The sequence below is a fragment of the Mixophyes fleayi genome, chromosome 10 (genome assembly GCF_038048845.1).
Source record: "Mixophyes fleayi isolate aMixFle1 chromosome 10, aMixFle1.hap1, whole genome shotgun sequence".
NCBI lineage: Eukaryota > Metazoa > Chordata > Amphibia > Anura > Limnodynastidae > Mixophyes > Mixophyes fleayi.
The window spans coordinates 25,370,515-25,442,603 of record NC_134411.1 but is presented as its reverse complement, the minus strand read 5'-3'; the positions used below and the strand labels follow the sequence as shown (position 1 = coordinate 25,442,603).

Below are 72,089 nucleotides of genomic sequence, written 5' to 3'. Positions count from 1 at the left end.
GATGTACAAAGCTGAAGAGACTTTCCCAAACAGTCTCGCAGATGTAATCACAGCTAGAGGTGTTTCTACAAAGTATTTAAACAAAGTGGTTTGAATATTTATGCAATTGTTTATTGTTTGTGTTCTGTTTGCAATTAAGAAAAACTTTTAGTTATTTTTATTATAATTAACAATACTAAGTATGTTGGTAAGACTGTGAATAAATACATCAATTTTGGTTTCTGATGAAAGAAAAGAAAATGTGAATATTTTGTATAGACACTATTTAATGAATTTTGTCATTTTTAAGTTATAATACTTTTTTTATTTGATAAACAGAAAACTCACTCTGCATTACAGAAAAATAACAATGAGAAAAGAGATTTATGTGGGTTTAAAATGATGGAATAGTATCCATAAGGTGTAAAATAATCTTTTATTTTGAGAGTACTTCTTTTTGATAGTCAGATCCTGCGGCAGCCTCTGGGGACCTGATGAGACATTCCTGGATTGGTTGCTGTGGAAAGACTACATATCCCCTCAGCTCTGGGTTGCAAGGTTGGGATATGAGATAAAAAGCCAATGTCTTGCAGAGATTTCCAGGCACAGCCACAATAGGCGATAGCAGACAGCTGCAGAAAGTGATAGTACACAGTGAATACCAGTGTCAGTGTCACAGTGTTCTGAGACGTTACCCCTGAGATCCAGCCAGTTCTTAAAAGGACGTCCGTGTCCTACAGAAGTCTGCAGACACAGAAGAGGCCCTTGTGTGAAATCCTACCCACAGGGTCTTGTCCTTCCATATACTAAGTGCAATACTATAACCAGGGCCGCCAAGAGGAATTTTGGGGCCCAGTACAGCAACCTCGCGGGGCCCCCTATAGGTGATTAACGGGTAAATTGCTGCGGTGCCGTCAAAGGGTGTGTGGCCATACCATTGGGGGAGTGGCTGTGCGTCATTGGGGGCGTGATGCATATGGAGCATATGGAGATGGCCATTTTAATGGAGACCAAGATTTAATCAAAGACTGACAGGTAAGACAACATGACTTCAGTCATGGAGACAGAAATGTAAAAGACACTTCAGTCTCTAGAGATTCATTAGCTGCTTTCTTTAACACATAGTTGCCTATTCTCCCGGAATGTCTGGGAAACTCCCGCATTTCTGGGAGGTCTCCCCCCTAGGCAATTTAGCCTCATGCTGACCAGCCTAGGGCTCATTGTCACGATGTCAGGGGAACCCACGATGTAGATTTCCCTGCTGTAGCGTCATTAGGCCCTGGCTGGCAAAGCCTGGAGATGATATTGGCAATTTTTTTTGGGGGGAGGGCCTTAATTTTTGCCAGCAGCAGCCTAGGCTGGCAGCACTAGGACATGCTTATTTTTTGGAGGAGGGCATGCTCACCCTTTTTAAATGTTTATTTATATATTTACTTTTAAAACAAACATGCAAGATCCGTGCTGATAATTATCATGGATCTTACAACAGGGGGGAAGCAGCTGCAACAGATAAGCTTCATAGAGGCCCCATAGAGGTGTATCTGCTTCCTGCTCAACCTAATATGTAAGAAGCTTTAAGTCGTATCACTGTACTATGTCTACGCAGCCCGCCCCCTCCCGCTCCCGTTCCACTTAAGTGTAGCGAGACACAGTGGGGAGATAGGTCTGATATGTAAATCTTTCTACTGCGCATACGCAATAAGCAACTGCACATTTCGCGCTTCAGCATCAGACTTACGTCCGACTCTACATGACCCCCTTAAATGCTTAAGGGAGGTGCAGGATAATGAATATTTTAGGTTAATTTAATTGCAGTTGGGAGCTAGGAGACGTCAGATTTCCTTCTTGCCCCAGACGTTTCTAGTTAGTGTATAGACTAATACAATTAAGCAACACAAAATATATGATGGGCGCTAGCTGACCTTATAGAATTATTGAAATTTTAAAATACAATTGGTTAAGTTGCAGCTCTCAAAGCAGAGAGCGCTAAACTTAAACCCAAATAATAACACTTTAATAAAATCAATTATAAAATCTTGTACATATAGTTAACAAAAAGGCTGGAGGAATGGATAAGTACCAACTGTATTGTTGGGAAATGTCTTCTCATTTGCACCCATAATTCTGTACTTTAATGGAGATCTGATACACACAAAGCTGTGTCACTAGGGTGCTACAGCCTAGGAGGAAATCTCAATTTGTGAGTCATAAGGCGATTTGCCATTCTAAATACTTTTCTATTGTAAAATAAAGGACTTTTGACTAGAGATGGTCACTGACCCCCGTGTTTTGGTTTTGGATTCGGTTTTGGATCTGGATTACCGTCGTGTTTTGGTTTTGGTTTTGGTTTTGCAAAACCGCCATTGCGTGTTTTGGTTTTGGTTTTGGTTTTGTTTGGTTTTGTTTTGCTATTATTTGGGAAAATCCATGTTTTTGGGCCTAAATTAACCCAATTTAGTGCTCCAACTGTTTTAGAGACAAGTAATCTAATTGTTGAGGTAATAAATCATCCAAAAAAACAGTTTAATTCTTCGTTGGTAGGCCTATTCTACACACAAAACAGATTGTCTTCCTCTCCATCTATGCATATTGGCAATGCAGCCATCGTCTTTGGATGTATATTACACCCTACACTTATAGTTAAATATGTAAAGAAATGGAAAAAGACAGTTTGCTTTCTGTCTCTATAGGCCCCCCTCCACTTTTTTAAAAAAACCAAAAATTCAGCCATTATAGACTGTACAATATTAATTGACATGGAGAAAGCCAGTTTGGTTTCTGTCTCTCTAGGCTCCCCTCCACTTGTATAAAATACTAATAAATTCAGCCGTTATATACTGTACAATATAAATTGAAATGGACAAAGGCAGTTTGGTATCTGTCTGCATCAGATCCTCTCTCCACTAGGAGTAAAATAGAAAACTATTCAGCCGTTATATAATCTAGAATATAAATAGAAATTGAGAAAGGCAATTTGGTATCTGTCTGCATCATAATCATCAACATCATCATTAGCGCCCTCGTCGCCTACACAAATCTCCCCCTCATCCTCTTCTAATTCCAAAGTGGCATCCTCAATTTGGGTATCACCGGCTACACTCGGGCTATTAAGGCACACATCAGAAGAATGCTCACGATTAGACATCCTACTGTTGGATGGACTCTCCACAGGGATTGTTGTCATTTGTGAATCAGAGCAAATATTCTCCTGTAATGCCTCACTGTTATCTTGCAGCTCAGCTTTGACGCGTAACAGTAGTTGTGCACCAATTGTAGGCTGGGTAAATTTTTGGGATCTGCCACTAATAGCCAAAGGTGAAGGCCTCATTCTCTCTTTGCCACTGCGTGTGTAGAATGGCATGCTTGCAATTTTTTTTTTATCGACACTTAACTTTTGCTCAGTTACACTTCTTTTTCGCTTCAATACAGTAAATTTTTTTGGGGTTTTTGTTTTTTGCACTAATTTGAAAACACTCTGTTGTTTGACATCGCCTTGGCCAGATGACGTACTGGGAACACTAACATCAGGACTGGTGACAGAACCTGGTTGCTCATTCAGATCATATGTGGACTGCTTTGAATCCATTCTGAGCGCAAACCACTGGGGAGTGCTAAAAATTATTTGGTAGATACTGCTGACAGATATGACTTTTGACAGCCAGAAATATTAATGCACAATTAGGGAGTACACCCCAAAAGCACTGAGGAGTGCTAAAAATTATTTAGTAGATACTGCTGACAGATATGACTTTTGACAGCCAGAAATATTAATGCACAATTAGGGAGGACACCCCAAAAGCACTGAGGAGTGCTAAAAATTATTTAGTAGATACTGCTGACAGATATGACTTTTGACAGCCAGAAATATTAATGCACAGTTATGGGGGACACCCCAAAAGCGCTGGGGAGTGCCAAATATGAAGAAAAAATAATAAACCTCTATCCTCCTCTCTGCACTAGCGATTTTGGTTAGAGCAATTGCAAGAACAATATTGTATTCTCTGTCCCTGCTCTAATTAGCCTATGACTACACCCTGCTCTCTCCCTCTGTCAAATGGCGATGGATTGCTGTGGAGGCGTGTATTTATAAAGTTGAAGTATCGCGAGAACCGAGCCCCGAGATCCGACAACGTCACAATGACGTTCGGCCTCGATTTGGATTCGGAATGGGCGGGAGAGTACCGAGCTGCTCAGCTCGATACTCGGATACCCAAAGTTCGGGTGGGTTCGGTTCTCGGAGAACCGGACCCGCCCATCTCTACTTTTGACATTCAGATGCAAGCTTAAATGTTTTGATCAAAATATGAACCAATACCTTATACTTCTACCTATCATCATCAGCTCACTGTAGTATCTTCACTGTGTAAAATAAAGAAGTAAATAAAATTGGCATTCTCCCCTATCCCTAAATGAATAAGTCAAATAAAATGAAGGGTATAGTGATGGTGAAGACCACTAATATAAGGGGATAATGAGGGTGGGGTCCCCTTGCAAGATTGGAACCCAGCAGTGGACTGAGCTGGTCAACCTAGCATGAGGTCCTTTTGTCATAATCCTGCATTCTCAGTATGGGGCTGGAGACAGGAGGAACTGGGGGGGATCCTTGCTAAATGCAGGAATACACCTTGTAATTCTGTATCAAAAGCCCAATATCAGGTGGAGGGAAGATATATTTAAATCAGCTTTTAGAAAGCTCTTTTAATGACAAAATAGCGTTACTTGAATAAGCAGCTCTATTGAAATAAATGGATCTTACATTCACCTGCCCCACGAAGCGTATTCTCTGCTGTTAAACAGCAATTTGCTGTTGTTCGTTGTTCTGCGTTTCAACCCTCAACAGAAGAAAAATGTTCCATGTTTATATTAGTGATTTTCTGCTGTGGGAAACAACAGGTGCAAGAATTATCCCTGTGTCATACTAACCTAAATGAATATTGTATTGTCTATGCGATTAAGAAGTGTTTCAAATAAATACATTTAAATCAAAGTACATTAGGACATCTCTTTCCATTTTAGACCACAGGAATTGCCAGTTGGAGTTGCCCATTTATCCCAGGAAGGTGGCCGGAAAATTGTCACAGTGGTTTTTGTAGATCTAAGGGCGACGCTTGAAAACAAAGCGGTGAATCACACAACAATGATCTGCGCTCACTGTTGCCATAATGACATGTGGGCGGTGGGGAAATTGCCTAACTTGCTAAAAATTTCCAGATGTCTCAAGAAGGATTGTGAAAGACTTACAGCTTACCAAGTCTCTGTACAAACAGTGTAACCTCAACTCCCATGGACTGTAAAGTATACTATTGTACACCAGAGTTGTATTAAAGATCTTTAAAGTCGGGGAGGTATTATAGATATAGGACATGGTGATAATCAGGAGAATGTTAATACTACTTTACCTTGGCTATATCACATTAAACACAACAATTAAAACCACTATCCATATTCTGCTTTACGTTTTGTTTTCTATTACCACGTTCACACTGACCTAATATCCCGGGATATTGTCGGGACGACCCCCAACGACCCAGGTTGTGGCTCAGTGTGAATGGGGGTCCCTGCATCTACCCAGGTCTTTTGCAGGGTTATTCCCGGGTCCGTCCCGGATAGCCACCAATGTGGACGGTGGGACCTGGGATTTTTAACCTGACACTTATTGCCAGGGTAGACCCAGGTTCAGTATGAACAGGGGTCGACCCAGGAATTTCCCGGGTCCAAGGTGCAGTGTGAACAGGGTCTGATGACCTGGGATGCTCTGTGACACTGTAATGTCCTGGGTTCAAAAACCTGTGATATTGCCGGGGTGGCAGTGTGAACGTGGTATTAGTCTAGTAATATCATCCTTTATTTATAGGGCACCACAAAGGATCTGCAGCGCCGTACAGAGAGCAAACAACAAAACAGAACATAGCATTACAGGACACGACAATAAACACAACATGTTGCAGTGAATAGTCATAAAGGGCAATAAGATGCAAGGGGTATCCCAAAAACACTATAGCTAGAAGAAGGAAGGAGGAGAAGGAATCAGAGCCCAGGAGCGTGGGCACATCTTACAGGCCCAGAGCCAGTGATTGAGGTGCAGAGAAAAGGGATATGTGGAGACCGAGGGCATGGAGCCCAGGGAGGGGTTGCAAAATATAGCTGTTGTGCAGAAGGCAAAGGCAACGAGAGGAGGAGGACAGGAGAGAGAATGCCTGGGTGGTGAAAGGTGGGCGCCCATAAAACGGTCATGCCCACTCGGTGCTGCCTTTCTCCATAAACCAGTAATAAAGGGCTTTGGCTCCATGTGTATATCTACAGGATTCTTTAGTCACATGCTGTCAACTGGTTATTTATTTAAGTGTAGTGTTCACTGTAAAACTGTGCCCTCTAGTCATGTTTGCCAGAATATTATGCACGTCCAGGTTTGACCCAAATGGAGCTACCGATGGCCAGTGATGTATATGTTACACAAAGTGGTTAAAACAAAGCATTATACAGACCCATTGTCTCCTGGGCACAGCTGCTGCCTGCACAGTAGGGAAACAGCAGAGTATTGTTCCCTGGATGCATTGGGGATAAGTGCTTAGCGCTGTTCAGGGTTATCGGTAAAGTGCGTTCTCTGTGTGGTCACTTGTTTGTCTGCCAAAACCGGTTAAGTTTTGTGTTTTACTGATGTAGTTTTGTGATGGGCAGTTACTGCCAGAATAAACTGTGCCTGAGCTATGATTCCTTATCTGCACAGAGAGCTACCCACATCCCTTAATCCAATCCCCTACCGAGGGATCTATGTGGGCTGGGTAGTATTCCAACGGAACAGCCATCTACTAAAGACCCGCAAGAGCCCTCTCCTACTGAGAATTGTCACAGCCCATGCACCTGTTATTAAAACAGATTTTATATATTTATATTTTTTTAATCAATATGAGGGTTTTTCAAAATTTTGTTTTGTTTAACAATGGGTCGAAACCCAAGTCATGGGTCGCCGTGGCATATAAAGCAGATTACCATGCATAAGGTATGAATATAGTATTGTAGTAGAGATGACCTTTGCAAATTCTAAACCTAGAGGTCAAGATCCAAAACTTGTGTCATTGTGCCAGGCAGTTTTTGACCCCATATTATAATTTTTGTAATCTCATTGTGAAATGGCAACTATTGAACTAGCTGTCGAACAAGTTCTTATCTGGCTATCGAACATGAAGATATTAGCAGGAAACCATGTGTGGAGTTCTCCCCCCTCTTCCTCCCATTCTCATTCTATTTAAACGTCTGATAAGAAAGTAAGGTATTCTAATCTACAGAAATATAGGTTGTCGGGGGAGGGGGTTATCACAGACACACACACACACACACACACACACACACACACACACACACACACACACACACACATACATACACACTTATATATAGCCATTTTTAGACAGACCAGGTGGTGCTGTTTTGATTAATACGTTCACACCCACATGTCTTGCATGACAACTCGCCTCCTCAGAATTTTAGTTTTGTCTCTGATTTTCTCGAAAACCTGAAGGTGTCAACGATTCTACCACTGATTATAGACACCTATATACTAAATGGATCTAAAAAAAAAAAAAAGGACTAAAACTATCAAGTTTTTAATACAGTAAAATACAATCTTCCATTATATTTTTTTACACTATCTTACACCCAATAATTCACACCTGGAAAATCAAGACAACTCGCAATCTGCACATCCAATCCCCATCCACTAGTAATACCCCTGTCTTGGCTACATTCCAAATCATGGAGCAAACTCATTTTTCATACCGTGAAAATGAGGATAGTTCATGGTTATTAACAATTTTAAAAAATGTCGGGTTTCTTTAAAGTGTATTTTAAAGCCCTCAAAATGGTAAAAATAATATATTTTCTAAATTTCACGCCCTAAACACACATAATACAAGCGATCAGGCTTCATCGGCACTCGCAGGCTCACAGAATAATTCATGGTTTTGACACATTGAAAAAAGTGCACTTATTCTCTTACGCTTTGTGACAATCTTCCGGATATTGGAATTTTACCCACTGTATTGCTGGAAGGACTAACTCTAAATAGAACAATTGCAGTAGAAGTCATAGAGGGGTCTATTTATGAAAGGGCGGTGGGGCTTATTTTTGGCATCGTAGTGTACATCATATGAGCTATTACCAGCGATAACACAGCTAACGGTAAATTTTGGCTTATTCAGGCAAATGTTTCCCCATGAGTTCAACTGACAGTTCACCTGGCATACCATTGAGTACAGCTGCAGACACTGGTCCTGACAAAGTGATAAGTCAACTGATCCGGGTCAGTATCACCTGGGCAGCTGAGCAGTACCAAAACAATATTTCTTTCATAAATACAGGTGGTGAGTTATAAAAAAAATATACATAGTACCGCAATGGGGGCAATAGTAGGTCCCTCATTGAGAACCAACTGTCATGGCCTGTACTTCCATGAAAAGTTATAAATCAAGATTCTGAGAAATGCTATCATGTCCAATAATCATCCAATTCATGCCTCCATTAATACAGAATGTCATAGTAAATTAGCATCATATCTCAACCAGTGTAAAGATGCATATTGGTGTGCCGAAATATCTGTGGCACAGTTTCGGCAACTAATTCAAACTCTTCTGGAATAGGCGGCTAACCATCCTGTTCTAAAAGTCCAAAACTGTCCAGCCAGGTAAAATCCTAGATGGGCTCCTAATTTATTATGTAAACAACCGGGCTAATGTTTCTGCCATTACACCCACACTGGGGAAACTGTTACAACTTTCACAGGTTGGAAATTTACCTGTAAACAGCGAACTGGCATAATTTAAAAGCCATATTCTGAAAAATGAGTGTATCAGAAGAATACTGTCTATCACCACAGCTTTTACTACTGAGTGGATCTTTATCGGGTTCTATCGGCGGAAGTTTTGATCATAAAATTCTAATCACGAAAAAATAAATGAGAGGAATTTAGAAAACAACCTCATGTTACTGTTCTAGAACAAATAATTTCAAAGAAATTGTGTTATGTCATACAACATAGAATAAAAAACTCACCTAAGTAAAACAAGAGATATGTTACCTGTTGAATACCTGCTGTATAATGGCCAAAGCATGACCGCACTCATACCGATAGTTTCCTGTTTGTATCCAGTATCTGACTCCTAAAAATCAGAACAGTAGTTAATAGTTCCAATTCCTTTAAAGTTGTATATGACAAATAGAACCATAGTAATGAATCACAGGATGAACCCAAAAGCTGTCATCTAGTCTATATTCCAAAATCATAGTGATCAACTCAACCACGTTTTTGGCTCCTGGATCTAAGCAAACCACCGATCCTGGGTCCACCCTTTATACTACCAATCATTCTGAGCACTTCAGTGACCTTTTCATGAAACAAAAAGTTCCTGTTAACAATTCCTTTACCAACCAAACAAGTTGATAGTTTCCACATCATCATCCTCAGTCCCTTCAGCCTCCCTTGATTTCTTTTTTAAATGTGCCTCCATCCAAAGCAACCAAACAAGAGACTAATCCAAGGATTCCAAAGATCATTCAAATGTTCTGTCTGGACAGGACAAAGAGATTCTTCACAGAATTAGAAAATTAGGTAAATGTTCCTGCCTGCTACGCCAAAAGTGAAAGCAAAATACGTATATAATTTTTAAATAAACTTTTATTGAATAAATAAATCTACCCAATAGCCACTTTATTAAATATAAACTAAAATTGTTTCTCCATTCTTTATCCTTTGTAGTGTAAATGGGACCCCCACCCCATGAAAAATCCCCATAACAAACTACACACCTGCATATTACGTACATCTTAAGCCAAAATCACGGTCAAAACTCCCCTTCACTTCTAGCCAGTTACAAGCGACCAGCATTAGAAAAACATTTGTGGCTCTCAGCTTCGGTTGTGCGGGACTGGAAATTCTGAGTTTATTAAAAACAGTAGAGGGAATTCCATGTAGGACACTTAAAACCGAAGTACAAAATCAAAACTTTCAAAAGTATATATTGCCACATTTTGTTAAAATATTGATTTCTAAAGGACGAGTTAACTTCTAGGGATACCTATAGAAAGGTGCAAATCCTCAAAAACATACTGCCCTCCCAGCAGAAGATCACACAATGGAGTATATTTACTAAACTGCTGGTTTGAAAAAGTGGAGATGATGCCTATAGCAACCAATCAGATTCTAGTTATCATTTATATAGTACATTGCACAAAATGACAGCTAGAATCTGATTGGTTGCTGTAGGCAACATCCCCACTTTTTCAAACCTGCAGTTTAGTAAATATACCCCAAAATCTTCAAATATAGGTAGCATCAGATGTGCCAAGGTGTCTTCTATGTCCCAGCATTTAACATGACTGGGTCGCCCTTTTTCTTCTATCTTGGACCCTTTGTGACCCATCTTGATGACCATAATTTTTGAACCAATTATGTTATCTATGTCCTTGAGTGCACCAGCAAATTGCAGTACAGTTGCTGTATAATACAGCTTTAAGGACAATTTTAAATAAAGAAAGACTCAACATTCTAAAGGTTGGTTGGTCATATGATAAAGTCCAACAATTAAGCAGCTGAGAAAACTTTTAAATATTGTTATTTTAATTGGTTTTTATTATATGTTGTTTATTTATTTTAAGTTACTATGATTTATTATATTCATTAAATAGAACATTTATTGCAACAAATTCTTCCTCAACATTTTTACACTCTTTATAAGCAGCTTGTTGAGCTTTGAATTTGATGTTTTTAATGGACCTTAATTATTGATGCCATTTGCACGTACAGATGCAACGTTTTAGTTGTTATTTTATCACATTACTTTTGTCTTGTTAAGCCTTATGTTTTCGTTCACACTACAGTCCAAGACAACTCAGCTTTGTCCTGGTATCTCATTGTTAGTTCTATGACTAATACTGTACTTACCCTTTTTATCCAGATGTTTAATATCGATTGAATTGTATTCGCTGAGTATGGAGAACCTTGCAAGTTTCCCTTGTGTCAAATATGCCAAAGGGCTTATAGTGTTCTCCAACTGCCTGTAGATGGAGACCCACTGAAACGCGTTGCAAGGAGGACACTGTTGAAAGGGTTTACTCGATTCATGTCTTTTTTTTATTGTCTTTAAATGGAATTTATATTACATTATAATAAAAGTATTACAGCCCTTGATCTATTGAGATCCTTTCAAACGTATCACTCCACCTTCTTCTTTCAAACAAGGAATGCATGAAAGTGGGACTTAACTTTATTTTAAGTACCCCCAACATACACCCTACATCTACTGTATGAGTTATAGAACCTTTCATCCACAATGCTCACATACAAGGCCGTCTCCAACGCCAATCCTCCCTACATCTCTAACCTCATGTTCTCGCCTCCGCCCTCTCCGGTCAGCCAATAATCATCACCTTTCCTCCTCTCTGGTAACCACATCTCACTCCCTTATTCAAGACTTCTCCCGTGCTGCCTCCTTCCACTGGAACGATCTCCCTTGTTCTATCAGTCTATCCCCTAGTCTGTATAGCTTCATAACTTCATACCTTGTTACATACTTGCCGACTTTTCAAAGAAGCTGTCCGGGAGGAGCTCTGTCGAGGGGGCGTGGTCACGCGAATTGCGTCGTTATGCCCAGCCCCTGTCAATCATTGACAATTTTGTCCAACCGCAATAGAGACGGGGCCATGATGATGCATTTAGCCCCGCCCCCACCCAATTCACCAACTGAGATAGCTGGATCCGAGAGGTTTGACTGCTTTCTCAGGAGCCCGGGAGAACTCCCAAAAATTCGGGAGTCTCCCGGTATTCTGGGAGAGTAGGCAACTATGCCTTGTCATACCTGTTTAGAAAAGCCTTTCCACTCCACTTAACCATTTTACCATGTAGTATACCACACCCTCTTTCATCCTCCGTTTCTAACTCTCTGGCTTCTTGTCCTCAGATCCACTCCTGATCACATTGTCTAGCAGAGGTGCTCATTAATCACCTGTGTCTGAGAAAATACCACCAAGAGGTAACAATTATTGGTCAGTTGATAGGACAAATACGGCACGCTACCTCAATTAGACAAGCGCTGCCGTGAAAAACAAACTTGCTCCATCTGTACAATTATTTTAAACAGGTGTAAAAGTCCACCCTGTTTGCACTCTGAAGAAACTCTGCAGCCATTGGAACGTTATGGGTACCCCTTCATTTCTGCCTGAACCCAACTCCCCAGTTGCCCACTTTAGGGCACGATCTCATCATCAGAGTGGTCTTTGCAAAGTGCCACATTGTTTTTTACCCATCGTAAACTAAGCTCTATATAACTGGGTATAATGATGACTAAGGAGTGTATCACCAAACTGGTGCCAAACTTTTACCAGCTATCCCCGTAACATAGGCCATTGGTTTATATAATACAAAACGGCTACGTTATATACAAACATGAGGTATGCTATCCATTTTGTGGCACTGGCTGTACACTATTGATAGAATGCCCAAACGCAGATAAGAAAGGGGAGTATGGTTAATTGCCCCAAGGTTCTGTCTTTAGCGACTAGAAAAATGCCCGTCTCTTACCGATCAGGTGAAGTTCACACAAACAGTTTTGTCAGGGTTATGAGAAAATGCAACTGTGGTTCTAGGAGTTGCACAGTTTTGTGTAATAGTCGTGTTTCATGTGCGTTGTCTGGGTTTTTCTGTGTCTGCATACGTTTCCTCTGGCACTTTCAAAGTGGTGTAACACTTATTTTTATGCAAAGACATGTTGCAACAATTTGCTTAAAACCAATAGAGCTGAGCTTGTATAACAGATTCTATAGTAGTAAAACCTTTGCAAAAAGTCCATATTATTAGTAAATTCAGCCTTGTGATGTGTTTCTGGGCCTGTGGGAGGGAAATTAGAGTGTGAGCTCCACTGACCAGGGACTGATTTACTGTAATACAAATTAGCTGCTTGTACAGATTATGTTGTTACTCTAAAAATAATATGGGTAAAGGAGAACAATAATGCATTGGTTACAGCATGAGACTAATGCAACAGAATTCAGTGTTGGAACTCTCCTAATATATTCTTCACTGATACCGAGGACAATGTTCTGTAGTCATGGTTACGCTATCAAACACACCTTTATTTTGCCAACAGCCCTTGCAGACTATTTCAAGTAATTTTATCTAAAAAAATAATAACTTGTTAGAATTATCTTTATGTGATGATTTACACTAATTCAAATGGCTGCTTTTTCCAAAGCTGCTAAATAGAGATCTGCTAAATTGTGCCAATATGTCATTCTTTATTTCATTCTGATTTACAAACAATAGAGAGGCATCAATTTACCGATTTAGATTTAATTCTGTACTGGAAATCATGGAACTGTACTGACCTATGTGGTGTAGATTGCATTCTACACTGGAAATCATGAAACTGTACTGACCTATGCGGTCTAGATTTCATTCTGTACTGGCAACCATGGAACTGTACTGATCTGTGTGGCCTAGATTTAATTCTGTTTACTGTTTTCTAAAAATAATGAAACTGTACAATACACCAATCTAGAATTAATTCTACACGGAAGTTGAAATATTTTTATTTTATTAACACTAGTAAAAAATTTCCAGTTTTTGGACTTCTCAGGTATAATATTGTACAAGATGTTATTTTTTTTTATAGTAATGCTGAAATGAATAAATGATTCTGAATACCCCTCATATCTCTCCCTTACCTCCTCCACTGAGCGGTAATAATGCAAATTTGTCACTAAACCACACGCCATGCAAATAAAAAAAAAATAATTACTATAATATTAGTATTTACAAGGTTTTTGTTTTTTTTCCTCTCCTAAGAAATCTTTGGAGTCTTTCGTACCAAGTGAATACGTAGGGGCACTTCCGTGCGGCACATATAGATGTATATACCATCTCAATGATGGAAGTGCTTCCTCCCCGTATACATTTTGTGCAGGACCTCCCCGCTGAATTGATAGGTCAACTTCTTCTTGACCTTTCTCACTTCTCCAGTCTTGCCATAGTTGCGCAGCGCCCTAGCCATCTTCTGATAGGTCATCTTCTTGCGGTTGCCTTTCTGTATACCCCAACGGTGGGCGAGGGCCTCTTTGTGTTTGGAGGAGAACTGAAATGTCCCTTTGTCTTTATCTACCCACCAGATGCTATCTTTCATGTCGCCGCTTTGCAGTAGCTCAAGAAGGAACTGATACAGTCGGATCTTCTTCTTGTTGCCTGTAAAGTGAGAGGTAAAGATCTGAGAAGCTAGTTTGCAGGAAACTATATCTGGACACGTCAGTATGTATGGGGACTTTGTGAAGGAAAATGGTAAAAGTTACAACCGATAGAAAGAATGTAGGATATTTAGAATTTGACCTGTATATTGGTTTACCCAGGTCAACTCTTTTTTTTCCCACTGGAAACCTGTAACTTAAAGAATAACTCCATGCAAAAATAAACATATACATTTGAGTAGAGCTCAGCGAGTCAAAATTCAAGTCAAGAGTACGATTACCTCGAATGGGCCATTCACCAGCTCCAATAAAAACTTTAATGGCTGCAATGGTTTCATACTCTTGATGATTCTCAAATGTGAACATTTAATTTTCATGTTTGGCAAGGTTGTGTGGCAAGTGTAGAGAGGAGCACTGCTCGTACCCAAACCTATTTTTTAATTTTTGTGCGGAGAATTTGCCTTTAATGGCCTAGAATTTAGACGCCAGGTAAATTCACAAGGTTGAAGGAATTGGCTCATCTTAGTGCAATCAAAAGGAGACATTGGGGGTCTGATTCATTAAGGAACTCAAGTTCTGTTGCGTGCCGTATTTTGCGTGAAATTGCTGTGAGCATGCTCAGAATGCTGGAAAACGGGGGAAGAGAATGTACAGTCAGGATGTGCCGAGGTCAAACGCACGCACGCTCATCCGATTCAAGCTCTGGGCATCTCTACGGTATGCCATTTTTAGCCGTTTCACTGGCACCAGCTACAGAACAGGTGTAAGTGCCGAGTGATAGTGATGATGGACAGGTATACATGCCAGAACATGTATTTGCAATTAAGAGCAACTGTAAAAATGTATTTTATTGCACAGCAGACATAAATAACATCCTTATATAGGTATTACAAAAAAAATGGTAAAAAAAATAGTTTTAAATGTATTTTTATTAATGGCTATATTATTAACAGGTGTTAATTACTTAATATTTTTACAATGCACAAATTCATTGTGAGTACCCTGCAGTGTGATGTGTCTGTCTTCATACAGCAAGTGCCGTATAGGCAGACCGTACTTATACCCGTATTCAGCTAGAAACATTTCCTCAGATCTGCTAATACTTGAATACGGAAGGACGTACGTACCATTCCTTTTTAAAGAAGCGCAAATTGCATTCACTTTGCGTTCCTTGATCAATCAGGCCCTGGATGTTTGTGTGTGTTTCCTTTGTGCGCTCCACTTTTCTTCCACAGTTAACACACGATCGATGTGTGTGTGTTGAGAGGGGTTTCCACACCACGCCGCCAATGGGCGTGGCCAGTATGCATGGGGGCGTGTCCAGAATATCAGACAGTTCTGGGCTGCTCTCCAACTCTTCCTATCCCCATCATCTATATAGGCAATTCCTATCCACATCATATACATGGGGCAAGCCACCTCGAGCATACAGTGCCCCAGGCTAGGAGGGGGGGATTTCCAGGAACCCCCCTGGGTGCACCCCTGCATTGGGACCCTGTCTGAAGATAATAGCACATACAAGCACGAGCTCAAAAATATCTGAGCACTACACGGCGGAAGTATTTCTTCCTGGGAAGCAGAGTCTGCTGATTTCACTATGGCAGCTCATACTAGACATATTTATGAAAACTGCAAACCATTTACCCCTATTTGCAAAACTTGAAATTGTTAACTGCTAGGGTTTCAATAGAGTATCTTCATTTGAGAATGCCTAGAATAATTAAAGGACAAATATATGCATATTATATTATGTCCCTTCTTTATATTTATGTGTTTTATATAATGCATGGCTTCGTGCGTCAACTGCAGAGGTGCAAAATTTAGATGGGGCGTCCCTTGCCAAATGCCGGTTAGGCAAGAGGGGAGATGGCACATGTAAGGACTGATTTTCTCTCCTGGAAAACAACTGGATTTTAAATATCCTTGGAGGTGCTGGAGACCTGGATTCAGCTTATACTTTCAATGAGACGTCTTTTGCGCCAACAAGACACAATGTATAAGGAGAACAACGTTTATAGGTACAATTATACCAATGTCATTAATAACAATGTAACATCAACATATTGTATAAATGTGACAAAGGACTAGACCAGTTTCCCCTTAATCTCATAATTTATTTAAAGTGTAAACGATGGTCGGAAGAGCGCTATCGCTATTTCAGAATAAAATGTCAAAGTTGTAATTATTTTTTTTCCCAACCTGCTTCTCCAAGAAGTATCCCGTAACTTGGGTCTCGGGAATCCATCTCTCCTTCTGACACTTCCAAAGGGGGGCTGCGTCTGTCATGATCATCTTCCTCTGAGCTAGGCTGTGCGTGGAACTGCACACACATACGTGGTACATATGACACCTGGAAAAAAGAAATGTCATGATATATATATATATACATACACACACTGAGAGAGTCTAAGGGCAATTTGATAGCAGCCAATTAACCTACCAGTATGTTTTTGGAGTGTGGGAGGAAGCCAGAGCACCTGGAGGAAACCCACGCAAACACGGGGAGAACATACAAACTCCACACAGATAAGGCCATGGTTGGGAATTGAACTCTTGACCCCAGTACTGTGATGCAGAAGTGCTAACCACTAAGCCACCGTGCTACCCCAATATTGTACCTTATTATACATTATACCAGCGGTTCCCAAAGTGTGTGCCGCGGCTCCCAGGGGTGCCGCGGCGCTGTCACTAAGGTGCCGCGACCAGCCAGAGGAAAAAAAAAAAAAAAGAAATAACACTTACCAATCCGCGCGGCGCCGGGATCCAGCATCCTTCTCTCTCCTGCAGCTTGCCACTGATTGTCGGGCGCGCTGCAGGAGAGAGTAGGATGCTGGATCCTGGCGCCGTGCGGATTGGTAAGTGTTTTTTCTTTTTTTTTTCTTTTTCCTCTGGCTGGCCGCAGCGGAGGGGGGCCAGTGTGGCCAAGTGAGAGAGAAGCATAGAGAAAGTGGCAGAGTGAGAGTGGGGCAGAGTGGTGGCAGAGTGAGAGAGGGTGGCAGAGTGGCAGGGGCAGAGTGGCAGGGGCAAAGTGAGAGGAGGGGCAGAGTGAGAAGGGGCAGCGGGGACAGAGTAAAAGGGCAGCGTGAGAGAGGGCAGAGACAGAGGGCAGCGTGAGAGAGGGTAGAGGGGCAGCGTGAGAGAGGGCAGAGTAAGAGGAGGCAGCGTGAGAGAGGGCAGAGTAAGAGGAGGCAGCGTGAGAGAGGGCAGAGGGGCAGCGTGAGAGAGGGCAGAGGGGCAGCGTGAGAGGAGGCAGCGTGAGAGAGGGCAAAGGGGCAGAGTGAGAGAGGGCAGCGTGAGAGAGGGCAGAGTGAGTGGAGGCAGCGTGAGAGAGAGCAGAGGGGCAGGGTGAGAGGCAGAAGCGTGATAGATGGCAGAGGGGCAGAGTGAGATGAGGCAGCGTGAGAGAGGGCAGAGGGGCAGAGTGAGAGGAGGCAGTGTGAGAGAGAGTAGCGAGGCAGAGTGAGAGGAGGCAGCGTGAGAGAGGGCAGTGTGAGAGGAGGCAGCGTGAGAGAGGGCAGCGTGAGAGAGGGCAGAGGGGCAGCGTGAGAGGGCAGAGGGGCAGCATGAGAGAGGACAGAATGAGAGGGCAGACGGGGCAGCGTGAGAGGGGGCAGAGTGTGTGGAGATGAAGGAGGTCACAGTGTGAGTTAGTTGTCAATTATTCTTTGACAGAAATATAATTGAAAAAAATATATAAAAATATTATTTTTTCCTTGGATCTATGCGTATTATTTTTGCATACAACTAAATAAGTATTTCTGTCCTGACCTAAATACTTATTATGTTTTTTTGACCCAACTACTTATAAAACAGGACTGCTCTGTAATTATTTTGGAGGGGTGCCTTGAAAAAATTATGGAGACTCTAAGGGTGCCGCGAACTGCAAAAGTTTGGGAACCACTGCATTATACAATAATATTACAATAATATTATTCTGTATAGCAACAACGTTTTTGTTATGATTGGTGAAGCGATGACTTCAGACTAATTATAAGTGATTCTAAGAGATGACATCGGAAGTTGGTTATACAGATATTGCTTGCAACTGTGTTATACTTCTATTAACACCACTTGTGTATTGTGACTTTAAATATTTGTTTCCATTGTCATCTGCCATCAGTGATGGACATAATAATGAGGCAGATTTCTCAGGCATCAGGGTACAGAAGGAAAGCAATTTACAAACGAAAGAGAAACTGCAAAAGGGCTCTGGTTTGGAAGCTTAACAGTTTAACACAGGGAATGCTTGTTGTCAACAGTGCTCAGTGTCAATCTGCAACAGCAAAAGCTGGTTCATTTTTATTGTGTACTAATAGTAACATTTCTACTGCTGCATTTCTGCATCAATCTCTTGTATGGAATAAAGTTCTGGGCACCAGGTCACAGCCATGACATGAAGGGGCTTGAAAACCTTCAGCTAAAGAAAATAAAATTAATACTATATAGATTTACTATCAATAAACCAAATTCCATTTTTTTATTAATTCATTCCCAAACGCACAAAAACTATGACTTTCAAATGATGATAATAATTCTTCTGCTGCTTTTACCTAAATCAAGTTAGTTTGAAGAGACTCATGATGTCAGCAAATGTGTGAGATGAATAACAAACTGGGAAGAGTTAATTAAGTATAAATATGTCAGTTATTCAGGAATATTTGATATTTAGCTTGGCAATACACAGGTTTAAAAATATACAGTATATGTAAATAAATATATAATTAAACATAAATGTAAATTCTTTCATAAAACAGGAAGGAATGACTGTGAGATTCCCATCAAGAAAGGACAGGAAAGATACATTTTTACTCTCAACCACAGACAGCATGTGAGACCGGGTGGAAGTAGGTGAGTGTAATACTTGCACATAGTAACGGACATATACCCGCACACAATGGCATACTGTACAAGGAAAAGAAAAGATATACCATGTACTTGCATGCAAATTAACAGCACGGGCTACAGGAATATACACATCACTTTTGTGCATTAATATTCCACACCTCCCTGTATTTCCCATCACAGAGTGATGTTAGATAGAGAAGCCCCACCTGCAGCAAACATGTCACCTTTCAGCAAAGGGATGGGACAAATAACAGGCTTAACTTTAACATTCTGTTAAAGCCCTACAGAACTTAATTCTGCTATGTGCTTACTGTGTGCATAATATTGATGGTGCTACTATGTCAGCATAACTGTAACAATTGGAGATCTAGGTCCACAATGCAGTGAGAAGCGTCTGTAGAATAGGTGAGACATTTACCTGGTGTGTCAGCTGTAGGTGAGGATGAGACGCAGTTATTCCAGGCTCCAGGACATGCATCTGCTCCAGCTCCATGTGTCTGTACAGCTGTTGTAGCTGCGGGGGCTGCACGCTCTGCAGCTCTGTGAGCTGGGAGTCTGGGAAGCCATCAAGATCCCCATGCAGGTGTGTGGGGTACTCCCAGTAATGCTCTAAGGGGGAAGTGAAGGAGGGATTAGTGTTCAGGTGACTATAAACACCAGGGACGCATGCAGGATTGTTAGTGGGGGAGTTTCCCCCCACCCAAAAAAAGAAAAAGAAAAAGAAAAACGCAAGAGAGCTGCTGCGCATGCACGGCTCAGTTTCGGCAGCACTGTACTATACAGCAGCCGCGGCGCTGTCAAAGAAGCGTCCGCGGCGGTGCTGTATATATATATATATATATATATATATATACACATACATACATAGTGGGCCTGAGTCATTAAGGAGCTCCTGGACAATCCATTTTACAATACAAGGGGTGCAAATTAGTTTATTATTTTGCACACAAGGAGAATACAGGCAGCTTTTTCGTCTAGCACACAAATACTTGATAGTTTTATTTTTAAACTGAAAATTTCAAAGTTGATCTAGGACATGTCCTACCCCAACTATGAATCTGTCCCCACATTTTACATTTACCTCCTCCTCCAATGCAACATGGTTTTGCCCAGGTGCAAAGTTGCTCCTTCTTTTTTTTTGTTTTACTTTTCTTAGTGACTCAGGCCCAGTGAGTTTTGATATCATTGATTGATGTCCTTGAGTGAAAAGTGATACTATCCTATACTGTATATTATAATGTTATTAGCAGTCCTCTCTTCCCTGTATAAAATAACATAGTTTTGCAACATTCTGCCTTTAGATTGTCAAAAAGTTCTTAAGTGACCTCTGATATGGTTATAAATGACAGTAGACTGCACAGTGAGTTGTCCTATACATAACACATCATGATATTATATATTAAATAAATAAAAAAGTGTTAACTTAGAAGCTTTGTCCAGTAATCCATTCTCTGCAGATCAATGTCTCCCATCTTTGCTGTTTAACCAGTGATTGCCCATGTTACTAGCCGCCCATGCACCGAGATGGTCTGTCTGTTTCAGTAGTATCACCAAGATGGCGGTGGCTTGGAAACTGTACTGTATTCAGAAGCTTACTGAATACAAAGAGTAAGACTAATTTTGAATGCTTTGGGTATTAGAGCTGTACTGTATACTGTGGTATTAGAGCTGTACTGTATACTGTGGTATTAGAGCTGTACTATATACTGTGGTATTAGAGTTGTACTGTATACTGTGGTATTAGAGCTGTACTGTATATTGTGGTATTAGAGCTGTACTATATACTGTGGTATTAGAGCTGTACTGTATACTTGGGGCATGATAGATGCATTTGGGTATGGGAGTTATACTGTACACTAGAGGCATGGGAGCTGTTCTCTATACTATGGTCATGGGGGCTATACTGTATTCTGGGGACATAGCAGCTGTGCTGTATACTTGGGCAATGTAAATTGTTTGATTTATTATTTGTGTGTTAGAAAAGTACACTATTTTGGCCTCAACTTCTAATTTACATAACCACACCCCCATTGTTTGATTTATTATTTGTGTTAGAACAGTACACTGTTTTTTTGGCCACACCTGCTAATTTACATAACACACCCCCATTGTTTGATTTATTATTTGTGTGTTAGAACAGTACACTGTTTTGGCCACACCTGCTAAATTTACATTACCACACCCCTATTGTTTCCCTCACTAGTTCCCCATTGTGAGACTCCCCCATTTCCAATCATTGTTTTATCTTCCCTGGATTTTTGTTCCTTGGTAACTATGCATTTGTTTTTTAAAATATTACATTAGCATCCCATATATAGTGCACCTTGTTATTAGCATGTCTGATATCCCATATTTACCATGGCTTTCGCTGTCACTGATATATGGGTAATAGTCGTGCGGTGGACGAAATACTTCCGTCTCATAGGGAACCAGTTCTTCTGGGTGTGTCTGAGAGAGGAAGAAATCAACAGTGAATACAGGTTACTCATTGGTGCAGAGGCTGCCACACTCTAGGCTATGAATTCACCAGGAACTAGCGAGGTCGCTAGCTCCTATGAATCGATAGGTTGTATTCTCATTAATATTGGTTAATATTGGTTCCACCCACAAAATGGCTGCCTCCAATGTGTGGAACAAAAAAAAAAATCAACATGCTGTTGTGCCCATTTTCACATTATAAAAATAAAATAAACCTGTCTATTAGGAACGCGGCTGGTCTGATCATTTTTATAGCTGTCAGTAAAACTGATAAGGGTTGAAGTGAGAGAGCCGGCTGACCTGGGGGTGGAGGAGCCGCCAAACCTAGTTCACATGCACAGACTCCAGGGGGTATATTTACTAAACTGCGGGTTGGAAAAAGTGGAGATGTTGCCTATAGCAACCAATCAGATTCTAGCTTTCATTTATTGAGTGCATTCTACAAAATGACAGTTAGAATCTGATTGGTTGCTATAGGCAACATCTCCACTTTTTCCAACCCCTCAACTTAGTAAATATACCCCCAGGACTTAGAGCAGGTTATGTTTATATTTAAGTATGCAGCTACAGAGGAAGTGACTCTTGGTACAAAACCATTATTGTTATTTTGTTTACAAAGTGACAACATCACTGTAGAGCAGGAAGATAAAATTCCTTAAAAGGTGATTTACGGACTGTTAATAATGTGCCAGTCTGCACAGATAAAGGACCAGCACGCCGTCACAAGTTCAGCAAGGTAAGCCATGGTACCTAAAGATGTAGGTTACTATGGAGAATAAAGTATTGCTCCTTCTAATAGGAGTATAATGACTGATTGGCTCGCTCTTTGCTGAATAAGGTTAGAAGCTGCAACAGTTTATTATTTTCTGTGACCCAATGCAAAAATGATGCAAAGTTTTGTGTTACCAAACAAGATAGGGGGACAAACATCAAGGGGTGGAGACTGCATTCATAAGTTTTAATGTCTATAAGGAACATTAGCTCTGGCCCATCAGCACCCCTTAGCTCCTGGGCCCAATGCAACTCCTCGGAGCACTTCAGCCCCCAAAATAAGCATAGTGCGTGCATGATCTCCCTATTGTGCGACCACAGACACCGTACGGCATTTAAAGCTCCGGAATGTCATGCACATGATGATAAGGGGGATTGATGACATTCAAATTTCTAGTTATGTGCTCACTAAAATCAATGTACATAAATAATTAAAATGCTGAAATGTAACAACAGATCACTAAGGATCCCTGGTCGTTCCTTCTCTCTCGCCCTATCCCTGACAAGACTGCCCCTTCCAACAAGCTGATATCCCACATACTAGCTGCTGCCAAATCCCTAATAGATAAACACTGGAAAGATCCCAACCCTCCCTCTATGCAGGCCTTACGGAACTACATCTGGCATATCGCAAGCATGGAGCGTATTACTTGCTACCTTCACGATAAATCCTACAACTTTGACAAGGTTTGGGCCCCGGGGTATCTCCAGCAAAGCCGTAGCTGTTTACCCTCTTTGGCTCTCTCGTCCTCTAATGGTACATAGACCCTGGGCCGTCTCCAGTTCCTCCAGGTTGGTCATCGTGCACCATGGTTAAGAGAACCATATATCTTGCCGTTTACTTTTTATTTTCTTATTTATTTTATAGGTCGTTATTCTGTAAATATGTTGCTTACAACCTCCTTTGTAATAGGTATGGTGATATACGTGCCTGTCCCTCCCAACCCTTCCCCCGGTTCCCCCTCCTTAACCCGTTTTGTTTCCTGTCTCTTTCCTACCCCTTCCTTCTACTATAAAAATTAAAAAAAAGAGGAGACATCTTGTTGTCTTAACACAGTTGTTGGTTTTTACTTGTTATTTGCTTTTTTCTGTGTTGTTTCCTTTTGTAACAAATAAAGAGTTTAAAAAAAAAATGCTGAAATGTGATGCATGAAATGAAGACAAGTGCAATGTCCCATTGCAGTCCTGATTTATTTAAGACGTACTGTACATGCACCATTCAGGAGAAAAAAGAAAATATTGCAAATAATTAAAGGGCTGGTGAGGCCCGGATTTGTAAGAAGACCCTATATGTGGTCCTAGGAGCTCCATGTGCCACACCCTGGTCTCTATGCACATGTTTTTATTTTGGATATTAATAATGTATTATTCACATATTATACACATTTAACCATAATGTCAGTTATAGAAACAAATAAGAGTACACTATTCACCCAAAGGTGGTAAATAAATTTTTTGAATCTTTCTTTTAGAATCCATTTTTCAGCAGCAGGTCTTGGATCACCAAGACTTTGTGGTAGATATATAAAAGCTCCGAAATAGAAAAAGAGGAGGTGTTGCCCATAGCAACCAATCTGATTTTAGCTATAATTGTCTAGATGTATGATAGCTAGAATCTGATTGGTTGCTAGGGGCAACATCTCCACTTTTCCTTCTTTAGAGCGTTTGATAAATAAAAAAATAAATACAAATACTAAACAAATGGTATATGATGTTTCTGTCCTCTCAGTATCTGGATCTACGGACAAGAGCAGGAAACACCAAAGTTCAAAGTTTGTTCTAAGCTATGGCATTAGGTAACAGTATTTCCTGCACTAAGTTTGTGCTCACTTCCTTTACAGCATATGGAGAGCTACACTGTGCTGGCATATATGTAAAAAAAAGTAACATACTTACCTAAAACTTATGTTACTTTTAAATACAATGTGGGCAACAAAATATATGTTTGTTTTATTATTATTATTATTATTAATATTTATTTATAAGGCGCTACAAGGCATCCGCAGCGCCGTACAGAGACAAACAAAATCACAATACAATGGGAGACAGCACAGTACAATAAACACAGCAACTCAGTACGCTCAATGCACAGCTAGAGAGGGCGGGGAAGGGGGAGGGAGGATCCGAAAACGACGGGGCCCAAGAAGGGGGGCGCAGAAGACAGGGAGACCCCCAGGGGGGAGGAGGTAGCGAAAGTGGACGTGGGGTGGAGGACCTTTGAGGAGGAGGGCTAAGTAGCTGGAGAGCAGAGTTAGAAGTGGTGGAAACAGGAGGAGAGATGGCCCTGCTCACAGGAGCGTACAATCTAAGGGGAGAGGTGGACAGACAGAGAGACGCAGGGGAGAGAGGGAGAGTTGGGGGACAGAGGCAGAAGATAAGGTAGGAAGTTAAGTGGGAGACAGAAAGGCTTTAAGAAAAAGGTGGGTTTTTAGGGCCCGTTTGAAGCTGGACAGATTAGGGGAAGTTCTGATGGAGGGAGGGAGCTTGTTCCAGTGGAGGGGGGCAGCACGGGCGAAGTCTTGGATACGCGCGTGGGAGGAGGTTATAAGGGGGGAAGAGAGGCGACGGTCAGAGGCAGAACGGAGAGGGCGGGATGGAGCATGAATAGAGAGGAGGGTGGAGATGTAGGGCGCAGTGGAGTTGGCGAGGGCCTTGTAGGTGAGTGTGAGGAGCTTAAAGAGGATTCTGAAGGGGAATGGGAGCCAGTGAAGGGCTAGGTAGAGGGGGGAGACAAAAGAGGAGCGGCGAGAGAGGAAAATAAGCCTAGCTGCAGCGTTAAGGACAGATCGAAGGGGATCGAGATGAGAGTGGGGGAGGCCAGTGAGGAGGAGGTTGCAGTAGTCCAGGCGGGAGATGATCAGAGAGTGGATAAGGCATTTGGTGGCATCTTGGGAGAGGAAGGGCCGGATGCGAGCGATGTTGCGCAGCTGGAAGCGGCAGGATTTAGCAAGAGAGAGGATGTGGGGGCCAAAGGAGAGAGAGGAGTCGAGGATGACACCAAGGCAGCGAAGTTGGGGGACAGGGGAGATAGAGGTGTTGTCGACAGTGATGGAGAGGTCAGAAGGGGATGGGGTATGAGAGGGAGGAAAAACTATGAGCTCAGTTTTGGCAAGGTTAAGTTTGAGGAATCGAGAGGACATCCAGGAGGAGATGGCAGAGAGGCAGGCGGACACCCTAGAGAGGAGGGAGGGAGAGAGATCAGGAGAGGAGAGGTATAGTTGAGTGTCGTCAGCGTAAAGGTGGTAGCTGAAGCCGAAGGAGCTGATGAGTTCACCCAGGGAGGAGGTGTATAGAGAGAAGAGTAAGGGTCCCAGAACAGAGCCCTGAGGGACCCCGACTGGAAGGGTGGATGGGGGGGAGAGAGACCCAGAGGTGGTGACAGAGAAGGAACGGTGAGTAAGGTAAGAGGTGAACCAGGACAGGACTGGGCCGGAGAGGCCGAAAGACTGGAGGGTGTGAAGGAGTAGGGGGTGGTCAACGGTGTCAAAGGCTGCAGAGAGGTCAAGGAGGATGAGAAGGGAGAAGTGGCCCCTGGCTTTTGCAGAGAGGAGGTCATTGGTGACTTTAGCCAGGGCAGTTTCAGTGGAGTGGAGGGGGCGGAAACCAGACTGGAGAGGATCAAGGAGGGAGTATTCAGAAAGGTAGGAGGTGAGACGGCTGCAGACGAGCCTCTCAAGAATTTTGGAGGCAAAAGGGAGAAGAGATATGGGGCGATAGTTCGAGAGAGAAGTGGGGTCAAGATTAGGTTTCTTAAGAATGGGGGATACGAGAGCATGTTTGAAGGAGGAGGGGAAGATGCCAGTGGAGAGGGAGAGATTAAAGAGGTGAGCGAGGTGGGAGCAGGTGGTGGGGGAAAGGGAGCGAAGAAGGTGGGAGGGGATGGGATCCAGGGGGCAGGTAGTGGGGGGGGAGGATAAAATGAGAGAGTGGACTTCCTCGCCGGTGGTGGGACGGAAGGAGTGGAGGGGAAGGTGGTTGGGGGGGGAGGACAGAAGAGTGGGAGGGGTGGAAGAGAGAGTGGAGGAGGAGATTTCAAGTCGGATGGCCTCGATTTTAGAGGAGAAGAAGGAGGCGAAATCAGAGGCAGTCAGGGAGGAGGGGGTGGGGGGAGGGGAGGGGGCCAGGAGAGTGCTGAAGGTGGCAAAGAGGCGGCGGGGGTTAGAGGACTGGGAAGAGATGAGGGATTTAAAGAAAGATTGTTTAGCGAGTGAGAGGGCAGAGCTGTAGGATGAAAGGATGAATTTAAAGTGGAGGAAGTCAGCCAGGGAGCGGGATTTTCTCCAGTGACGTTCAGCGGAACGGGAGCATTTTTGGAGGAAGCGGGTAAATTTGGAGTGCCAGGGTTGGGGTTTGGAGCAGCGGGGGTGGACGGAGTGGGCAGGGGCGACCGCGTCCAGAGCGGAGGTGAGGGTGTGATTGTAGAGGGAGACCGCCTGGTTGGGGCAGGCCTGGGAGGAAAGGGGAGAAAGGAGGGTATCGAGAGAGGAGGACAGAGAGGCAGGGTCAAGAGCATCGAGGTTGCGTATGGACAGAGTAGGTTTGGGCAGGGGGAGGGGAGCAGGAGAAGAGGAGAGAGAGAAGGAGAGGAGATGGTGGTCGGATAGAGGAAAGGGAGAGATGGAGAAGTCGGAGAGATTACATAGGTAGGAGAAGACAAGATCAAGGGAGTGACCAAGGCAGTGGGTAGAGGAGGAGGTCCATTGGGTGAGACCAAGGGAGGAAGAGAGGGTGAGCAGTTTGCTGGAAGCAGGGTAGGTGGGGTTGTCGATGGGGATATTAAAGTCACCGAGAATGATCGAGGGGAGATCGGAGGAGAGGTAGTGAGGAAGCCAGCTAGCAAAGTTGTCAAGGAAGAGGGAGGTGGGGCCAGGGGGGCGGTAGATGACAGTGACGCGGAGATGGATGGGGTAGAAGAGGCGGATGGAGTGAGCTTCAAAAGAGGAGAAGGAGAGGGAGGGTTCAGGGGGAATGACACGAAAAGTACAGGTGGAGGAGAGGAGGAGGCCAACTCCACCGCCAGGGCGGGCACCAGGCCTGGCGGAGTGGGTGAAGGAGAGGCCACCATAGGAGAGGGCAGCGAGGGAAGTAGTATCAGAATTGGAGAGCCAGGTTTCAGTAACGGCAAGAAGGTTAAAGGAGTTGGATAGAAAGAGGTCGTGGATAGCAGTCAGCTTGTTGCGGACGGATCTGGCATTCCAGAGGGCACAGAAGAAAGGGGGAGAGGAGAGGGGGGAAATAGGGATGAGGTTAGCAAGATGAGCAGCGCGCGGGGGATGGCGGGGAGGAACGGGAGAGGTAGGGCGGGGGGAGAGTATGGGTATGGAGTGAGAGCGGGGAGGCATAGTATGGAGAGAGAGTAACAGAACAGTGAGATAGTGGGAACAGTGAAAAACAGGTAAGAACAAAGGCAGGAAGACAATGAAAAGGTGGAAGATAATAACGAATTAGGGCGTGGAGGGCATGGAACAACAGTACAGTGAGATAATAAGGACAATGAAGACAGGTAAGAATGATAGCAGAACAGTAAGATAATAAGGACAGCGGATAACAGGTAAGAATAAGCAGGGAGACAATAGCAAGATGGAGGACAATAACCAATTAGGGCGTGGAAGGCAAAGAATAATAGAAGGAGAGGTAATAAGGACAATGGAAATAGGGAAGAATAATAACAGTTAAAACTAGTTGCTGGTAAATATAAAATCAGGAAAAACAAGATAAAGGCATATAAATAGTAGAATAATAACAGGTAAAAAGTAGAAACTTGTAAATGTACAATCAGGAAAAACAAAATAATGGCATATAAAATAATGTTTTATATGCAGTTGATGCAGTTAAGCCAGGGATTCAGCAGGAGAAGGGTTAACTGACAAGCCGGGTCGGTACACAGTAGATCAGTTGCTGCAGATAAGCCAGGGATTCAGCAGGAGAAGGGTTAATTGACAAACCGGGTCGGTACACAGTAGATCAGTTGGTCTAGATAAGCCAGGGATTCAGCAGGAGAAGGGTTAATTGACAAGCCGGGTCGGTACACAGTAGATTAGTTGATGCAGATAAGCCAGGGATTCAGCAGGAGAAGGGTTAATTGACAAGCCGGGTCGGTACACAGTAGATCAGTTGATGCAGATAAGCCAGGGATTCAGCAGGAGAAGGGTTAACTGACAAGCCGGGTCGGTACACAGTAGATCAGTTGATGTAGATAAGCCAGGGATTCAGCAGGAGAAGGGTTAACTGACAAGCCGGGTCGGTACACAATAGATCAGTTGGTGCAGATAAGCCAGGGATTCAGCAGGAGAAGGGTTAATTGACAAGCCGGGTCGGTACACAGTAGATCAGTTGATACAGGTAAGCCAGGGACTCAGCAGGAGAAGGGTTAATTGACAAGCCGGGTCGGTACACAGTAGATCAGTTGATGTAGATAAGCCAGGGACTCAGCAGGAGAAGGGTTAACTGACAAGCCGGGTCGGTACACAGTAGATCAGTTGATGCAGATAAGCCAGGGATTCAGCAGGAGAAGGGTTAACTGACAAGCCGGGTCGGTACACAATAGATCAGTTGGTGCAGATAAGCCAGGGATTCAGCAGGAGAAGGGTTAATTGACAAGCCGGGTCGGTACACAGTAGATCAGTTGATACAGATAAGCCAGGGACTCAGCAGGAGAAGGGTTAATTGACAAGCCGGGTTGGTACACAGTAGATCAGTTGATGTAGATAAGCCAGGGATTCAGCAGGAGAAGGGTTAACTGAAAAGCCGGGTCGGTACACAGTAGATCAGTTGATGCAGATAAGCCAGGGATTCAGCAGGAGAAGGGTTAACTGACAAGCCGGGTCGGTACACAATAGATCAGTTGGTGCAGATAAGCCAGGGATTCAGCAGGAGAAGGGTTAATTGACAAGCCGGGTCGGTACACAGTAGATCAGTTGATACAGATAAGCCAGGGACTCAGCAGGAGAAGGGTTAATTGACAAGCCGGGTTGGTACACAGTAGATCAGTTGATGTAGATAAGCCAGGGATTCAGCAGGAGAAGGGTTAACTGACAAGCCGGGTCGGTACACAGTAGATCAGTTGATGCAGATAAGCCAGGGATTCAGCAGGAGAAGGGGTAACTGACAAGCCGGGTCGGTACACAGTAGATCAGTTGATGCAGATAAGCCAGGGATTCGGCAGGAGAAGGGTTAATTGACAAGCCGGGTCGGTACACAGTAGATCAGTTGATGCAGATAAACCAGGGATTCAGCAGGAGAAGGGCCAACCGACAAGCTGGGTCGGTACACCGTAGGTCAGCCGATGCAGACAAGCCAGGGATAGATGGTATGGCCTTGTTTTGGAGTGATGATGACACTCATTTGTACTCATTTGTGTTTTATAACGTAAATTGCGTTGCTATCTCAGTCATGCATAATCACAGATATGTATATGTATTTATTTTATGCAGATGGCAAAAATTTGGGTTTGTAAACATGGAGAATGAGAGGATGATGAACACAAACCCTACAAAATATGGCAATGTGCACCAATGCATGCATATAGCGGATATACATTTATGATTGCTGGAAACCTATAGGCTGCAGCTCCACATTTATTCCAGGTCACTATGTTCTTTATGGATTACACTGTCGGAACACAACTTATGACCCTATAATGCAAACATATATTGTGTTGTACTTTTAAGAAATCATACTTAAGAGTAATATATTTTTTATGTAAGTATATCACTATTCACATACTTTCATATGAGCATGCACAACGTAGAGCTCCGTGTTATTGTGCTGTAATATCAGCACAAACATATTGGAGAATTTACTGTTATCTAGAGCAGTGTTTCTTAAACCTGGTCTTCAAGACCCCTAACACTGCATGTTTTCCACATCTCCTGGCTTTAGCACAGGTGTATTCATTACTGACTGACACGTTGTAACAGATCCACAGGTGGTATAATTATTTCCCTTGTCACCTGGAAAACCTGCACTGTTAGGGGTCCTGAGGACTGGGCTTGAGAAATACTAATCTAGGGCCTGATTCATTAGTGATCTTATTTGTCGTTTTTTGCTTATCTTAAGCAAATCCACTCTGTTCATGGCCAGAAAAGGGAGATAAGAAGCAAAATCCATTGCGTAAGTAAAGAATTTCTTAAGTTAAGATGAAAATCCATCTTAACTTCACTCTTATCTCTCTGTTTCTCACTCTTATCTCACTCTTATCTCTCTTATCTCTCTTATCTCTCTGTTCTTAAAATTAGCATCTTAACTTTTGCACAAGATAATATCACTAATGAATCAGGCCCCTTGTGTTTGGAGCCCACAATTAAAAGGTGCAGGAACGAGCCAATGAAGGCATCAGCAGTGGAAAAATAATGGTGTAAAAACAAAACTCCTGTGAAGCTTTCCATTAAGGAGAACCTGTCACATAGGGAATAATAATAATTGTGCATTACAATTGACTACACTTTCCTACCCCTCCCCTCCTTCCTGAAATGTCCTTGAATTAGAATACAAGAACAAACTAGTCATGTCGTAATGATTGACAATGTTAGATTGCTTAACAGCACTTGTATGATAATGAAATATCAGATCCCTCCATCGTCCGGAAGTTCAGGATCACTATGGAGTGGAGCCTAGTACGTAGAAGCCCCCACTATGTGTAAATACTTGGACCCCATTGCCCACCACTTCCTCACTTCCACATTCTTTTTTTTCTGCCAATTCTTAGCGCACTGAGGAACTTGCACGACAGGAGTAACATCGATACACAGACGATGTAGTGGTGTTTACACACCCACACATCCACGCCTCTGTCGTGTTGTCATCTGAAGTTCTGGACGCTGTGTCTCTTGGCACAAACACCACCAAAGTTGACAAATTGTGCTTATCACACCATCACCCCAGTGCGAAATGTTCTCCGTCCGTATTAACCTTACACACCATGCAGACTAAATAAATGAGCCCTAATAACTGTGAACAAAGACACTCACATTTCAACCATCAGGCTTAGGAAACCAGACGGAATTATTAGTGTTTTGCACAATTATATACTGTATATTTTTATTGATTGAGGTTTGTAAAATGTATTTTTAATAAACAAATTGTACGTGAAGCATTTTGCAATTCCTGTATTCAGCACATGATCAAGTAAACATCTGGGTACTTATATAACCATTGCCGGAGAATCCCATAGGGCCAGGTGGTGAGAGAATGCTCCAAAAGCCTTCACTCTTCTCTTCATCTATAATGAAACTGAATTTCAGGGAGACCATAAGAGCAGATGGATATGTATCAATGCCAAAGCTTGCTGTGGAACTTAGCGATTAGGTGTTAATCATCATCACCATCTATTTATATAGCGCCACTAATTCCACAGCGCTGTACAGAGAACTCATTCACATCAGTCCCTGCCCCATTGGAGCTTACAGTCTAAATCCCCTAACACACACAGATAGAGAGAGACTAAGGACAATTTAATAGCAACCAATTAACCTACTAGTATGTTTTTGGAGTGTGGGAGGAAACCGGAGCACCTGGAGGAAACCCACACAAACACGGGGGAGAACATACAAGCTCCACACAGATAAGGCCATGGTCAGGAATTGAACTCATGATGCCAGTGCTGTGAGGCAGAAGTGCTAACCACTAAGCCACCATGCTGCCCAATCATTGCTTGTGGATCATGGGAAGTATCTTCATCAGGTAATAGTTTATAAACACTGGATATATATAACATAGCGATGCCCATGTGGTCTGAGAATATTATCAGCTGGCTGTGACTAAATTATCCTGTAGACTTTTTAATCTTTAAATATTCACTATTGGCTGCCTTCAAATTGGGACTGTAATAGTTCCCATCTAAAGCTATTGGGCATTTTCAATAGAGTGGATAATGCCTTTTTAACCACTGGGTATTTAAATTGATATATTGTTAAAATTCAAATTTTTATAGTGATTTTCTTATGATGATTGGTTAAACTGTATATGAAGATTTCATGTGATTTGCATTCAGTTCTATTAGTAATAACTTTAGAATACTCTCAGATGAGTTTTGTGTAATTTATGTGCCCACATTCTTAATAGAGTTCTATATATTGATTTCTCTTTCTTATTTACCAAATATCTTGTTGCAGTTCCTATTCCCTGTTCCAATCTCTGGATCAAGTGTTGAAATTCTGATGTCGTAGAAGTACAAGAACTTATTATAGCTGCAACACTTCTAGAAATGTACCATCAACTAAAGACAAATTGTGGACATTTCTGAGAAAAAGTATCAGGCTTTGATCTGTACAAGGTTTTATAATGACAAAACTGAAAGATTACAAAAGGAAAACCCAAAAGTAGGAACAAGTATATTAAATAAGTAATACACAGGGAAGGTGTGGTGTTGAATCTAGCAACCAATCAGAAAATTGCTTTTATTTTTGCTTTTATTTTCTAAGCTACACCAGAAAGCTAGAATCTGATTGGCATGGCCTACAAATTTTCCTCCTACACTACAAGTTTTCATACATGTAACCAGTTGTGTCATGCAGTACATTAATCATCCTAGTGTGGTAATGTAAGGGGATGTTTCCTTTAGAGAGACAGTTTGTTAAGGGTATACAAGGTGGTGCATAAAATTAGGTGAGATGATTCTGAGTAAGCATATAAGAACATGTGTTTTAAAAAGCTCCCTCCCTGGTAAATGCCATAAATATATCAAACGCTGTGTGACGGCTTTAAACATATTTTATGGTCTCTCCTCCTTACTATAAATAAGTATTGTACATTAACAATAATGCACGTGGCAGATTGTGATTATATGGGGTATTTAGTACAATAAAATGCTTTCGGGATTTAGACTTGTCTTTGGCTGTCTTTGGCTGTCTTTATTTTTAATGTTTATTCTTGTTAAGTCCTGGCACCTATATCGCTGCTCCTCATCAAACTTAATTAGCCAAGTATGGAAAACAGATAAATAGTGTTAAATATAGTTTGGATCCAGAGTTCTTTAAAATGGCTTATTTCATTCTTAAAGGATAAGGATGGAAATCCTAAGTAAACTCCAGTCCCCAAAGGTTACTTTCCTGGGGTTTCTCAGGGGGTTCCCAAACATCCGGGCAAGCTTGCTGCTCTCCCCTCGAAGCTGCAGGAGTGAGCAGGATTCAGAAGACCAGCGGCAATTGCGTATGGTCTCGGGGGACAGCATAGCAAACTTGCTGCTGCTCCCCTTGGTCCTGCAGGAGTGAGCAGGATGCACAAGGCCCATGGCAAGTGCGTAGGATCTCGGGGGATAGCCTAGCAAACTTGCTGTTGCTCCCTTTGATCCTGCAAGAGTGAGCAGAATGCAGAAAACCAGCAGCAATTGCGTTTGATCCTGCAAGAGTGAGCAGGATACAGAAGACCAGAGGCAAGTTCATAGGATCTCAGGGGACGTCCTGGTAAGCTTGCTGCTGCTCCCCTTGATCCTTCAAGAGTGAGCAGGATGCAGAAGACCAGCAGCAATTGCGTAGGAACTCGGGGGACATCCTGACAAGCTTGCTGCTGCTCCCCTTCATCCTACAAGACCGAGCAGGATACAGAAGACCAGTGGTAAGTGCGTAGGATCTCAGGGGACATCCTGGTAAGCTTGCTGCTGCTCCCCATTATCCTGCAGGAGTGAGAAGGATGCAGAAGACTAGCAGCAAGTGCGCAGGCTCTCGGGGAAAGTCTGGCAAGCTTACTACAGCTCCCTTTGATCCTGCAGAAGTGAGCAAGATGCTGAAGACCAACAGCAAGTGAGTTGGATCTTGGGGGACATCCTGGCAAGCTTGCTGCTGCTCCTTTTGATCCTGCAGGAGTGAGCAAGATGCCGAAAAACCAGCAGCAAGTGCATAGGATCTCAAGGGACATCCTGGCAAGCTTGCTGCTGCTTCCCTTCATCCTGCAGGAGTAAGGAGGATGCAGAAGACCAGCAGCAAGTGCGTAGGATCTCGCGGGACAGCCTGACAAGCCTGCTGCTGCTCCCCTTGATCCTGCAGGAGTGAGCAGGTTGCAGAAGACCAGCGGCAAGTGCGTAGGATCTCATAGAACATTTTCGAGAGGCTGAAAGCTGAACCCCAGAAAATTAACCTTTGGGTACTGTGGTTTACTTTCAGCATATTAAACCAAAAACTGAATTTTCAGTTTTGGGAGGAATTATCCTTTAACAGTCTTCATTTACAAATATTGAGATGAGGAAAGGTCAGCTCCACAAGGATGTGATATTATTGTACCAATGATGAAGAAAGTTAATAATGGTTATTAATAAACTAGAAAAATGAGGCTCTACAGCTCATTTATTTATATGAAAACTATCTGCCTTAATCATGTAGCACTTTTGAGTGTTTCAATTATTTTTTCTTTTTTAATTGTAGTCAAAATGCAACTTTCTCATAGCAAGTGTGCATGAAAGGTGTGACAGAGGACCATCAGAAGTACAGGCTGACACCTGGCTTTCATCGTCTGCATGCACATGTAAACTCCAAGGTCTTTTGCAGGGAATAAAAAAGGCTCTAGGAGCATCCTCCTAAATACCTCTTCAGTTCCTTTTTTTTTTAAATCTTGTTTTTGCCTGTGGGTGCATGACAAGGCACATTCCTGCCCTAACCGCCCACCTCCTCCCATCAGTAGATGGAAAAAATCACACACCCTACAGACAATGCCCTCTTAAGCTGGGTACACACTACAGAAATTTCAACCAACTTTTTATGCCTAGCGATTTTACATGCGATCGATGATCCGATCGATCGGTCCATGGACTGCATACACACTAGCCTTGTTTAGGACGATAAAGGGAAGAGCGGACGTCCCTTTGGCGACTTTTTACAGCCATGTTGTCATGAGCAATGACTGTAATTTCGTACTCACTGTTGTGGATCGGTCGGAAGTTTATACACACTACACAACAGAAACGAGATTGGAATGAAAATATTAAATGGTACGACCAACCAAATGAGGCAACAATCGTCCATTTGGGCAGACTTTCGACCATCGTGTCACTGCACACACTGACCCGACTTTTGAACGAGCGGTCAAATGTCGGCTGATTTAACCGATTATTGGACGAAAACCGTGTAGTGTGTATGCAGCTTTAGCTCACAAGCCCGTGCTTTTCCCATACAATGGATGCATTTATACAAATAAGGAGCACAGCTGTACATAAACTCTGGCAATACTTGTTCTGTTATATCCATCTCAGGATTAAATTGCGGTGATAATTGGCGATAATACTTATCCTTATTGCTTAATATGGACCTAAGTTGTGTGCTGGAGAGTAAAGTTGGAAGATGTACATAAATGCCTATAAATAAACCACATAATTTATTTAAGCAAAACTAGATGGACTCCCCACGCATTTTGTCACTGATACGCCCGACGCGTCTGCTTCACTACTACACCTGCATGGGCAGTGGCACCTGTTTGCTAATGTTTGACCCACAGAGAGAGACTGAGCAATAGGCAGGTGGTTGACCTGAGGGTACAGCAAGGTAGGAGTTAAGGATTACATACTACTACCCCAGGCAATCATGGGTAGGTGGAATGTCAACTAAAAAAATATTTTTATCTGGAGTTATTCTTTCTGAACTTACATTGCAGATACACTTGTTGGCAAAGAAAACACAGGATTAAAATTCAAATATCCCCACCATGAATTACCCACATGCCAGTCAAATGAGGGTCAAAAAAAGCAATTAAAGGGACTAGAATACATCTGAGACTAGGGGGTAAATGTATCAAGCTGAGAGTTTTCCGGCGGGTTTGAAAAGTGGAGATGTTGCCTATAGCAACCAATCACATTCTAGCTGTTATTTTGTAGAATGCACTAAATAAATGAGAGCTAGAATCTGATTGGTTTTTCAAACCCACTGGAAAACTCTCAGTTTGATACATTTACCCCTAGATATTTTTGCAAGCTCCAGAGTATATTTGGGGCACACCCCAAATTGGCACTCTACATTATATGAAAATAGATTCTATTAATTGCACTGTGCCTGTCTGCCACACATTATCCCAACACATATCAAACTTGCTAATCAAGCAACGGTCATTTCTGTGGAACACTTGCATGAAAGGTGTGAAACCAGATCTGCCAGTGTTAACAGCGACAAATCCACGCCTCTACAGTGTTGTCATCTTATGTTCCTGTAGCTGTGAAACTTGGCCCAGACACTGCTGAAGATGACAAATTCTGCTTATCACACCCTCACTCCAAGGCAAGACGTTCTTAGCCGGTCAGCACCATTCGGGCCAAACACCAGGGCCCTCATGTCTGTGACTCTGTGAATTCACAGTGACTGAACCATGACTGGTCTAGTCATGTGCTGACTGCCTAAAATTACACCTTTTTCATCATCATTTTACTGAATGATGTTTAGGTCATAAACATGATTTTATTACGTTAATATAAATGGACAATCTTGTAAAAATTACTGTATTCCTGGTCATGTGAGTCCCATGTATGGTCTCAGTCTATCCTATCCACCCCCCCCCCTCCCCCTTATGTCTCCTTGTCCTCTCTTCCTCCTTATATTATAGGAAAATAGACCTCATACTTTTATGTATCTATCAGTGGTTTAGTATTTATAATTCCTGTATATTTCAGGTCGTTCAAATGATAGTGCATTTTGTCTGTTTTATTTTTGTTCTTTTTATATCTTCTGCTGTGTAATAACTCGGGCTGCCATACAGCCAATGCCAGTCGTATATATTGTCACTTATCTTGGCCTATTGTGACTCTTGCTCTGTATGTATACTTTGTGTGCTGGTATTCTATAAATAAAGTTATTTAAAAAATAAAAAAAAATACCGTATTCCTGAGATAAATGCGTTGCTTGATGAAGGTGGCTTAGACCCATGAGTGCATCTACTTATGCACCCAGGTGTAAAAATGCAATTCCATTTTGTTTCACATGATTATTTACTTTATTAAAGGAATGAAAAATAACTTTTTGCTCCCACAAAAGGAGCAGAGATCACTTTTACAGGGGCACATTTTCCTCATTCCAGTTGCACTTCTGAGGAATAATAAAACCATAGGCACACTTCATCCCGGGTAGTAAAAACATTCTAAAGTGACACAAGCACAGGTTGGTTTTCCAATGGCAGGTAAGTGGGCTCGCACCTTCAAGTGTGCTCGGAATGCAAATAGTCTCACTTGCACAAAAAATAAGACATTGTGGGTCTGCATTTTGTGTGGGTCATAAATGAGCCAGAGTGCATGGATATGTCATACTGTGCAAAAGTGTAAACATCATATCAACGTGGGAGATCCCCCCACTCACAACACTTTAGAGCCACGCGTTTCATTGAATAAAAGTTTTCAATTTTTCTCCTGAACTATTGTTTGATTTAGCCTCATATATTTGTACATTGGGTACAGTATACCTAGAAAGGAGCTTTGCTAAAGTGACCTGGAAGCGCAGAATGTAACAAGTTAAAAATATAAGGTCGCCAGTAACTGAGAACTGGTGCAAAAATATTTTAAGGGGTGGAAATAGCACGTACAAGGAACACTCCTAAACATGAACCCTCTCATCCCTTGTCTCTCATTTCAATGATCTAACTCAGCAAAGTTAAATCTCAATTTTTTGCATTGCTATGCAAAACTAGGTGGGCCGGAGCGCCCACTCCACCCTGCTCCTCTCATCACCTTGGTGCTGGCCTCCAGTTTGCAGAGGAACCACCATATTGTTCTATAAAACCATTGTTTCGGTGAAAATGTGCATGGTTGACATGGAGAGGTCGAATGGCGAATGAGCAGGGGTGACCAAGTGTAAGCCAAGTACATAACTGTCCAGACAATATTCTCTCTTGTGTATATGATACTTTATTCATTATTATATTATATTATTTGTATTCCCTACAAATAAGGAAATGTGATTTTAGTACTAACTACTAATAATGACAAACCATATCTCTATCATATCGCAGGACTAATTACACCTGATGTACATCCACTACAAATGCAGTTGTTATTCAGTCGGACACATCCAAGTCAGCATATACAGATAAGTACACCTTTTATAACGCAATATTTTCTTATGTACACTTGGAAAAAGGAGTAAATGCTCTCCGGGACAAACCATGTTACAATGCGAGGGGTGCAAATGAGTTTATTATTTTACACATAAGTTAAATACTGACTGTTTTGTCATGTAGCACACAAATACTTGATAGCTTCATTTTTACGCTGAAATTTAAAGTTGATCTAGGACATGCCCTACCCCAACTATAAATCTGTCCCCACATTTTAAATTTACCTCCCCCTGCAATGCGACATGGTTTTGCCCAGGTGCAAAGTTACTCCTTTTTTATGCTTTGCTCTCCTTAATGACTCAGGCCCTTGGTGCTCAACTCTAAATGAGCCCTTTAATGATAACCTAATGAGCTCCATCAAATATAAGATTTACAATTTTGGGTGGGTTTACTTTTTAGACATTTATCTACATTATACATTCAAATGGAATCCAACACTTGTTACACTGGTATATTAATATACATAATGCATTGACAGTAATTTGATAAATTGTAAGAAGCATTTAGTGTGTTTTACTCATATACATTTTATTGTGTGGTTTATGGTCTGGTGCAATAGATGATGTTTTATGCACTCTTGACCTATGTTCTTGTGGTTAGAACAGTCAGTTAACTAACAAGATCACCCCTTGATCTTCTCTAAAATTTGATACAGCTAATATGTACGCTGGCTGGTAGCTTGAAATCATCTAGCAATGATGAGCACATTTGTCTTGTTATCACAAGGGGCAAGAAGTCACCAGTATTTTCCTAAGTATTCTGGAGAACTGACATTGGAACCCTCTGGATTCTCTCTTCCATTGTTCCTTTATTCTCTGCTTACATTATCTCTTATCTTTCAGTGCCACTCTTTTCAGCAGCATTTGAAATCCTGTCCCTCTCTAATTCACTACAGCATTTGGTGGTCTCTCCTTCCTTGTCAAAACCACTGTCCAATGTTATTGTAACTACAGCAGGTAGTGGTTTACAATAGAAAACCACTTAGCACTTAGTTGCTCCTGTTGTTACATTATGGGTTGACTTGTGTGATCACATAAACCAGCCCAAGGTGATTTATGGTTTAGCTTTAGACCACCAGACATAGAGAAGGTCATTTGTTAAATAGGAAATGGGTTAGATAGGCGCACTGGTTGGGTAATACTGGGGCTAGAGTGCAGACACAATCATTGGAGGCCACAGTGCTGGTACATACAATGGGTCAGGACTGGCACAATCAGCAGGGCACAGAGCAGGCGCAATCAGTAGGGGACAGGACTGGCACAATCAGCAGGGCACAGAGCAGGCACAATCAGTAGGGCACAGGACTGGCACAATCAGTAGGGCACAGGACTGGCACAATCAGTAGGGCACAGGACTGGCACAATCAGTAGGGCACAGTGCAGGCGCAATCAGTAGGGGACAGGACTGGCAAAATCAGTAGGGCACAGTGCAGGCGTAATCAGTAGGGGACACGACTGGCACAATCAGTAGGGCACAGTGCAGGCGCAATCAGTAGGGGACAGGACTGGCACAATCAATAGGGCACAGTGCAGGCGCAATCAGTAGGGGACAGGACTGGCACAATCAATAGGGCACAGTGCAGGCGCAATCAGTAGCGCACACGACTGGCACAATCAGTAAGGCAAAGCACTGACAAAATAAATTTCAAACAATGGGGGCACAATCAGTCAGGACCCAGTACTGATATAATCAATAAACCTCAATGATGGCACAGTCAATGAGCCACAGCTCTGGCATCATCAACGTGGGGGGGAGGTACTAGCATCATGCGGGCACAACGCTGACACGATATTCAGTGCAATAATCCTGGTCTAATTAGTATGGTATAGTGCTGGGGATACGTATTTTGGATGCCAAAACACCTCTTCCCGCCACTGTTTGCCTGAAGGAAGAAAACCCCTTTTATTATACGGTATGCCATATCCTTATGTCTAATACATCACTATGTGGTATCCCATGCCCTTTGCGGGCCATAGAGAAACTTTTACACCTTTTGACTTGTCCGGTGTCAGACTACTATTAAAGTCTTGTTTTCTCACAGAACATTGAAAAATATGTTGACACAGTATAATTAAACTATAATATCCAGCTTACATAACATGAGAAAAAAAACAAAGAGTGAGCAGCGCATCCAATATAACGATCAAGAGAAGCAGCATTCTGTGGCCATCAATAAATGTGAGAACCACGTCCAAAAGAACGAGAGAAGTTGTACTGAGCAGTTGTCCACACATGCTGCATGCACACACTTTGAGAACGACATACTCTTTGCAGAACAAGATGATGCTCTACAGAGTAAGAACTGATAGTGAGATAGTGAGAATACCAGTGAACATTTTTCGGCTTGCAATTTTGCAGCCCAAATTTTATGATTTCACCTGTATTTTGAGTTATATGTATCTTAACACCCATGTAACTCAAACTACTAGTAATTATGGGACTGCAACAAGATGCACTTTAAGCGTATCTTGGTGTGGTCACGGCAAAACTACACCATTATCATCATCAACTTGGTGACTGGCGTTTAAGAAAAAAGAAAAAAAGAAATGAAAACCCCAAGTACGGCCAAGCAGATAACGATGGCTTTCTGTGGTTTGTAGTTCTACACACTTAAGTAAAGATTCCAGGCCTGGGGTGCGCCAAGTGCAACTTGGGCTTCACTCAACATTCCATGTTGTTTTGCTGCTCAGTAACCCAAAGCATATATCTGAGCCTGGGACTAACGTTCAACTCTAGATAAGGATTATAATGAGCAAAACTGATGAAGCCACAAAGGCACTGGAAATTAAAATTGATGATTTTGGTTACTCAATTAAATAACCTAGAGCTGTGCAGTTAATGTTTGTCATAATTCTAAGAGTATAAGCTGCTTTTTCAGAAACACAGTAAGTGTGGTCTCTTTTATATACCTCTATTACTGTACTATTCTATCCATCTCCTATCTGTTTATTATCTACCTCATATCCATTTCCAATGCATCTCCTATCCTTCTCCTATCCATCTCCTATCCATCTCTATCCATCTCCTATCCATCTCCTATCCAACTCCTATCTAACTCCTTTCTATCTCCCATTCATCTCCTATCTATTTATTATCCATCTCATATCCGTTTCCAATGCATCTCCTATCCTTCTTTTATATGTTTCCTATCAATATCCCATCCATCTCCTATCCATCTCCTATCTCCTATCCATCACCAATCCATCACCTATCTCCTATCCATCTCCTATCTATCACCTATCCATCGCCTATCCATCTCCTATCTCCTATCCATTGCCTAGCCATTGCCAATCCATCGCCTATCCATCTCCTATCCATCGCTTATCCATCTCCTATCCCCTATCCATCTCCTATCCATCTCCTATCCATCTCCTATCTATCCCCTATCCATCTCCTATCCATCTCCTATCCATCTCCTATCTATCGCCTATCCATCGAATATCCATCTTCTATCTCCTATCCATCTCCTATCCATCGCCTATCCATCTCCTATGTATCGCCTATCCATCGCCAATCCATCGCCTATCCATCTCCTATCCATCGCCTATTGCGCTATATATATTGTCCTATATACTGTCCCCAGTAGAAAGAATGACCCTGAAAACATACCTCTTTTCTGTCCTTCTAGTCATTGCAACTGGTTTGGAGTTGATATTAATATGGAAGCATTTTTCAGGAGCTTGTACCTCAAGGTTCTGTACTTTAAAATTCTTGATTTAAGAAAACCCGTAAACACAGAGGGTGCATTGGAAGGGATGGATATAGCTAATTACATTAAAGAAGCCAGTAGTAGATTATCAGATTGGTTTGTATAGACCCCCTGTGTAAATTCTAGATAAAAAAATATGGTTGATCATGGTTTGGAATTAATGATGCTGCGTTACAAGAATTTCTAGTTAGGAAAGACTAGGGAAGATGCAATGTACCGGTATTGTATATACTTCCCCAAATACACAACAGTTTACACAAATCACTAGTGAGACTCATTGACTCCAGTGCTGACTCTGTGTTTCCAACTTTTAAGATAGGGTCCAAGATCTTTTGTAGAACTTGATGTTGTGAGTCTTTACATCTCGATTGATCATAGGGTAGGCATTCAAGCAATATCTAACATGTTACATGCACCAAATTACACTCAACCACAAATTGAACTGGTCATCTGTAAAAAAAAATCTATATCTTTTGATCCAGGATGACTTCCGGCAATATAGAGGTACAGTAATGGGTTCTAATGTTGCACCCACTTATGCAAATGTATTTAAGGAGGGATTACCTTTAATGATACACCAGCTTTGTTTTGCTATACTCTCATAAATGTGTATTATCTTCTGACTCCATATTATAAGTTTAACTATTTTAAGTCAGCGATGTTTTAAATGTGAGCCTTTGCCTTTGTAAATGTTTCCCCCCTTTTTTTCCTATTGTGTAAAACAATTATTTTATAATATCTGAACTCCTGTATCCTTATCCCTAACATTGGAACATCATTTTGTTTGTTTTTTCCCATGATGACTGGATCATGAGAGCAGTTGTTTTGTGATCTCTATGGGATCTTTCCCTCTTTGAGAACACAACCACTTCTGAACACAGTTTTACAATAAATAAACTGTTAACATTTTAATTCTTAGTTCTTGTATATTGTCTATATGCTGTAATTATGTATGGAACTATTTATTTGTATTTTTTTGTGCATTTTGCACTTTGTATTGCTCTTACATTATCTATCCATCTCTATGGGGGAATTCAATTGACCGCATTACTACGGAAATAGTGCGCATTATTACCGTTAGTTAGTACGGCAATTTCAACTCTGATTTTTGCTCTCAGCACTGAGAACCATGAGCAGAAATCCGCGTTAAAATTACCAAACTAACAGTAATATTGTGTGAGTAAGAGTAACGCAGTCAGTTTAATTCCCCCTATTTATTTTATTTCATATAATCTTTTCTATTTATCTATCTATCTACCTATCTATTAATCAATCTATATACGGTTCAAATGAGACCTTCACGAGTTAAAGGGACTTCTATAAATGTAATATTAACATTAGTATCTGTGTCTGTAAGAAATGATGTTGTTGCGTAGAGAATATAGAATAGTCCATTATATTCAACATGGTTAAGTTTAACTCCTAAAATTAGACTATTTTTTCAGATAATCTTATTGTGTACTGTGCATGCTATGTGTTAACATTTTTATTTTATTTTTTTAATTTCAAGCTTTAAATGTGATAAAACTAGGGATGGAAGTGTGTCCTGTATCTTGAACGGTGAATCTATGCTAGTGTGAATGCTCTAACATGTGCATACCTGATCTCTATCTATCTACGGCTCTTACCTATTTATCTCACATCTTCTAAATTCTGGTATTCACAAGCTACAAGAAAGAATGACCAGGCAATGCGCATACAGCCTGGATCTCTTTTGATCAAGATATGGCATGCATTCACAAACCTGCCTGGTGAAGATACTGAAGATTGAGGTTTATGTTTTTTTAATTAGGGCAGGGTCACCAAAACACACCCCTGATTGTCACACCCATCCCATTGATTGACCCTTCTGACCCTAGTTATCCCCTTAACTCAACTGCCTATACTAGAGGTTCACATAATTTATCGGCAAACAAACTTAATGTTGGACCCTTTTGATCAATGAATAAATTAAAACTGTATTATTTTGTGTGTTGTTTGGTTTATTGGGTTCTCTTTATCTACAGTATGACCAGAACACATTTAAGGTCGATTGTTGACAATTCCTCTATCTTATCTGTTCCTCAACTTCATTGCCTGGCTGTCATCTATGATCCCTCTCTCTCTTTTGCCCCACATATTCATTCTCTTGTCAAATCCTGCCGCTTACAGTTACGTAACATTGCTCGCAATCGGCCCTTCCTCTTCCAGGATGCCACCAAATCTCTCATACACTCTCTGATCATCTCTCATTTGGCCTACTCTAACCTTCTCTTTACTGACCTGCCCCACTCTCATCTCGCTCCTCTTCGATCTATACTCAATGCTGCGGCTAGACTTAGCTTCCTTTCTCGCAGCTCCACTTCTGTGTCACCCTCTACCAAACCCTACACTGGCTCCCCTTCCCCTACAGAATCATTTTCAAGCTCCTCACCCTCACATACAAGGCCATCGCCAACTCCACTGCTCCCTCCATCTCCAACCTCATCTCTATTCACACTCCATACCGCTCACTGCGATCGGCCAATGATCGTCGCCTCTCCTCCCCTCTGATTACCTCTTCTCACTCTTGTATTAAAGACTTCTCGTGCACTGCCCCCCTCTATTGGAAACATCTCCTTCACTCAGAACTTCCACCAATCTGTGCAGCTTAAAACAGGCATTAAAAACCAACCTTTTCTTAAAAGCCTATCAGTTATCGACTTAACTACTCACCTTGATGGTTACCCCTCCATCTCATCCCTTCTTCCCCCATCGTCTCTAACTCTGTGTGACTTTGTCCCCATTTCACCCCTTGTGTCTTCGGTATATCTGCCCCTCCCTTTAGATTGTAAGCTCCTTAGAGCAGGGCCCTCTCTCCTCCTGTTTCCATCACTTTTAACCAGCTACTCTCCAGCTACTCTCCCCACCCCCTTCTTGGGTTTTCTACCCTCTGACTCTCGCTTTTCACTGCACCTTTCAGTGGCTCTTAACCTGATAGTTGCGCTCGGGCTCTTGGGCATTGGTTTCCAGCTTGATGATTATCCCTCAGCCTTTCTTTTTAGCTGTGCCTTGAGCTGCCTGAGTTAATGTTTTTTCTGTTTATTATACAGTGCTGTTTTACCTTGTACTGTCCTATTGTTTGTTCCTGTATGGCGCTGCGGACTTTTTGTGGCACCCTATAAATAAAAATTAATAATAATAATAATAATTTAAGGTCACATTTTTGCAGAAATTCTGAAGGTTCTAAAGACTTCATAAACATTCTAGCACTACTGTAGAAGAGAGAACGAGTGGACATGGAGGGATAAGTGGAGGTAAGTTTTATTTCAGTCTTGAAACTGCCAAGAACAGAATATAGAAAATTATTTTTCCTACAAGCGTTAACATAAACTACGAAAACAAGGGGGGGCTTGGGATTATGGGTGGAATATATACTGAAGTCATACTGTCTTGTGATCAGTTACCAGGTTGCAGATTTTATGACTCACGGCTGTGGCAGCCACATTAGACCTTAGATGAACGGTTCTAACACACCCATACTGAAGAGCTTTGCTATGTTTTCTTGTATTAGTTTATAGTAGTTTATACATGTTTTCTATGTTTATGTGAATCTCACAGAAAATATAAAATGCCCATATAAAACAGTACACATAGAGAAGCTCAGTGACCAACCGAAACAAGCACCACTTGTATTCCGCTAAACACATAAAAGAGTGCAAAAATAACAACTATAGCGATATAATGCACAAAACACTGCTGCTACCTAAAACATAATCACTGAAAATATACAATAAACAGCTGGGAGAGCAGCTGAACATTCTGTAAAAGTCAAAAACGTCATGGAGTAAGATATAAAATATACTTTTTGCTTTATAGCAATATGTTAAAAAACAGACGCAACACATAGTATATAATACTGTTATGTGATAAATAGTACACTAAACAGAGAAATTTACACTAACAACACAATAATCTTAGAGATTTGTCATAATAGGAAAGGGGGATCCGATGACAGATACGACATCTCAGCGCTACACGTTGAAAAGGGGAACAAGACAAGCTGTATGATAAGTGGAGCTTTCAAAAAAAATTAACTGAGTTGTTTGGTATTATATATATCCCTCTAGCTGAATCGCAATCTATCCAGTGGCATAGACAACACTAACCATAACGCACAAAGACGATTAGCCAATTGCTGATTTATTTTGTTTGCCAGTTTGCCGAGTCATTTGATAAAATTAAACTTATGATATCACAGCACTGGTCTGGTATGACATAGTCAAATCGTTTCATGGTTGTTAAAGAGGCCTATACATACTGCCATTCCATTGATTGGCCCCATACAATAGGTCCAGAACATCGATCCCAATTAGTATCTGATCAACATCATTCAGATGTCAATCAGGCTGGCAAGAAATCATCGCTCACCCCCACTAATGGTGCCCCATATGATCTAGTGGATGGATCTGCCCATATATGGGCAAACAGAGGCTGAAGGGTACACACAAGTCTATCAAGATCCAACTTACTTAAATTATCAATTATTACGTAATAGGCAAACAAAAACTTTCTTAAACTAACTTACAGTTAACTTCATAGGGGAAAAATTATTCCTGTCTCGAAAACAATTTCTCTCTGTATCTAAAGGATTCCGTACTGAATGATCATAATCTGTATTACAAAATAAAACCCTTTTAATGTCAGCCAACACCAGCTCCCTTAACAGTATATTCCACATTTTAACTGAACTTTTTTTACTTAAAAAAAAATAAATCCTTTACTGCATAGGACAACCTGCTTCTCCTTTATGTCTTTATGTGCAAAAAATCCTATTTGTAATTGTTATTTATGGACACAAAAAAATCAATAGGTGCTGTTATTTAATTCAGAATTGTAACACTAAATGCCTCTAGCTAACCCAGCATGCAGATGATGGTGTAGGGAGAACTTTGTGAACCCGAATACAAACATTTAAATTGGCCCTATATAACTTTATTATATGGTATATATATCCATCTGTCATATATATATATATATATATATATATATATATATATATATATATATATATAAACCTGATTTATATGGTATCAGGGTGTAGTATAAATTGTCATAGTGAGGCACATTGTTCATAGAGTGATATACAGTTCAACTCCAGCCTTTAGTATCACCATTATATAATATCACGCGTTATTACATGCCCTCATATAATGAAGGGTCACTCTTAGTAATTAGTCTTTTGCTTATCAGTCTCACAATTTATAACTAATAAACGGTGTAAAAAAATAATACAGTGTCTGAAGCATGCAAAGAAAAAAAACTATCTGGATGCTATACATGTGAGTGTCATTCTCAGAAATCCTTTTTTTAATTGTACAGTTTCCTGTGTTAAACCCTAATGGTCCTGACAGCGCAGGACACTGCCACCTAAGCATGCCAACACATGTAGCAGAAAAGCTATTTAAGCTACTGAAGTAACCCAAGGTTTAGAAGTCAGGAAATATGCTTAGGAAGTCCAGAGACGTTAACGCGGTGCACACTACAGCGTCTGCTCTCTCTGTGTTATAGGGAAACACTGCATACAATAGGTTGTATCTTTCACAGGGTTTATTTAGAATGTTACCGTGTCTTTAGTATCACCTTTATTGAAAACTGTTGCCTGTTCCTATATACATTAGTGGCTATATGGGTGTATCTATGCATTCTACAGTGTATGCACAATTAATGTTGCGACTGATATCATATGACAAGTTGCAGGTCAGTAGTTAAGGTTGTGTAACAGTGACCTGGAGCAGTTCACTCAAGACACTGGTGCAAACCCAATTGTCCGTTCCTTGTGACCATGTGACCTCTGAAATGCCAGGATGTGTCTCCATACTACAAAACTAAAATTGACTCTATACTGTATATCTGTGTATATATCACAGGTGGTGGCGGGTAAATGGAAAAGTGGAATTGAAAAATATATTACGCCTGTTTAATAATTTAAAAAAAATCCTGGTTTGACCAGGTGAGGAGTGAGCTATAACAGTAAGATCAACATGGGCAAATTGAGGTGCCTATATTATCTAGTGTCTGGTTTCTATACTTTCAATCTGTTGTGTTGTTTGTTTTTTGTTTCAGTTTTTAATTAGCTATTGAGCTTTTTTGAGGGTTTATATTAGATATATTCTTTTTTGTTTTATCTACTGCAGTTATGTAATTTGCATATGCCATGTGTTGTATTCACTAATCTAATTATATGAAATACTTACTTTACAGTGATAATTGCATGAATAAAATAGAATCTATACACACTTTTTATTTTACATCAATATTATTCTTTTTTTTACAGCTTATAAACACATTAATGCCTTAACCACTAAGCAAATCCTAATGCTTAGTTCCCATCAACTCAAACACACAAAGCTACAAATAGCTTTCACTGTATTACAAATAGTATTATATTAATAAATAGTAGTGATCTATATTTGTATTATGAAAATCTACTGACAACTTTATTGTTTTAACTGTTGATGACAAACGTGTAGTTAATGAACGGTGGTATTATCACTTTGGTATTCAGTATCGGGGAACGTTGTTGTAACAATGAACATATAAATGAGTATATCATTTAAAAGAACTGGCGAAATAGGCAGTTCATTTAATTCCAACATAAGCCTATAAGAGTATTTTGGAAAAGTTCTAATTTCCACAATAGTTTGGTATCAACATTTATTGAAACAGAAGTGTTGCATGAACCTTTTCAATTTAAACAGAGTAACGTAGTAATGAAGATGAAATCTATCGATAATTATTTAACATAGTGGGTCCTTTATTCACGATATCACTTACAGTCACACTCCATATCTTAAATGCTACTGGGAGTAAAGTACTATGGTCGTGGGTTCTACTCCTACCAGCACACTGTGTTGTGTGGAGTTTGCTCTCCCTGTGTTAAGCGCTACGGAATATGTTGGCGCTATATAAATAAATGATGATGATGATGATGTTTGAGTGGGTTTCCTCTGGGTGCTCCGGTTTTCACCCATTGCCAAAAAGCGTAAAGCTAAGTTAATATTAGTGTTTGTACGGCAGATAATTTAGAATACAAGCTCCACTGGGGCATGATTCGTAGGATTAAACATGAATAAAGTTTATTATTATTATTATTAATAATAATAATAATAATAATAATAATAATAATAATAATTGTTATTATTATTATTATTATAATAATAATAATAGCAATGAGTGATCTGAATACACAGAATTTTAGCTCTTTGCAGCCTGGGACAAGTCACAGAGTATAACCCATATATATTGTATGTAAGTGTATGTGAGTACTTTATATGTATGTAAGTGTATGTGAGTACTTTATATGTATGTAAGTGTATGTGAGTACTTTATATGCATGTAAGTGTATGTGAGTACTTTATATTTCTGTAGTAATTTAATATTCCTTATCTCAACATAAGCAGGACACTACAGAAGCTACATCGTACATACAGCTTAAAAAACTCTTGACTATAGAATCCAATGCTGTTTCGAAGAATCCAGTGTTCTACATTAATATAATACTGAGAGTTCTAAAACTGATACTATTCTCTAGTCTCAGTGTACCCCTTGGAAAGCCATTCCCAGGAATAGGCCACTGGCATGGGGATACTGGATAAGCACTCACCGTAGAGATGAGGGTGAACCCATCCATCCTGGCAGCTGGTAACATCCAAAAATCTGGTAGCCAGGATCTCCTGGGTGCCTTAGTGTCCTGTAAGTTTGGCCCCCTGGGAGCAGACGGATGGATAGACACAGGGGAGGTACCACCTGTGTTACCCCCTGTTTCTGCCTGTGGGGAGGGTGCACACAAGCCGTCACTAACCCTGATAATGAAGTTTTTTTCCCTTCTTTCTCAACACAAGTTCCTGATTTCTATAAACGGTAGAGAGCAGAGAGCTGGTCATATATACGTAACATCACTACATACTGTAAATCTCTTGGGCACGTCACAGGAAACATCCTTTCTGTCTGTGGCCAAGAGATCCCTCCCCCAGGCACCGGCTATATGGCAAAGACACCCTGGCCTGAGCTTATCACTAAAATGTACTTTTCTCGTGTGGAACCTGCACCTTCAGACATATATATTGTGAATACATTTACAAGGGATGAGGTTCACATCCAGGCTGGGGTGATTCTCAGGGGACCATATCGGTCGTCCAAAACTAGTTTACAATATTGCCATTCAGTCGTTCTTTAAAGGTAACAATTAAGGTGACACATCAAACAAAAATGTACTCCGGGATACAAGACATTGACACATAGGCTGTGCCAACCATTTAATACAACCATCGTCCTCTAACATCAGGAAGGAAAAGAATATTAATCTTTATTTATCAGATAGAGTCCTGAAGGCTCGACCAGAGGTACAAGAGCAGACAATGACTTTGTGATATAGATAAGTATGATCTGTGATGACTGTGCCGTGTAGTACACAGCTGAATAGCAAATGTCATGTACCCTTTTGTTATTATATTTTCTTACTTATAAGTACACTTCTTAGGAGTCTATTTACTAAATATATATATATATATATATATATATATAGATATATTAAATATCAAATATAGTTAAATATATAAATATTTATCAAAGCCTACCGCCTGTAAAAGCTATCTCATTAAGCTTCCAAATGCAAATCGCTCTGGATTTGTCCACAGGAACTAATGCGATATTATTAATCATGTTTTCTGTTGTATTTTTTTAGAATATGTTTTACAATTTTTTTTTATATTATTTTATTTTTTTTCATTTTTTTAACTATAGTATTTTTATTTTTTTTAGAGAGAATCAGGAACTGGGAGACCATGTCCGGGCTTTTAGTTTAAGTAGGCATGCACAAGCAATCTTGGTAGGTCCCAGGTAGACTGGCTTGGCAAGCAGCTAGTCTACGTTTAACGCTGCCACCCAAAGACGTTGTCTTAATAAACTGCCTTATTAAAGATTTTATATCACTCCGGTAGGCACTGTTATGGAAGGGCTCTTTAATAAATAGACCCTTTAATGTTTGACTGTTATATATTAAAACGTGCAATTGTATGAGAAATGCCATGTAATTATAGTACAGTATTTGGTTGTGAGAATAAATAGTTTCCGTTAATCATCATCAACATTTATTTATATAGCGCCAGCAAATTCCGTAGCGCTGTACAATAATCCTCTAGTGTGGTCCGCTCTTGTCTGTGGAATTGCAGCTTTATCCAAAATCTAGTAAAGCTGTGAGGAAGTAATAGGAGATTACTTTGTTTGTTTGGGTTTGGTGCCCGTACTTAGCTGAACTTACTACTTTGAGAGAATATTGTGTACCTGTCAATTCATCCCATTTGGTGCACGTTATACAATGTTTGCCAGCCCTGTGCTGTCTTTTCTTGCATTTAGCAATAAATAATCTCATTTATTATATTTCTGAAGCAGCAATACAGATACTTATGCCCAACTTATATTATTGGTAGAAAATAAATAGAAGCCAATCCACTATACACATATATACAGCGTATATATAGACAGGTTTATTTAATATCCCTTTAAAACAGATGCATTGCTATGCACTTAATGATACTTACAGGAAGTGTTATTTATGGAACAAGAGGTGAAAGCAGGCAGAGAGTGAATGTACAGTATATAGAAAGGCAACTGGCTTTTAAAATGGGCTTTGGGTTAAACACGTTTTTGAAAACATTTAAAACAATTTTAAGAACTTATTAAAACTATAAATATTGATAATAAGGTTTTGATCATGGGTGGGCAGCACGGTGGCTCAGTGGTAAGCACTTCTGCCTCACAGCACTGGGGTCATGAGTTCAATTCCCAACCATGGCCTTATCTGTGTGGAGTTTGTACGTTCTCCCCGTGTTTGCGTGGGTTTCCTCCGGGTGCTCTGGTTTCCTCCCACACTCCAAAAACATACTGGTAGGTTAATTGGCTGCTATTAAACTGCCCTTAGTCTCTCTCGGCCTGTGTGTGTGTATGTTAGGGGGTTTAAATTGTAAGCTCTTATGGGGCAGGGACTGATGTGAATGAGTTCTCTGTACAGCGCTGCAGAATTAGTGGTGCTATATAACTGAAGATCATGGGGAAAGCATTTTTTCTACTTACATTGTACTTTCTGCCAATAAATATTATTGTACTCACATATGGTTAAATACAGTGGTTGAATGCAATATTCCATACTTAACATATTTAAATGAATATATTTTTAAAGTTTAATGGTGCCCTTTCATACTCGCTCTCAGAACATCCCCCAATCTGTGCAGCTTAATACGGGCATCTTTTCTTAAAAGCCTACCAGTCATCCGCTTAACTACCCTACTTGTGGGTTAACTCTCCATCTCATCCCTTCTTCCCCCTTCCTCTCTCAGTCCGTGTGACTCTGTCTCCATTTCACTCCTTGGTCTAGATTTACTAAGCTGCGGGTTTCAAACAGTGGGGATGTTGCCTATAGCAACCAATCAGATTCTAGATATCATATATTTAGTGCATTCTACAAAATGACAGCTAGAATCTGATTGGTTGCTATAGGCAACATCCCCACTATTTCAAACCTGCAGCTTAGTAAATCTAGCCCCTTGGCATAAATGTATCAAGCTGAGAGTTTTTCGGCGTGTTTGAAAAACCAATCAGATTCTAGCTATCATTTATTTAGTACATTCTACAAAATGATAGCTAGAATTTCATTGGTTGCTATAGGCAACATCTCCACTTTTCAAACCCGCCGGAAAACTCTCAGCTTGATACATTTACCCCCTTGTGTCTTCGGTATGTCTGCCCCTCCCTTTAGATTGTAAGCTCCTAAAGTGGTGCCTTTCTCTTTAGCTGTGCTTTGAGCTGCCTGAGTTATAATGTTAGCTGTTAATTGTATTGTACTACTTTACCTTGTACTGTACTATTGTTTGTTCCTATACGGCGCTGTGGACATTTTGTTGTGTCCTATAAATAAAAATTAATAATAATAATAATAATAATAATAATAATAATTTAAGGTCTCATTTATGCAGAAATTCAGACAATTCTAAATAGTTCATAAACTTTCCAGCACCACTGTAGATTAGAGGAATAGAGTGCACATGTAGGGGTGAGTGTAGGTAAAGTAGTTGCATTGTTTATTATTATATTTATCTGTCTAGTTGAAATCCCAATCGATCCAACAGCATAGACAACAATAACCGTAACACACAAAGATGAATAACCAGTTGCTGGTTTATTTTGTTTTCCAGTTTGCTATAAATAAAAAATAATAATTATTATTATTATAATATATTATTATAATAATAATAATGTAAGGTCACATTTATACAGAAATTCATAAGATTCTAAAGGTGTCATAAACTTTCTAGCACCACTGTAGATGAAAGGGCAAAGAGTGGACACGGAGGGTGAGTGGAGGTAAGTTTTATTTGTGTCTGGCAAACACAGAACATAGAAAACTATTTTTCCTACAAGGGTTAACGTGAACTAAGAAAACAAGGAGGGAATCGGGATTATGGGTGGAATATATACTGAAGTCATACTGTCTTGTGATCAGCTACCAGGTTGCAGATTTTATGACTCACAACTGTGGCTGCAACATTAGTCTTTAGAGGAGCGCTTCTAACACCCATACTGAAGAGCTTGCTGGGCTGGGCTGAGGGGCAGGGGGGCATCCTTGGGCTGGATCACTGGGACACCTGCATTTTTTTTTTTTCTTTTAAAATTTTCCTAATAGGCTGCTGAGTCGAGTCTTACCCCCCGGGCTAAAATTTGCCAGCTCCCCCCTCCCATGTTTGCAACATATGCTTTCTTGTATTACTTTATAGTATTTTATACAAGTTTCCTATGTTTAAGTGACTCTTACAGAAAATATAAAATGCACATATAGAACAGTGAACATAGAAAAGCTCAGTGACCAACAGAAACAAGCACCACTTCTATTCCACTAAACACATAAAAGAGTGCAAAAATAACAATTACCGTGATATAATGCAAAAAAACAGTGCTGTTACCTAGAACATATCACTGAAAATATACAATAAACAGACTGGGAGAGCAGCCTGTTTAACATATTTGAATGAACATATTGGGAAAGTTTAATGGTGCCCTTTCATACTGGATCTTCTGGAATATAATATAGAACAAATTGTGCTGCTTTTGAAGTACAATTCACAGTATCTACAGTAAACTTAGTGACATAATGGCAGATTTATATTTGAGATAGGGCATGTCTTCGATTAACTTTAAATTTCAGTGTACAAATAAGCTATCAAGTATTTGTGTGCTACATGAAAATACTGACAGTATGTCCCTTATGTGCAAAATAGTAAACCCATTTGCACCCCTTACATTGTAACATGGATTTGTCCAGAAAACTTGAGTAAGAAAACTTACTCAACTTTTTGCTTAACTTTCCTTAATGAATCAGGCCCATAGTGCATACTTACTGCTACTGACAATACAACGATTATTCTGGTTGAGCCCAAGATGTGCCAGTGAATCACCCGCCTTAAGGTGGCTGACCTTACGGCGGGTGATTCACTGGCACTGTGATAATGAGCGCTTGCACTTCCAACTTTAAAAATGTTTTTTTTTTTCCGAAAATTAAACAACTAAAAACTTGCATTTACAAAATAGTTGATACAAATATTCTGCTGAATTGGAGTTTATGTGCTGTATTTATCTTCCATCTGACTTCCTGGTTCTGATCGCAGCTATTCCTGATGCTCCTCTTGGATTCTCCCTTTGGCTCTTCATCCTCGCTCCGGTATTTGACCTCTGCCTGCCTGACTATTCTTTAGGAAACTCCTTGTGTACCTCATTGACCGCAAGGCTAGACCTCGGCATTCCTGACCATCCGATTATCTTTACCTATCGTGCTGATTACCCTCCTGGAGAACCGCGACCTGCGCATCTCTTTCAGCTAAATCCAAACCTCCTTGCGGGGGTCTCTGGTAAAGACCAGAGGCGCGTTAGATTCCAGGAAGTCAGACCGAAGATAAACGCAGCATATAAACGCCTGGAGCTAGGAGACCTAATACTCTGGCACCCTATTGGAGACCGAGTCTTCCTTAAATAGAGGCAAGAAAATAGGGAACACTGGCGATGGTGACGTCAGCTAACGCCGCTGGCTTTCAGGATAGCGCCGACGCGCATGCGCAGGAGCCACCGGACGGCTGCACCTGATGCGTCTGGTTGGGTACCCAATACCTATTTTTTTTATTAAAATATATTATTATTGAAATACCAGTCAGCTAATTTGCTATTGTATTATTTGAAAAAATACCCTTGTGCCTCTTTCTTTATTTGGAGTACTCATTGTTTCCAGAATATCTTTGTAATTGAGAGCACCATACGCTGTAATACTAATCAGATCCAATAAATCTGACTTATCTTTGAGATTTGCATATACTAAAGATAGGCAGAGTTACAATAACTCGCTGCACTTTCTAAAAACATTTTTATTGTTTGTGAATGATAGGAACATAGTTAAAGTTTCCAATGAGCTCTAATGTGTAACAAATGCTCTGTCTGACAGCCGGTGGCAGCAAAATGCAAGACCAAATAAGTTTTAAGGTTATATAATGACTAAAATAAAAAATGAAAACATGGTGTAATTTCTGCTTTTCTGTACAGATGTATAAAAAATACACAAGCAAAGTTAAGGAAGTACTGTCAATTTGTTTTGAAATGTTACTTAAAATACATAGAAATGATATCATTGCCTAAACTCCACTTGCACAGAGTTTGTGTTAGCGGGTGGTGTTTACAGTATATAAATAGTTAGCTGCAGCATCAACCAATAAAATAAAGTTAATTCATCAACTTTAGTTATAATTAGAGATTCGGGCAGCACAGTGGCCTAGTGGTTAGCACATCTGCCTCACAGCACTGGGGTCATGAGTTCGATTCCCAACCATGGCCTTATCTGTGTGGAGTTTGTATGTTCTCCCTGTGTTTGCGTGGGTTTCCTCCGGGTGCTCCGGTTTCCTCCCACACTCCAAAAACATACTGGTAGGTTAATTGGCTGAAATCAAAAATTGACCCTAGTCTCTCCCTCTCTGTCTGTGTGTGAGTGTGTGTCTATAGTAGGGAATTTAGACTGTAAGCTCCAATGGGGCAGGGACTGATGTGAATGAGTTCTCTGTACAGCGCTGCGGAATTAGTGGCGCTATATAAATAAATGATGATGATGATGCTCAGGCTCTGGTCCCTCGAGAACCGAACACACCCGAACTTAGGGGATCGGTACTTTTGTGCGCCCTCGGAATCGAAAAAGAGGCAAAACGTCATTGTTACGTCGTCGGATCTTGGATCTTGCGAGTTTTGGATTCCTTATGTAGAATCCAGTATCACGGGGGGTGCGACGGAGGCTGGACCCCCATTTTTCTTTTCTGCCACTGCTGTGTGCTAATGTGTCCTAGATGTGCTAGGAACTGCCGTGTGTTTGTGTCATTGCTCTGTCGCTTACCATCCAGCCAGGTCGCTGCAGTATTTGTCCGAAACTGTATGAAAATAATATTGTGACCTGTGAGGTGGTCAAAATTGACTGCAAATGACTTGAAATTAGTGTTATTGAGGTTAATAATAATGTAGGAACAAAAAAAGAGCAAAAATATGTGGTTTTAGCATATTTTAGGATTTTTCCTAAAAATCCAAAACCAAAACACAGAAGGGCGGTTTTGCCAAAACCAAAACCAAAGCATGAAGCTAATCCAGATCCAAAACCAAAACCAGTTCACGGGGGTCAGTGAGCATCTCTAGTTATAATGTAGCCTTAAACCAACCATAACTTGAAAACATTCCACCAACTTGTTTTTGATCCGCACCAGAGACCAAGTGCAACAATGTATCAATCCATAATCAGAACGTCACATTCAGAGATACCCTCTGCTGTATGTACCACTGTATACACTATAACATGTCAGAGGTCAATACATTGTAATACTTGTTTAATTAACTATGTTTGTGTTAATTACATGGTAATACACATATATGGGGGAGTTATTAAAACTCTTGCTGCTGTCTTGATAAGTATAACCTTTAATTACCACTTATTGCAACAATAAACATAAACTTTTCTTTACTGTGATTTATGACTACTCTGAGTGATAAGAGTGTGTTATTTCTCTGAAAGCCCCCCGTTCTGCTCAACAGCATGCCCAGGGGCTCAACGCAGGCCGGGGACTGGAAACTATGTTTGAGCGCCATTGATATTAAAAATAAATAAGTATTAGGGGATTTTTGTTTGTTTTTTTTAAAAAAAAATATAATTGTAGATATAATATATAAATGATATATGTTGCATTATATCTAACTTTTCCTCCTCACCCAGAACATAAAAGGCAATAGCCCTATTAATTTCAAATAAATCTAGACTGACAACAATAGGGCCTGAGTCATTAAGGCGCGTATCTGGCTCTAGTTCGCAAAAATCACGCAGCGCCTGCTCAGAACCGGGTGATACGCAACAGAGCGCAGCCACGCCCAAGTCAGCTTTGAGTGCAAACGATACTTACTGCAGTCCACAATTTCGTGGAGGGAGCACGGTGGAGAATGGGCAGATTCACGTAGGCAATATACAGTGAGGGCGTTCCTGTGCAGCCAGGTCCAAGTCAGACTCGGGCGCACACAGAAGTACTTTGGTTTTCTGCCGTATCTCTTGCACAAACTAGGGATCTAGTCTAAGTCCGGAATACTAGTAGTGACGGCTGAGTATGCATGCTATAACATGTGTTTGCAATCGGGAGCAACTGTAAAAATGTCTGTTATGTACAGTAGAAATGCTTTTCTAGGAAAAATATCAAAACAAAACATTTTCTATAATCATAAATGACTATAGTATTGACATTGATTGAATATATATTTTTTTCTCCGCGTTCTTTTGAGGTTTTATATTGCACATAGGTGTTGTACGTGTCCTGCAGTGTCTGGTCTAGTAAAGCAGAGTAAACCTATTCCCATAGTCATTACCGCACCAATCTTGAGATCCGTTGCTTGTTGACCTCCGGAGTAGGCAGAGCCGATTTACGCGCGGTTTCACAATGCGCTCAGTATGCATGACTGACTCATAATGTATTTAATTAATAAATAATTGTTTTCAGCTCTGTCCGTCTGTTAATGCCATGCTAGGTACTAGGATTAATGGGACACCTTGTATGCCTCAAAACATACAAATGTACAATTGTGACACATATAAAAAAGACTGTAATGTAAAATGTTCCAGAAGGTCGGCACGGTGGCTCAGTGGTTAGCACTTCTGCCTCACAGTACTGGGGTCATGAGTTTGATTTCCAGCCATGACCTTATCTGTGTGGAGTTTATATGTTCTCCCCGTGTTTGCGTGGGTTTCCTTCAGGTGCTCCAGTTTCCTCCCACAATCTAAAAACATACTAGTAGGTTAATTGGCTGCTATTAAATTGACCCTAGTCTGTCTGTGTGTGTTAAGGAATTTAGACTGTAAGCTCCAATGGAGCAGGGACTGATGTGAGTTCTCTGTACAGCGCTGCAGAATTAGTGGCGCTACATAAATAGCTGATGATGAAGGGCGTCTACATGTTTGCAAGGTGGCTGGAATGTCCTGAGATAACAATTGTTTTAGCTTTTTGTCTTTTGATAAATTGGCCCCTTAATCTGGATTCTTCAGTAAATGTAAAAAAAAGGGACAAACCCTTCTCTCTAGATAACCCCTTCTACGTGGTGATTGAGTGGGGGTACACCATTATTTTATTGCAGCTGTTGGCCACAGGGGGCAGTGTTGAGCGTGGTAGCTGAGAGTGGACGAGTAATTCAAGTGTGCTCCAGCTAGAGGTCTACGGTGAATGCGGCACATGACTGAACAGCAGCAACAGCCAATCATGTTTCACATCTGTTAAATACCTCCAGTCCTATCGGACTGAAATGCTATGACAGGATTGGTCCTCTGTGCTGAAGAGCCCAGCGCTCGCCCTCCAATGAATCACTTTGAAATCAAATACAGAACCTCATTTAATGTCCAGGTGCAAGGGGTGCAAATGATATTTTATTTGCTTTGTGGGAAAATCATTGGCCGCTTTTGCATGTAGCACTCAGATGGGGTGATTGAATTCCGGAACATCCATAGAGATACTTCGTGCCAATGTTCTGGCTGGAATCTCCGCTCATTTTTCCATGAGTGGAGATTCCTACCGTAATTGTCAAGCTATGAGTCCAGCATGTTGTTCGTGCGCCATATCTCCAGTGGCGGATCCAGGGGGGGAGAGTGTCCGGGCATCACACTCTCCCTGCTTGTCTCTGCCAAATGAACCTGCACACAGTGTGCAGCTTTAACTGTCAAAAAGCCCCCCCCCCTCCTGTAAAATCAAATTCTAGATCCGCACCTGCATATCTCTGACAATTGAATCCTCCCCCCAACACCACAAATACTGGACTCTTTATGTTTACACTGCAATTTAGAACTGAGCTAGGATGTGAGCTTCCCAACTTTTAATTTGTTATCCAACCTTCTGCGCAACATGGTTTTGCAAAGGTAAAATAATTGCGTCTTCTGGACAGTTTTACTCCTAAATCGAAATAAGGCCCAAAGTGCATAAGCCTCCTCCCCCCCCCCCCTTTGAAAATCATGGTCATCAGTGTTCTATGTCTGCGTCTTATCTTGTTGACATAATTTCTTTGACTGTCTGTAGAATTTTGTGGTTGTTTTGTTTCTCGGTTGGGTGATATTCACGTAAGCCTTCATGCTCTTCCATCGTGTTTAGATGCCTATTACACAGTACTGTCCCGCTCAGAGGTTTAGGATGCTGCTGTCGTTCTGGAATACTTCCTTATTTTTGTGGCCACAAGTTCTCATTTTCCTATTCTCACCTTTAGTGGCGTCAGAAGAAGGAACACAGGTAACGCCTCAGCCTTTCACACAACTTCCCCTATGATACAGAACAAGAATGGTTATAGGAACGACTACCTGTCATGTGGAACCAGATGTTTCTCCAGGACTTAACCCTTCTCAGGACATGCAGACTTGTGCAGTGCTGTGGACTACATAGAGGTGCATGCAGCACTGCGGTGAGCATTGTTGTTGCATGTCTCTCCTGACTGAAAGTAGCTATTATCATCATCATCATCTATTTATTTATATAGCGCCACTAATTCCGCAGTGCTGTACAGAGAACTCATTCACATCAGTCCCTGCCCCTTTGGACCTTACAGTCTAAATTCCCTAATATACACACACACACAGACTAAGGGCAATTTAATAGCAGCCAATTAACCTACCAGTATGTTTTTGGAGTGTGGGAGGAAACCGGAGCACCCGGAGGAAACCCAGGCAAACATACAAACTCCACACAGATAAGGCCATGGTCGGGAATCGAACTCATAACCCCAGTGCTCTGAGGCAGAAGTGCTAACCACTATTATGCTGCTACTAGCAGTGTCCTGCTGCATTAAGGGACTTGCTCTCTGCAATCAGAACGGGGGGAGGGGGCAATTCACACTCACCCGCGGGGCTGTACATTGGAAGGTTGACAGGGACATAACACACAATCATAGTAACACTTAGTGGAGGGCCGACGATACATGTCCCTCCACTCTGGAGGCCTTCGTGCTGCTTTTTTTAATGCAGTGTGGGGGGTCAGCGCATGCCCACTTAAGCACCGCTTGGGCGGAAAGCCCAAATAGGGCTCCGCTGCTCATGTGCCGGTCTCCGTCCATACTCAGAAGAGCAAATCTGGGGCCCGGTATGATCCAGCATCCCTCACCACATGGGCTGCCCCAACAGTATATACACCATTTAAGGGAAGTGCAGCCTTGTGGAGGAATTGCGTTTCCTCAGTTGGACTTCTCAGCGAAACCTTACAAAGCTGGGGTACCAGGAGCGGTGGTAAAATTACTAGCACAGGGGTTTAGGGGTTAAATAAATATATTTACTTTTTATGTTCTCTGGTCCTTTAATTTAGGATGCATTTTTACAACATAAGCACACAATAATTTATTATGTGGACTTATTATGTTAGTGATTTTGTTGCCTTGGAGAACAATAAAGTCACATGCTTTTCTTGTGTGAAAAAGGGCGTAAAGCCCAGATAGGCTTGTGGCCCACTAGGGGCCTGATTCATTAAGGATCTTAACTTAAGAAACTTCATATTTAAGTCTCCTGGACAAAACCATGTCACAAAGTTAAATACTGTCTATTTTGTCATGTAGCACACAAATATCAACTTTAGATTTCAGTGTACAAATAAGCTATCAAGTATTTGTGTGCTACATGAAAAAACAGTCAGTATTTAACTTATGTGCAAAACAGAAAACTAATTTGCACCCCTTGCATTGTAACATGGTTTTGTCCAGGAGACTGAAATAAGAAGTTTCTTAAGTTAAGATCCTTAATGAATCAGGCCCTAGGTTATCTTCTAATAACTTAAATCATTAGGCCGAACGTGAGGAACTCAAGGATGAGCCTTCAGTAATGGGATGCATGTTTTACAGATAATTATTATTATTATTATTATTGTTATGTGATAATGTGCGTCTTATTGTAAATGATATGAATATGAAAAGCCGCAGAAGAGGTAAATGACCACATAAAAGCCTAAAGCCGAGTGGGCTTTTATATAGGTCACAGAAATCCAAGGGGACTTGTAATACAGTATCTGTAATCATTGAAGGCATACCTTTATGTATACGGCCAGATGAGGAAGTCTCCACAAAGTCTATCCAGACTGTACAGATTTTACTAACTTTATTTATGAGGCGCCACAAAGGGTCCGCAGCGCCGTACATAGATCATGGGAAGACAGGGTAACGATACATGGCACACAGGGTAGTACAGAAGTAAAGTGCAGTAAAATATACTCATGTACTCTCACTGCTGCCACCACAGGCCTGTTGGGTCGTAGAACTGCTATTATTTTTTTTACCAAAGGCAGTAATGGAAGGCTGTCAGCCAATAATGTCAGTCCATAAGGCCCCAGAGAATGTAATCTTCATTTTACACTTGCCATTAGAGAATGAGGCCTGTTTATTACACTAGCCACCAAAGAATGTGGTATACTTTGTCTACTGACCTGTAAAGAATGGGGTTTGTATTGTTCACTAAACAGCAGAGATGAGGCTCGATGATGTGTCCTTGCCAGCAGTGTTTGTGCTCGGTATGGTACACTAGCCTGAAAATAGGACCTGTATTGTCCACTAGCCCCTAGAGAATATGATTTGTGCTGTACATTAGCCACCAGATAATGTAATGTGGTCTGCACAAATGACAAGAAAATGAGGTTTACAGTTTACACAAGCCATCAGAGAATAGGGTCTGTTTTGGGTTCAGGTTTTCCACTGATTACCAAAGAATGGGGTCTGTTTTGTCCACTAGCCACCAACAAATGGGATCGGTATTGGAGATGACGCTCTGTGTTGTGTCCTAGCCAGCAGAGATTGCGATCAATATTGTCCACAACACCAGAAAATAGCACAAGTAATGCAATCAACTCTGCAGAGAATGAGGTCTGCATTTAACACTAGAGAATGGTGACTGAAATATATACATGTATACATACCTTGATAAAAGCACAAACAGTTTCCCAAAACATTATATTAAATAAAAAAACTTGTTGAAATCATAACTGTGTGCTGGTTCTTTATTTATCTACGTTGCTATGTACAGTCATGGCCAAACGTTTTTGGAATGACACAAATATTATTTTTCACAAAGTCTGTTGCTTCAGTTTTTTATGATGGCAATTTAGATATACTCCAGAATGTCATGAAGAGTGATCAGATGAATTGCAATTAATTTCAAAGTCCCTTTTTGCCATGACAATGAACTTTATCCCACAAACAACATTTCCACTGGAGGGTGGTGCTTAAAATCATGTTCTTCCTCTGTTAACCATGGTTATCTGCAAGGAAACATGTGCAGTCATCATTGCTTTGCACAAAAAGGGCTTCACAGGATATTGCTGCTAGTAAGGTTGCACCTAAATCAGCCATTTATCGGATCATCAAGAACTTTAAGGAGACAAGTTCGATAGTTGTGAAGAAGGCTTCAGGGCACCTAAGAACATCCAGCAAGCTCCAGGATCGCCTCCTAAAGTGGATTCAGCTGTGGGATCGGGGCACCACCAGTGCAGAGCTTGCTCAGGAATGGCAGCAGGCAGGTGTTAGTGCATCTGCACGCACAGGGAGGCGAAGACGTTTGGAGGATGGCCTGATGTTGATATGATCTCTGATGAATCCCCTTTCAGATTGTTTGGGGCATCTGGAAAAACGCTTGTCCGGAGAAGGAAAGGTGAGCGCTACCATCAGTCCTGTGTCATGCCAACAGAAAATCATCCTGAGACCATTCATTTGTGAGGTTGCTTCTCAGCCAAGGGAGTGGGCTCACTCACAATTTTGCCTAAGAACACAGTCATGAATAAACAATGGTACCGAAACATCCTCAAAGAGCAACTTCTCCCAACCATCCAAGAACAGTTTGGTGACTAACAATGCCTTTTCCAGCATGATGGAACACTTTGCCATAAGGCAAAAGTGATAACTAAGTAGCTCGGGGAACTTGTGGTCAATCCTCAAGAGGTGGGTGGAGAAACAAAAAGCCACAAATTCTGACAAACTCCAAGCATTGATTAGGCAAGAATGGGCGGCCATCAGTCAGTGTGTGGCCCAGAAGTTGATTGACATCTTGCCAGGGAGGATTGCAGAGTTCTTCAAAAAGAATGGTCAACACTGCAAATATTGACTCTTTGCATAAACTTAATGTGATTGTCAATAAAAGCCTTTGACACTTATGAAATGGTTGTCATTTTACTTCAGTATACCATAGCAACATCTGACAAAACGGTCTAAAAACACTGAAGCAGCAAACTTTGTGAAAACCAATACTTGTCTCACTCACCAAACTTTTGGCCATGGCTGTATACTACATACCATAGAATGTGCTTAGATCAAATAATTGGGTCACTGTATTGTTCACCAGCCACCAGAGAATCAGGTTTGTATTGTTCACTAGCCATCAGAGAGTATGGTCTGTATTTTTTACTAGCAACTAAAGAATGCAGTTTGTTTGTATACTGGCCACCGGAAAAATACTGTCTGTATTGACCACTAGTCATAAGTGAATGGGTTCTGTATTGTACACTAACCACCACAAAATGGAATATGCATTTTACGCATGCAGAATGGGCAGCATATTGTCCATTAGCTACCAGAGAAGTTGTCTGTATTGTCCACTAGCTACCAGAAAAGTTGTCTGTATTGTCCACTAGCTACCAGAGAAGTGGTCTGTATTGTCCACTAGCTACTAGAGAAGTTGACTGTATTGTCCACTAGCTACCAGAGAAGTTGTCTGTATTGTCCACTAGCTACCAGAGAAGTGGTCTGTATCATCCACTAGCTACCAGAGACATTGTCTGTATTGTCCACTAGCTACCAGAGAAGTGGTCTGTACTGTCCACTAGCTACCAGAAAAGTTGTCTGTATTGTCCACTAGCTACCAGAGAAGTTGTCGGTATTGTCCACTACCTACCAGAGAAGTGGTTTGTATTGTCCACTAGTGACCAGTCAATTGGATTTGTTTGGTCCACTAGTCACGAGAGGATGGGGTCTATAATGTCCTCAAATCATGGAAAAAAGTGTAAGTATTGTCCACAAGCCACAGAAAACGGGGTCTGTATCATCCAAAAGCCAACAAAGAATTGCTTTTACTATATACTAGCTACCAGAGACTGGGTTTTGTATTGCACATTAGCTATCTGAGATTTGGGGCCTGAGTCATTAAGTCATGCATACTTAGCGCATCATGCATTTGTTTTAAACCGCACTTATATGGGCTATGTATACTCCCGAAGTCAACAAAGAATGAATGTAAAGATACGTGTTGTGTTCACTACAGGTGTAAGTTTACTGTGCTCTACTGGACCAGACACTGCAGGATACTTACAATACGTATGTGGAATATAACATCTCAAAAAGGCGCACATAAAAAAAAAAATTAAACAATTAATGTTACCTTTCAATAATATAGGGCCTGATTCATTAAGGAACTTAGGCAAGAAATTTCTTACTTAAGTCTCCTGGACAAAATCATGTTAGAATGCAGGGGTGCAAATTGGTTTTTTATTTTGCACATAAGTTAAATACTATCTGTTTTTTCATGTAGCACACAAATACTTGATAGCTTATTTGTACACTGACATTTAAAGTTGATATTTGTGTGCTACATGAAAAAACAGTCTGTATTTAACTTATGTGCAAAACAGAAAACTAATTTGCAACCCTTGCATTGTAACATGGTTTTGTCCAGGAGACTTAAGTAACAAATTTCTTGCCTAAGTTTCTTAATGAATCAGGCCCATAGTCATTCATGATTACAAATGTAAAAAAAATGTAAAAAAAAAAATTATATATTTTTTTCCCTTGGAAAAACATTTGCAGGCTGTCCGTAATGTCTACTGAACATAAAATAATTTTTTAAAGTTGCTCCTGATTGCAAACACTTGTTTTCGCATACATACTCAGCACCAGCATTCGGAACTTAAACTAGCTCCCCAGTTGGAGCAAGAGGACCCGTGTACTTCTGCATATGCCTTAGTGTGACTTGGACGTGGCTGCACAGGAATACCCTTACTGTATATTACCTATGTGAATCCGTTCATTCGCCACCCCATTTACTCCCCTAAATCACAGGCTGTAATAAGTGTCGTTTGCGCTGGAAGCTGACTTGGACGTGGCTGCGTTCTGCTGCGTATCATACAGTTCTCAGAATGCGTAGAGTGTTTTTTGCGAACGATACGCACAAAACCCGTCAGATTTGTTTCTTAATGACTCGAGCCCTTGGTATGGATTGTACATCAGCCACCAGGGAATGGGGTCACTGCATTTATACTAGCCTCAAAACATCAGAGCATTGGGCCTGTATTGTCCAATAGCCATCAGAGAAATGGGTCTATATTGTATACTAGCCACCAAAGATTTGTAACTGTATGGCTCAAAGGGGATTGTAAGCAGAGCACAGGGGATTGTATGGAAGATAATTATTTATTCCCCACACTATTGGTCATTTTTACTTAAAAGTTTTTTTTCAGAAATAGATTTTTAATTGATAAACCAAACTATGTTAAAATCATAGTTCATGTTGCCCAATAGTGACATTTATAGGCGATATCAACTTAAACAATTTATCTATTTAAGTAATGACTGCTGTGTGCTAAGCATGGGATTGCACGTGATGTCCTTCTTACAACGCATAGTATGTCATCTAAGTGCTCTGAATTAGAACAGTGGATGGTAAATTCCTCTCTCCAAATGACTATAAGTCTAACTCAGTATCACGTAGATGGAGGAGCACACCAACCACTCTCTATTTATCTGGGAACCCCCCAAAATCTAACTAAGTGCACTGATAGATGGACATCAGCCAGGCGATAGCCAGAAAGACTGTTATTTAATAGAAATTATGTGCATTTTCTAAATGCTGTAGCTTAAACCGATCATCATTACATTGTGGAAAATGCATTTTAGATTAACACCCCCTTTACAGTTAATGGTCCCGAGTCATTAAAGAGAACAAAGCAAAAAAATAGGAGTAACTTTGCACCTGGGCAAAACCATGTTGCATTGGAGGGAAAGGTAAATTTAAAATGTGGGGACAGCTTTATAGTTGGGGTAGGGAATGTCCTAGATCAACTTTAAATTTCAGTGTAAAAATAATTATCAAGTATTTGTGCGCTACATGACAAAAACGCCTGTATTTTCTTTATGTGCAAAATAATAAACAAATTTGCAAATTAGACAAACATGGTTCTGCCCAGGATCAAATTTGCTCCTTTTTTTGCCTTGCTCTCCTTAGTGACTCAGGCCCAATGTGAGCACATGTACTCTCATTGCTATTACACCCATGGATTGGCAAATTTACACACTAATTAATAAAATAATCACTTCAAAATACAACCTAGAAAATTGTACAAACCATAACTCACACAAATACATTATGATTTACACTAAGGGACAGATTGACTCACAACTCTAACTCTGGTGGTACATTTTACATTGCCCCCCTAACCAGCATTTCGATACAATTTAGACGGACACTCTTCACAGTTACACATAACGTGCCTGAGTCCAGTGGCGCACGCAGGGGGGGTTTCTGAGTCTCCAGAATCCCCCCCCCCCCGTGCTAACTCAGTGCCCACCATATCGGCACTGTCCTATACAGCACCACCGCGGACGCTTCTTTGGCAGCGCCGCGGCTGCTGTATAGGACAGCGCTGCCGAAACGGAGCTGCTGTTTTTTGGGGTTTTTTTGACAATCCTGCGTGCGCCCCTGGAGTCAGTAAGGAGAGCAAAGGATAAAAAGGAGTAACTTTGCACCTGGGCAAAACCATGTTGCATTGGAGGGGGAGGTACATTTAAAATGTGGGGAGATATTTAAAGTTGGGGTAGGGCATGTCCTAGATCAACTTTAATTTTCAGTGTAAAAATAAAACTATCAGTATTTGTGTGCTAGATGGGAAAACAGCCAGTATTTATCTTATGTGCAAAATAATAAACTAATTTGCCCCCCTTGCTTTGCAACATGTTTTGTCCAGGAGAAGATTTACACCTTTTTTTTTGCCTTACTTTCCTTAATGACTTAGTACCAGCATGCTTAGTGCATGCCAAATATATCATTAGACATTACAATTCTATTATTTTCAATGCTCATAGCCAGCAATCGTAACCTACAGCATTCAAATTATGAAGTTTAGCAGAGGTGATACTGAGTATTTAATGAATAATGAAAAAAAGCACAAACCTTTAACACAGTGACTGTATATTTGTAAATATTTAAGTATAAAGCCTAAAGTAGTCATAGAAGGGAACAAAGATATTTGAATCTATAAAGAGAGTCAAATTAGAGGTAAGCAAGTTAGCAAAAAGGATAAAGTTACACTCTGACCCCCATATGCTAAGAGCAGGTAGGATCGTCTAATCATAGATTGCAAAGTCTATAGCTACGTACAAATGTTCAGACTTGATGGAAAATTAGAGACATTTGTGGGCTGAATTGAGACATCTACTGCATAGACAGCTCACGCAGCAAGCTGCAGACTGCACACAACTAGAACAGGATATTTTGTCACAAGATGACACACACACACACACACACACACGCACTGAGACACAGGCTGAGCCTTGTAGACATATCCATTAATTATACAAATGTTGCACAGCTTGGGGGAGACGAGTAATCTGTTAATACAAGTTATTGAAGGTAGATTGGAAGTCTCCGAGCCTTGAATTATACGCATTCCAGCAGAGGCTGAGATAGCATGCTGGGAGCTGTAGTTCACCAACCACCAACAAGCCACAAACTGATCAGCCTACAAGGTCTGCTAGTACTTGCGGGATTATAATTGATCATTGATTGTCCTTACCTTATAGGATACAACATTCCAGTGGCAGCTCATCCTGACAGCCTGGTCAGGGACTTCCAGGTACCAAATCCAACCAACCCCTTAGCAAAAAGCAATGGGCCCAGTCCAGCTCTCCTGCTGCATGTTGGGGATACACGGATAAATTCTTCTTTTGATTTAAAGGGGGAAGTGTGCTGACTTCCTATATAGAACTACAGAACACAACTTCTCCATTGCTACGAGTTCTACCAACCTGTCCTAAGACAAAGGGAACTTATCACAACCTTCATGCAAAGTTCCTGTGATAATGTAATAGTGTATAACAGCGGCTGTAATAGTGTCATACTAGTGATAATGGGCATCGTGCTAACTGAGCACAGGCTCCATCAATTGTCCCTGGGGTATTGTATAACTGGCTGCTGGGCACAAAGTCTGTGCAAATCCCCTATGATAGTGTGATACGAGTGATAGTGTGGAAAGGCCCCTCAAGCTCAATAGACATTCCCAGTGATAGTATCATAGTGATCTCGTCATAGTGACAGACAATCTGCATTAATGGGGTCACGTGGAGTCTGATGTAAGTCAGAATTGTAAGAGCAAAATGCGCCTTTCCTTACAGTTGAAAGGACTGCGTCTCAGTGTGCGAACAGACCGTGATATATCTCCATGTTGCTCCTTTCTACGCTTAGGGGTATATTTATTGAACTGCGGATTTGAAAAGTGGAGATGTTGCCTATAGCAACCAATCAGATTCTAGTTATCATTTATTTAGTACATTCTACAAAATGACGGCTAGAATCTGATTGGTTGCTATAGGCAACATCTCCACTTTTTCAAACCCACAGTTTAGTAAATATACCCCATAGAGAGGCAGACCGGAGCAGGAAATAGGCAGGCATGTGGAGTCACAGCACAGCAACGCTCATAACATACAATGCTGGGGAGGAGGTAATGAAGTGTATAGCTTGCGGCTGCTTCTCCCAGGTGTAAGATTAATGCTGATGATAATGACTATCAGTATGTAACTTGATGTGTGTCAAAAAAAAAAAAAGAAAGAAATTAGCAGGAGGCGCCCCAAAAAACACAACCATAGCCAGCCCTAGGCTGGTGCTGGCAATAATGGGGGGACTAAAAGTGTATTGTTCCGCCAAAATGACCAATACCAGCACTAGGCTTTGTCAGCCAGGACTGGAGGCTTACAGCGTGGGGTTCCCCGGCCGTAGTGACAACCAGTCCTCCGGCGGTCAGCACGAGACTGGATTACCTAGGGGGATCAATCCTACCCACCCAAGTGAACACTCAAGAATCTTATGACAAAATTAGTGTTATCATGTGCTTCGCCCCGCCCACTGTCAACAAGCCACGCCCACTGCTTATTCATATACCTACCTTTTGCACCTCCCGGGAGGGGGGTATAAAAGACCATGCAAGTATGAATAAAATGACATTATGACCATGTGTGGTGATATTGAATGCTAGGCTGCACCAGCAGGAAAGGGTCATGAAAATGACTTTCAAATTATGGCAAATATAATCAACCTTCTTTGGATGCTTCTTTTTCTGTTCAGTTATTCTGCAATAACCAGTAACAGTGAGGGGCTTATTTTATTTTCTACTCGAATACAACAAGAACGCATCTTTTACCTTCAGGCATTCACGTTGCTATAGCTTAAAGGGCACAAGTAGCCCATCTGTCCTTAACAGTGTAAGTATATACTTCTAAGAATGTCATTCCTGGAAGAGATTTAATCTGCCAGGGTGCTAGAGCTGTGCTTTCTATGTAGCTGAAACCCTTTTGATATACTGATCAAGCACGTCTCCTTGCAGATAGCTGCTCATTATGCTTTCAGGGTAATCTTAAAGAGCAGGCTGCCAAACTAACAAAGTGCCGGGGAAAAAACAGCTTTGGTGTGGCCGGCAATTTGTGCAAGTGTGCCAAAATCACTGCCGAAGAGCAGAAGGAGACCGGTGGGATGAGTTGGATGGGGTGAGGGCTTTCCTGGCTATGTATGGAGTAGTTGCCAGTGGCGGGAATACCATTGGTGCCGCAGGTGAGATGCATGGGGGTTCATGGAGATAGTGAGGCCTGCTGTACGGGGAACTAGCGAGCGGTGGGCCCCGGTTCCCTCCTCCCGGCCTCCCTGCACCGGGGCCCACAGTTCGCTAGTTCCGCCCCTGATAGGTGCCTACTTTTCTCTAGCAGTGAAAACATGAAATTTCATTTAACACAACATGATTGTTGAAACGAGGGTAAGGGCTGGAGAGGGTGCTTTTTCAGGGGCATCCCTTGACGTTTTTATGGGCAAATGCCCATTTTCATTCTGCAAAAAGAGTTGACAGTCCTTGGGTTTTATCCTATACTTTTAATACGATGCATTTTTCACCTTCCTAGTGTACTTCGTTGGAGAACCGCATTTTTAGGTGCACTCGGAGAAATGTTATTAACAGCTTCACCTATACAAGAGTCTCAGTATATTTTTGAATTAAAAAATAAATTTTTTATACTGGAACAAGCAGTGTTAGTATGGGGACCTTAATAACAGTATTGGACTAGCTTTGCTTACTGGTGGCTGCAGTTATTGCCTCGAGCACTTGGGGGTTTATTTGGGGGGAAATTCAACTACTGGCGATTCGGTGCACGGACATCGCGCCACGCACATTACCGGCAATTACGGTAGAAATCTCTGCTGATTTTCCATAGAGGTGCAAGGAAAAATGAGCAGAGACATTTCGTGACACTTTTGTGTATTGACCCTTCCAGCTGATAGTTTTTAATTCATTAGTATTGTGGCTATATTCTATAAACTTGACAATTGACGTTTCTTAAGGAACATGCAACGTTCACATTTATTAATAACACCGTCAAGACAATATTCTCTTGTGTGTATATGTCACTGCAATAATTAAATATTATTATATTGTTTACAAATAGGGTAATGTGACTATAGCATACACTCTCAAACCACATCTCTACACCATCATGGGGCAGGTGAGTATACACCTCTTACGTCTGACGTAGTCCTGGCGCATATGTTAAAGATTTTGAGTTGGCGCTATCTTAATATACGTTCAACTCAACATGTGCACAGAAACTTTTTATGTTTGTGTGCACCTTCTCCCTGTATACATTTTGAGCACACTTGGTTGCAGTTGGCAGAAAGGTGGAAATAGCCTTTTAACTCCACATGCGTGCATTGAACCTTTAATTGTATATAGGAGACACTGTGCAATGCCATATGCCTTCGTTCTTCTGTCCCGTGATAAGGAGTCAATTCCTCCCGGCCTTGTGGTTCTGGTGATTTTCTGTGCAAAGATGTTGGAACAGACTCCTGCAGGGCTTATCTGACTCAGGCAGCTTCCTTCCTTGACCACAGAAACCACAGCTATCCTCAGCCACATGAATGCATGTAACTAGCGTGTAACATACCTTCTGCTAGAACAGACTCTGAGCACAGCAAGAGTCCGTGTGCAGAAAGACAACGCAAGACAGCCAGACAGAAAATCACAGGGGGTCTGATTCATCAAGGAACGTATTCTGAGTGTAACCCGTGTTCAGTATTACACACATGTATTTAGGCTTTGCGTCCGCTCGATTCAGCAAGACACGGATCTCAAGATGCGCGTGTTTTTGGAAATGGGGGCAAGTCCGCTGTGCTCTACTACACCGGATGCAGCAGGATACGCCCAATACCTATGTGGATTATAAATTCACCAAAACAGGAAAAAAACAAAATCTTGCA

At 41.2% G+C, this 72,089-nt stretch overlaps 1 protein-coding gene across 2 annotated transcripts; it reads right to left on the bottom strand.

Annotated features, from left to right (window-relative positions):
• Positions 1–13,243: 13,243 nt before the first annotated feature.
• SPI1 (Spi-1 proto-oncogene) lies at positions 13,244–68,527 on the bottom strand. Of its 2 annotated transcripts, none has more exons than XM_075188154.1 (5): positions 68,371–68,527; positions 21,408–21,498; positions 19,469–19,659; positions 16,405–16,555; positions 13,244–14,206 (listed from the first exon to the last, which is right to left on the bottom strand). In XM_075188154.1, the coding sequence occupies exons 1-5, from the start codon at positions 68,401–68,403 to the stop codon at positions 13,890–13,892; spliced, it is 783 nt and encodes a 260-aa protein (XP_075044255.1). In that variant the 5' UTR covers positions 68,404–68,527; the 3' UTR covers positions 13,244–13,889. The 2 variants fall into 2 exon arrangements, with proteins under 2 accessions (XP_075044255.1, XP_075044254.1); XM_075188153.1 differs by lacking the exon at positions 68,371–68,527 and adding an exon at positions 49,650–49,913.
• Between the last annotated feature and the right edge of the window lie 3,562 nt (positions 68,528–72,089).

What these genes read in the sequence shown, in the direction of transcription:
- SPI1 (XM_075188153.1), bottom strand. Translation starts at nt 49,694, where the DNA reads ATGTTACCAGCTGCCAGGATGGATGGGTTCACCCTCATCTCTACG. An exon ending in CAGTGACAGCGAAAGCCATG is followed by an intron (nt 19,660 to 21,407) that starts GTAAATATGGGA and finishes CTTCCCCCTTAG; the next exon opens with AGCATTACTGGGAGTACCCC. An exon ending in GATACTTCTTGGAGAAGCAG is followed by an intron (nt 14,207 to 16,404) that starts GTTGGGAAAAAA and finishes CTCACTTTACAG; the next exon opens with GCAACAAGAAGAAGATCCGA.